General features: G+C 42.7%; 1 long non-coding RNA gene and 1 pseudogene across 1 annotated transcript; one reads left to right on the top strand and one right to left on the bottom strand.

Annotated features, from left to right (window-relative positions):
* Nucleotides 1-22,002: 22,002 nt before the first annotated feature.
* LOC144252854 (uncharacterized) lies at nt 22,003-40,801 on the bottom strand. Its single transcript, XR_013343068.1, has 3 exons — nt 40,725-40,801; nt 26,336-26,390; nt 22,003-22,093 (listed from the first exon to the last, which is right to left on the bottom strand). It is a non-coding gene; the product is annotated as an uncharacterized LOC144252854 (long non-coding RNA).
* Nucleotides 40,389-58,456, top strand: LOC144252853 (sterile alpha motif domain-containing protein 11-like; annotated as a pseudogene).
* The last annotated feature ends 13,633 nt before the right edge of the window (nt 58,457-72,089 follow it).

Genomic DNA, 72,089 nt, shown 5'->3' with positions numbered 1-72,089 from the left:
TAACAACAGGTGAAATAATCAGAAAAAGGGAAAATAATCAGAAAAATTCAGGTAGTGAAAGTGAAAGGAAGTGTGAAGTGAACTATCAACACTATAACTGCTGTCACTCTTGACATTTCTAATTCTTAGACTCAAGGGGGCACCAATTAATACCTGAAAATAAAATCTAAAACCCACTTAAAGGATATTATATGGTAATGGAAAGACTTGTTACAGAGCCCAGAGAACCAGTAGCCTCATGACCCAAAACAAGATGACTGCCATTTTACTGATATTACACCTCATGCAATTAGTGCAAGTGCCAATAAGTCTCTAGAAATGGCAGAGCAGGTATACTTTCAGCTGTTAAATAGTGAAATGAATTGGAAAAGACAGAGAAAGAAGTGACACATTGCTGCACAGAGCTGCATAAAGCAGATTTAGACATAAAACAGATTCTTATTATAATTTCATAAAAAGAGAAACAGCTTGAAAAGAACTGTTTTAACAAGTTTTTTTCCCTTTTAAGTCTCTGGTAACTTATTCTATGATTTTACGTTTCTGGATGACTATAAGTAATACACTTTTATTACAGTCAGCCACTAAAATTAGTAATGATTTTAGAGCAGTGAAGTTGCCTTGATTATATATCCTCACAAAGTTATAATCTAGAGGAATTATAATATGGTGTGATAATACTATCTCATGTTTTGACATTATTTTAGTTTCAGAATACAATTACTCTACCATGGAGTGCTACTTCAGAACCTATAAGCTAAACCAAATTCATATGAAAAAAAATAAGTTCCAGTTTGACTTGGTTTTTATATTGGATAAATGGAAATGATACCTCAAATACATACCTTACACAAGGCACCATGAAAGGTAAATTTTTGGATAACTTCAGCATTACAGGCATTTTTTTTTTTAGATTGAAAGAGCATTTTTCCACTTCCATGTTTCATAGTTGGAAAAAATATATTTTACAAGGTCAAGTTTTGAGGCTTATTTATGTATTGGTCAAAAAGAGCATAAATAAAATTCTCCATTTTATAAATATGATAGAATCATGAAATCTTTCAAGAACAGGAACAACTTTCTTTAGTTTAAATGATTTCCTGAAAGTATTAATACCATTTTGAACTAATAAATGAACTGATTTTTAAATTATTTAGATTACCCCTTGCTTCAAGTTGAATTCTTCTGGATGGTAACTTCTAGTTACAGAACTTATTTCTAATATCTACTGATGCAAGAAATGGACCAGACAGATCATCTACATTACTATCTATGGGGACATTATATACCATGTACCAACATACAAAAGTTATGCCTCCTAATCTAAATTTTTTTATATATACTCCTAGTTTCTTAAATTTTGAAACATGAAGTTTCCATTCAATTTTAATATCAGATACATATTGTTCAGTAAATATTGCTTTTAAAAATTCATTGTGGGCTGGGGATGTGGCTCAAGCGGTAGCACGCTCGCCTGGCATGCGTGCGGCCCGGGTTTGATCCTCAGCACCACATACCAACAAAGATGTTGTGTCCGCTGAGAACTAAAAAATAAATATTAAAAATTCTCTCTCTCTCTCTCTCTCTCTCCCCTCTCTCACTCTCTCTTTAAAAAAATTCATTGTATGTTATGTTTAGTTAATATTTGTAAAAGCCAAATAGTATCAGCTTGTAACCATTCATTTTTTTTTACCAAAAATTTGTCAATTTCTTTAAGTTAAAAAAAAACAAAGAAAAAACCAAAACAAAACAAAATAAAAAAAAGACAAGTGTTGAGTGTAGATTCTTTTTATTGGCCATTTACTTTCCATTTTATATAGTTTTTCTTTTACTTTTTTATTATCATATACTATTTTGTTCAGGCTATGTTATTGCTGGTCATTTTCTAATATCTTAAGTTAGTTATCTCATTGTGTGGCACAATTTTTAAGTTTTGTGAAGTTCAAGTTTACTTTAGCTACATGTTTATCAGGGTTGCATGAGTTTTGGTCATATTCATTTCATGTATTAAATCATTTTCACTGGCTGCAGTGGCACACTGCTATAATCAATCCCAATGACTCAGGAGATCGAGGCAGGAGGCCGGCTAGTTCAAATCCAGCCTCAACACTTAGTGACTCCCTGTTTCAGAATAAAAAGTGGGCTGGAGATATGGCTCAGTGGTTAAGTGACCTAGATTCAATTCTTGGTACCAAAAACAAACAAATAAACAAACAAGAAAAATCCATTATATTTTCCTCCTTGATCCATGGTACTTATGCTAATCTCTGAAATTTGTTCTGAACTGCTGTATGCTCCAACATTTGGTGATTGATTGTGTGCTATTCTTAGCTTATGGTTATTTTCATAAATGCTTGATGAGCTCTTCAAATGAAAGTCAAGTCTCTGCTCATATGCAATATTTTATACATATTTATTGCACTAAGCTTGTTAATTGTCTTGTTCAAACAATATACTTACTGTTTTTGTCTTCCTGACTTTGTAATTATTGCATAGGTGTTGATATCTCTGGTTAATATGATGATCTGAATTTCTCTTTGGAATTCTGATACTTCTTCCTTCAATGTTAAGTTTATTCTTTTAGGTCTATCTAAGTTTCAAATTACTTTATCTTCATGGTGAATTAAAACATCTCTACATTTTATTGGAGATTTTATAAAAATTATGCATGTTGACTTTTAATGTTCTGTCTGCTTAATTTCTTTTGGACTTGAGAATTTATTTCATTCATACATTGTAATAACTGATAGGAGTTGAATTTAATTGCATCATCAAATTTTGTACTTTTCATTTTCTTAACTATCTTTGGATTATTATTGCTTATGTACTTATTTACCATTATGTGTCAGAAAGTTGAATACAATGTTTCTGTTCTCATAGTTATTTCCTTGGAAATTGCATCACAGTTCCTTAATCTAAATGAAAGGTTAATGAACATATTTGCCCTCTTTAAGTAAAATATAAAATATTTGAGACACTTTAAATTCAACCATTCTCAGCAAATTATTGGTACTTCCAAGATAATTCAATTCAATTTTTAAAAAAGTAATCAGGATTTTATTCTTGATTAAAATAGTTGATATATGTTTAAGTAAAAATTTTATCATCTAATTAATCATTTGATTTTGCATCTCAGAACTCTGTTTTGTTTCAATTACTTCTAATAAAACTAATCCCTTTAGAAGTCCATCTCATGAGGAAAAAGGCAAACTCATTTTCATTTATCAGTAAAATTAATTTGAGAGACATTTTTGCTTTACAGTCTTCTTGGTTTACATTTTTTTTTTTGGTCAGGACACTAAAGATAGTACTACCATTACTTGATTTTTTTTTTAAGATAACTTCAGTCATAGGTTTTAGGTAACTTACTTTATATTTTACCTAATTTCTCCCTCTCTGCTGCATTCTTGATTATCTTTTACATCTTCTAGCTTATTAATTCTCTTACAGATTATTTATAATGTTTTTTTTAATATTTTAATATTTTTTAATATTTATAACATTTTTATGTTTTTCATATTTTGAAGTTGATACACGCATCTTTCAAATCTGGCTTAATATTTTTTATCCTTTTTCAACACTATCCAACTTTTGTCTTCTGTTTTTATTTCTTTAAATATTTGAATATTAGTTTTTAAAAATATAAATCAGATAATTCCAAAAGCTGAAGTAGAAAAACTAAAACCAAACAGATAAAGCCAGATTGAGACCCTCTAAAATATTTGGCTGAGGGCTGGGGATGTGGCTCAGCGGTAGTGCGCTCGCCTGGCATGCGTGCGGCCCAGGTTCGATCCTCAGCACCACATACCAACAAAGATGTTGTGTCCGCCGAGAACTAAAAAAATAAATATTAAAAAAAAAATTCTCTCTCTCTCTCTCTCTCTCTCTCTCTCTCTCTCTCTCTCTCTCCTCTCTCACTCTCTCTTTAAAAAAATATATATTTGGCTGAGAGGACATGATAGGACCAGGCTCTGTACCTCCTCATCAACTTTTGACCCTGTGTAAGCTGTACATCCTTTTCCTACAACATACTGAAGCACCACGGGACCAGAACTTGTTACAGCCTGTAGTTTATGTATAAGAGCTATAGATTTTATTAAAGCAGAACATTCCAAGCCTTACATAGCCTCCTGGGTCATCTTGCCCCTAACTTCCTTCCTTTTCGAAGAATGTCTTTGCTTTTGTCCATTCCTCCTCCTTTTCTGAAACTGCTTTATGCATAGTCTTTAAATTACTCAACCCCTGTCTTACAAGACAGCTTGCTATCCTGACTATATCAATATAAATTCCTGGTAAAAAAAACTTCCTAGTTGTGAGTTTTGCTTTAAAACTTATTTGAATTCCCTAAGACTCATATTAGCTGCTGAAAAATTTTGTCTCCTGAGTTGTAAATCTGATCAGTCCAAATAAGCTCTTTTTGTTTCTTTATCACTTTGTGCCTCTGTTTCTCCTATGAGTCAAAAAATCTTGGTGAATCTGGTTGGATTTGTTTGTAATTAATTCATTTGTGGTGTCTGATTTTCTTCTGCATTTTACATTTCTTTGCCATATTAACTGATGCCTTTGAGGTATAAATTAAAAGTATGAATTCTTCGAAGAAAGATAGTCTCCCCGGCCAGAGGCCTAAGAAAACTACCAATATAATACGTCTTTATTTTCATTTTACATTATTTTAGTTTAAGCAATAAGAATAAATTCAGGCTGAAAAATCTTATAAAGACTAGATTGTAAGTCTGGGTTTATAAGATGTACCTTTTCCTCTTATTTTTTTCCCTCTTTTCCCCTCTCTTCCAGATTTTCTTTCCTATCTTCAGGTGGGCAAAGAGCAAGAATATTTCTAGCTCATTCAGTGACATTTTGTGTCTGTATCTTCTATTATTTACCACATATTGGATAAATTCTAAACTTTGTCTTATCTATGTTCCATGAAAACTAAATTCAAAGTAACAGAGCAATAGGAAACTTTCTCAAGATGAAAGCTTCATTGATCTCCTTATCTCTTTTGGTTCTTTGCCTCCTTTTATTTTTGGCTGTAAATATTACTAACTATATTGCCTATGTAGCAAGTAACTATTAAACTATAACTTTTATGTTTTATCCAGTATTATTTAAAAAGTTTTGGTGAGGGGAAGGTCTTCCAGAACATAAAACATATACAGTATGCAATATTACCATGAAGAAAATGGGAACAATAAGAACTGGGTAGTGAATTTGAACTTATTTATTAACCAGGAAGTATGAAATATAGGAAAAACTATTGAGAATTTTAGAATTTTTAAAATGTGGAAGAAAGTATAATTATTTCAGAAAATAATTAACAAACTAAATACGTATAGACATGATAAAAAATAGTGGACTCATATAGCTTAAAACAAAATTTAACTGTGATCCACAGGAACATGTTGATATAAAATAAGCTGAGCCTCTCTTCCTTTCTTTTGTTTTTGTTGTTGTTGCTGTTGCTACTGTTACTGTTGTTACTTAGCCATAGAAAAAATACAGAACCAGACCAGCAGCTTGAAACATTATCAATTAAATTTTCTCATTAGCTATATTTGGTTCCTTAATTGGCCTTTTTGACTGTGTAATTTCAAGTGATAATTATTCGTGGCACTAGCCCATTCCTATATCAATGTTATCTCTTAATTAATTCAAGAAATTGACTTAACATTTTTTTCCATCTTCAGACACAGAAGTAATTTGTGAGTTACTATTCCTTAGACGGCACAGTCAGCAGCACTTTGAAAAATGACACTAAGAATGTCCAGTCTCACAGACCTTAACCACAATAGCATTGATAATGATCTTAGAGAAGCTCTGCTCAGGAAGAAGTGTATGTATTTGGTGTGAAATCAAAAAAAGCACATGCATATAGATGAGAAGATGAGAGAAGCACAAAAAATTAGACAAGATAATATTAATTCATCTTCAAGAAATGATGTTCTATTCTCTAGACACACCGAAGGCCAAAAACTCTGTTTCTCCTGCTCCTCACTCTTTCCAAATCATTCCTAATAATTATTTTGTTGTATTTATTGTTTGCATACTTTGGCAAACAACTTAATATAACAAAGGGCAGAAATGCTTCTGTTAGTTGCTAAACTGGAAAAATGATGGAACTTGAAGTTTCCACACAACAATGTCTTGGGAATTGCTATTTCAAGGTACTGCTTCCTTTGCTGTGGCAAAGAAAGAAGTCCAGGCTGCCACAGATAATCCAGAGATTCTCTTCTCAGGATAACACACTTGCAACATGAAATAACAAATAAGAAAAGACTGAATGGTAAGCTTGCAATACGAGTCTTAAATCAAACTGACATGTTGTATAAAGGTGATATTCTATACAAATTTCCATAGAAAAGGAATATGATGAAAAGTGAATAACCTAGAAAAGAATCAGTATAATAAGTAAAGGAAAGAAATATGCACTTAGTAGAAAGCAAAGACAGAACCAATCAATATTAAGAATGAAATAAATGCATATGAAATAATACAATTGGGGCTGGGGATGTGGCTCAAGCGGTAGCGCGCTCACCTGGCATGCGTGCAGCATAGGTTCGATCCTCAGCACCACATACAAACAAAGATGTTGTGTCAGCGAAAACTAAAAAATAAAATATTAAAATTCTCTCTCTCTCTCTCTCCTCACTCTCTCTTTTAAAAAAATAATAATACAATAGAATCAGTGGAAAACTTATTTGTTAAATATGGGATGTAGAAAGGGTGCTATTTATTGGCAAAGCGAAAATAAAATATAAATAGTTATCTTTTAAATTCATTATACTACTTAGATTATTTAATTCCTATAAATAAATTTTTGTAAGAAATGTGAAGCAACATAAAGAAGCTAAATGGAAATAAAAGCCATGTTTTGTTCTAAGATTTTAGAATTATGAAATTATGTCATAATTCACATATTAATTTATAAGTAGAATTCAATTTGTATCAGTGGAATTTTTCTTCTTTTTTTAAAAGAAATTTTGTACTTGAATGTACTTCTAATGTTTAGCTCTGTTATATAGTCTATAATAACCAAATATATTTTGGAAAAAAAAGTGATAGTTATTTTTAAATTAAATCTGAATACTTTTTCAATGAGATGCCCATATGGAAGAATTGCACAAGAACAGATACACTAGCTAGTAAAATAAAAACAAAGCATTACTTTATATATATATATATATATATATATATATATATATATATATATGCTTTCTTATAAATTATACAATACAATATCACACACATTATTTCAGTAGGATAAAACAAATTAAAAATTAATAATTACAATTAAATTTTTTAAAGCTCAAACAATATTAATTTAAAAAGTGAATAATCAAGCAATAATTAAATACTGTTTTTTATTAATTAAACTGATAAGATAATAAGAAATAACCTCACTGTTATGAACAAAACAAGATATCTAGTACACGGACATTGGAATTACAGTTTGTTAAGGTATTTTTGAAAGACATTTTTGTAATGTGGAAGAGCTTAAAATATAAATGACCTTCTAGTTTTGAATATTCACATGTTATGCAGAATGGGGAAAGTGAGTATTAATATAAGTAAAGTGCTTAGAACTTTACCAAGATTATTACTGATATACTTTTTAAAAATGTTTTCTACAATAATTTGGCTTTTCTGCTAAGCATGTCTGATAAACTCAATTTTTGTCGTTTTTGTTTCCTTCTCTAATTATAAACATTTATTTTCTTAGAACAGGAAATTACTAACCTGATAAAAATCTCAGAGCTGCAAAAGCCCTTATTCCAAAACTGGAATTCACAGACTTTCTAAAGACGTTATGTTCATCTGGTTTAAACTATCTTCTTTTCTGAAAGGGTTAAGTATTACACCTTACATTTCTTTGTTACCAAAACAGAAAGATTAATTCTGAATTAGGATGTGGAAAACAACACAAGGTTCCCCCTAAATGCTTTCGCACATGCTCTAAGTGTTTGGGCCATCAGCAGAGTGAAATTCAGGCATATGAAGTGATCACATTGGCTGCGTGGTGGCACAGGCCTGTAATCCCAGTGGCTTTGGAGGCTAAATCAGGAGGATCTTGAGTTCAAAGCCAGCCTCAGTAAAAGAAAGGCACTAAGCAATTCAGTGAGGCCCTGTCTCTAAATAAAATACAAAATAGGTCAGGGGATATGCCTAAGTGGTCAAGTGCCCCTGAGTTCAGTTCCCAGTACCAAAAAAAAAAAAAAGGTGATTACACTGATATTACACAAATAGAACAGTGGGGACCTTGGGACCAAAGGCCTTCCTAAAAATCTGGGTCATATGAGGATTGTGTTCCAAGTAGATTAAATTTCACAGGTTTTGCTTATCCCAGCATAAATTGGAAGTGAAAGACTGTAACCTTAAGATCATGATCTTAAATAGCAATTGATAGAATATAGAAAACTCTTTTTGATTCATTAAGTTTTCTGAATCTAGCTGGATGCCTGAAAAAGAGGTCAGGTGGCTTTAGATTGTAATGAACATTGTCAACAACAGATTTGCAGGAGTGGACTAAGGTATGAGGGGAAATTCTAATTTTTTTTTCTGCCTTCTGGCTTTCAAAATCTCTTTACAGTCTTTTACTGGTTTTATACCCAGAACTGTCTTTCTCAAGGACCTGGGAGCCCTCTCTTGAAAATGCAACCCTCAAGGAAGATGGTGTCCTTATCTTCTAGTCTCTATGGGGAGGTAGGAGCCCAAGTTTTCTGAGCACCTTGTTTCAAATTATGAAACTTTCGTCATGAAGACAATAGTTTACTTTCCTTTAGTAAAACCAAATGGCAGACACAGATGGCTTACAATCTCCTTCCTGTCGTTTGAGTCTTCAGAATTGATATCAGACTGTCTTGAGTCTACTCTATTGCAATAATTTTGAATAAAGTCTTTCCTGCGTTTATCCAATACAATTTGCTTTGATAGCAGCATACCACCTCGTGTTTCTAGAGAACATCCTTTTCATTTCTAGATAAATTATTAAAACTATTTCATTTGATATTACCTCAGTGATTTTAAAATCAAAAGATAACATTATTTCTTATTTGTTTCTGTACCATTAATCTTCCTCTTATAAGAGTTCTCTAAACCCTGCTGGGGTTGCTAATTGCAAAAGCAAAGTAAAATCTGATTTGCAAAACTTAGCATCTGAAAAACCACTGTCAAATTGTCGAATTCTTTTACAGACTATTTCACCCTTTTCCTTCTTTTCCTTTATTAAACATATGCACAATTTCAGGCCTTTCAGAGCCTTAATTTTCCTCTCAGACTGGGATGTGAAGAAAAGTAGTATGAAATTAGTGGGCCAACATCCTGAAAGATTAGTCTGACCACTCTATACACATAATTAGAACTAATTGAATTAGTCCCACTCCTAGCAAAGAAGTAAAATCAATATTATAATTAAAACTGAGTTTCTGTATAATTGGATTTTCAAATGAAAGCTGAAAAAGGGGGAGGAGTGGAAAGTGATTCTTATGTGTAGAAGTAATTAATATTTGTATTAAGTTTATATCTTTAAAATAATCCTACAGGAATTTGTGGCAATATCCTCAATTTCATTAGCCAGAGCTGATTGCAGGAGTTCTTCACTTTAATCCTTAAAGAAATCATGCTTGCAACAAAAGCCTTCCTGTCTGTTGCCAGTGAACTGCCTAGCTAACTGGTTTGCCTCTTCTTTCCTACTTCAACTATTTCACTCAGATTCAGCATTGAGGGTCTTAGGACTGTTATTGTTTGATATAAAGTATCCCCCCAAAGACTTGAATCAGAAGCTTGGATCCCAGTGCAGCAATGCTTAGAGGTGGGGCTTTGGAGAAGTGATAGGATCATGAGGGTATTAACACCATCAGTGGATTAATCCACTGATCCATTCACAACCTGAATGGAATAATGGTAGGTAGGGCAGGCAGTGAGAGGTGGGATGTAGATGAAGGAAGTAGGTCCCTTGGAGACATCCCCTGGAAGGGTATTTCTTATTCCTAGCCCCTTTCTTTCTTTCTCTGCCTCTTGGCTGCCATGAGCTGAGCTGCTTTCCTCCTCCATGCCCTTTTGCCAGAATGTTCTGCCTCACCTCGGTTCCAAAGCAATAGAGCCTGCCAACCATGGACTAAAATAAATTTGAGTCATGAGCCAAAATAAATTTTACTTCCTTTAAGTTGTTTATGTCAGGTACTTTAGTTGGCTAACACAAGGATCATTTTATTCAGTCTAATTGTTTAAAAGTTTTACTTGAGATTTTTTTTTCTTCCTAGAACAAAATATATCAATCTGAATAGGACTGGGCAGCTTAACTCTTCATCTGTTAGTTATTTTCCTGGAAATAACTGGCATTTCTTCAAGTGCTTTTGCCACATTCTTATATACAAATGAAATTCCCTTTTTCAGTGTAATGTTAGAAGAGGGTCACAATTCATTTAAAAAAACAATAGTGACATGATTCAGATTACATGAAGAACACAGTTTGACATGGCTCTTCTCTCAGAACTTAGTGATTTAAGAGGTTTAATAAATTAGCATGTAGACAGTTTCTTAGGTCAGGAAGATTGTTAAATCCTGGGTTGAGAGGGAGGAAAATACATAGAAAATTAGATGCACTCTCAAAAAGTTCTGTGTAATTCAGAAAATTATATATTATGCGCCAAAAGGTAAAGATAAAAAAAAAGTATAGTTCATGTGCCAAATGAGTGTCACAGAGCTATAAGTACACAAATATAAAAAATTGGAGACATTCTTGAAAAAAATTTGAAGACCTGGTTTCTATCATTGATAGCACATAAGCCAGTTGATCCCTGGGCACATAAATCAGTCATCTAAGGTCCTAGTTTTCTCATTTGTAAAGTGAATTGTGGAACTAGATTAGAATGTTCCTTCCAATTCTGAAATTCAGTGGAATTCAGAAGAGGGAGATCATACTTTGAGATGATTTGCTCATGCAAGATTACATGAGGCATATGAAACATGAGCTGAACACTGAAAGAATGAGGGGATAAAAAGGAGACAAAACATGAGCAAAGGAAACAGTTACCATGTCTGTTTTGTTCACTCTGGTATCCTCAGAGCTGGCCACGTTATCTGACACACATCTATCAATTTTATAATATCTACTTAATGTTTAAATGAATGAATTAGGAGCTAGCTGCTCCCATTGCTTACCAGAGGTGTAACATCTAAAAGATCACATTCTATATTCACTTCAAAACTCCCAAGCTTGGAAATAACCAAAGAGACAGATTTTCATGGGAACATTCTTCAGTGCTTCATATGGATGAAACAGAATTTTTTTCATCTCAGTCCATTTTGCCTTCTAGTTTGTATGCTAAAATCTTATGTTGATATTCCTTAAGTTACATAATTGATATATGACAATATCCAGAATCAATGCATGAAATTTCTTTTCTGACATCAGTTTCTAGACCAGGAAAGTCCCTAAATTGTCTTTGAACTTGATATGCAATATGTACTTGACTTTACATTCCTTTTTACCATGTTCTTTTGTCAAGCTCTTGACTTAAGTTCTGCATTTCCATTGCAACTTTTTAGTTCTTCAGTCTTCAGAACTAATCCTCACATAAATTAGCAATATGTTCTAAAATAACCCCAGTCTGCAGGCATCCCCCACAATCACTCCTAGAACTCTAGTTTTTGCTGTACCTTCTTTCCACTCTGATGGTATCTTGGGGGTGCTTTTAACCAGTTATCTGCAGGATTGATTTTGGATGCTAAAGAAAAGAGAACATTGTTTTGATTTCCCCTGAGCTTGCTGAAGTTCTAATGCCTAAAATAAAAGTGCTCTGAGAGGACATCTTTGCTTGCATATCACTTCTTGGCAATAGATAAATTGTTTCTTCATAGTTTTCTCTTTGAATTTTATGTTGGATCAGTTTTTAACTTAGAAAGCATTCTCTTTTGAGTAATACATTTTCCAATGTGTCACACCTTGAGATTTATTGCACTAATACATCATCAGAGTGGCAGCTGGCCCTGATGATGTATAGCTTAATACATCATCAAAGCAATTTCTCATTCAGGTTACATATTACATAGAGGTGTTAGTGTTTTATTTTTTAAAAAATGTATATATATATATATATATATATATATATATATATATATATATATATAACAAATAAAAATATTACAATACATAAAGAAGCTTCCAGAAAGCTGTCAAACTCTCAAATTTGTTCTGAATCTACATGGACAATAAAACTAGCATCAAGTCCAAATAATAAAAGTGTCTGCCGATACCTCTCTGCATCACTCTGCATATTTTCTTTTAAGGTTTTCTTTTTTAAAACCGGAATTTGTGCACTGTGTAAAGAATCAAAAACTACTAAATATCCCTTCTCTTCATAACTGGTAGATATCCATAGCTCTCTTCAGAGGGAAAAACTTAACACTTCTTTTGGAGGAAATAGAAAAATGTAAAGACATCTCTTCATATATTGGCTTTGCTTCACGTTTTAAAGGCAATCAATAACATACTCCTCTGCAATTGTTTTTCCCTGTTAGTGGTGTAAATTTGAAATTTCTACATATAGGCACATAGACTCAACTCATTATTTTTGGAGATAGCATAGTAAACTATTTAATGGATGCTGTATACTTTAAATATTTCTTTGGTTCTAGTATTCTACTACTATGAATATTGTTACAATAAAAATTCTCACATAAACCTGGCATATTAGAATGCATATATAAAATTCCAAAATGTGGAATTTGTGGGGTAAATGTTTTGTGCATACATTTTTAAAAAATATTTTTTGCCATAATTAAACTGATGTGTTTTATGGAGTTTGGACTCCTCCAGCAAGGTTCAAGAGTTCTTCACCAGTGTAATCCATCTTGTCCTCAATGTTATGAAAACCTATATTTTAAAAAATTTCCACATGAATTTGAGGTTATTCTTTAATTTTATACTCTTTTCCTACATGTCTCTTTGATATTTTCCCCTAGAAACCATACCATAAATTGTAAATTACTATAGATTTCAAAATGTTTTCATAATTCATAAAGAACTACTAATTTCATTATCTTTTGTTTCCAGAACTTTCTGGTGATACTTCATTCAATATTTTTTTCCATGTCAACCTTAAAACTTGTATAGTTACAAGAGAAAATACACCTGTGTTTTAATTGGTCATGTGAAATTTACAGGATAACTTAAAGGAAATTTGACAAATTTATGATAATAATTATTTCTATCTAGGATCGACTCTATTTTTCAATTCTGCTCTCTTACTCATAGAAGGTTTTATGGATGTTTTAAATATAGATCATATTTAAATTTTTTATTCATTGGAAATAATTTTTTAATTAAAAATTTCAAACTATGACAGAAATTACAATGAAAGACAATATATAGAGTAGTTTGAAAACAACGAATCTCTCTTGAAAAGCATAGTATTTTTATCATGGCTATCACTATTGTAATAGGCAAGTTGGCCCTTCACCAATCCTTCCTTTAATTTTTACATTGATGGTTTCTGAGAGTTATTCTATATATCCATTACAAATTTGATTTTTAATTGTTTGCTAAGTCACTTCCTTTAGCATTTACTTATAAACCTAAATCCACAAAGAGAAGCAATTTTAAAACTGTTTAACTAAGTATCTTTTTGTGTGGATGTGTCAGACTCAAGTTTTATTTCTCTGACCTCCTTGGTTTAACCACTTTAATACACTTTAAGGGTGTACGAATTTGTAGATATTCAATGACTGTGATATTCTCTCTCTCCCTCTTTTTTTTTGTAAATCTTTTAAAGAGATGACATGTATCAAGCAATGCTGCTGGGAAATTTACATGGATGAAATTGTATGTGCCTGTACATGTGACTATACTTATTTCCTATAAAAACTGCAGAGCTGGTGGGAAGAAATTAGTTTGGAGAGGATGGGAGAGAAAACATTTTATCTAAGGACATATTCATCTCAAGGCACTCTTGAGAGTAGAAGTTGTTAACAAGGGTTGGGGAGTATAGAAAATAGGGTATGACAGAGCTCCCTGAGAAAGAGATGGAGGGGTAATAATGACAAAGAGCCAGAAATAGAGGAAACTGACCATTTTGATGGCAGTGTGTACTCCTCATTGTTCAATAACTTTTATTAAATAAAGCTAATGTTAACTAACTTAAAATCTAACTTAGAAATCAATGTTTTTAGAGTTCTATCTCTTTGAATTTTTTTTCTGGTTATGAAGTGGAATAAATTTAAGATTAAAAGTATGCATTAAGTCCCATCCAGACAGCATTACCTTGGAAAATAAACATTTTTCATTAGCAGAATTAATGGCCATTTTAAGATGCTAAGATCCATTCTTTTTTAACATAATGAGGTAATCCTTAAAGACTGAATTTGTAAGACCTTAGAGACTACATCTTCCCATCTCTGCTGGTTTCATAAGTTGCATGATTCATAGCCAAGCAGGAGTAGTAGAAAATAATCCAAGGTCTGAGGTTCCTTCCCCAATACCAACATTTAAAACCTTTGGCCGATTTAGTAATTCAAGGGATCTCAATTTTCTTATTTAATTCTCACTCCAATTTCTAAGTTTTTTGTTTGTTTGTTTGTTTTAGGATTAAGCCGAGTATTACCTGAATTAAAAGCTAAGATTTTTGAAATTCACTTAATTTGTTAATAAATCTTGAACTTATTTTTGTACTTCAGAAATCAATAATTGGCTAGGTAGGAGGATGACAACTGTATAGACTATTTCCTTTTGAATTCAGTTCATAAAGTACTAGAAGGCAATACTACATAGAAAGGAAGAAAGTATTAAACCACATTTGACAGAAATGTGTTTTTTTTTGCTGAATACACCTGCCTATAGTGTTTCTGATTATTCACAAGGGTTTATTGGAAAAAAATTGTACTCAGATATATTGTCAAATGACTTTAAAGGAAACACTTGTATCAAGTTACTGTATATACTTACCTTCATCCTACACTCCAAACTTCAATTACTTGTAAAAAGTATAGTCAGATTTATAGAATAATATATCTTGATTTTTGTTTTTAAAATAGCCATAAAAATGAGTTAGTGCAGAAATAATCTTGTATATAATTTATGAACTAACATAAGAGCAAATAATGTCATAAAGTCATTCTCTGATCATTGAATATGACATTATTCATATGTAGTTATATGTTGAAATTTATAAAATAATTACATGTTTAATTCAGCCATAGTTTGAATTTAGGCATTGAAATTATTTCTTATAAAATCTGAAAATTTAATAAGATAGTATACCTTACACATTTCTTAACATGATTAAAAAGAAAATCATATCTATTTGTAATGAATAAATTTAAGCACTATTTTTTTATTTTGATTGAATATAAGAAAATATTAGTAAGCCTTAATACAAATACAAATTGTCATTTTAGAGGCAGAAATATTTTTATTGTTTGTTTTATTCACTTCATTTTTTGCTTTTATTATTCTAAGTGTTAATGTTTTTATACCTTTAAAATATGACTGTTTATTTTCCCATTCTCCTCACAACCTCTTATATGTAATTTTGTATAGCAATGAGGGTCTCCCTCATTATATCAAAGAATTCATTTGGTATTTGTTTTTTAGGGGTTGGCTAGCTTCACTAAGCATAATCTGCTCTAGTGCCATCCATTTCCCTGCAAATTCCATGATTTTGTCATTTTTTAGTGCTGCGTAATATTCCATGGTGTATAAATGCCACAATTTTTTTATCCATTCATCTATTGAAGGGTATCTGGGTTGGTTCCACAGTCTAGCTATTGTGAATTGTGCTGCTATGAACATCGATGTGGCAGTATCCCTGCAGCATGCTCTTTTAAGGTCTTCAGGGAATAGTCCGAGAAGGGCAATAGCAGGGTCAAATGGTGGTTCCATTTCCAGCTTTCCCAGGAATCTCCAAACTGCTTTCCAAATTGGCCGCACCAATTTGCAGTCCCACCAGCAATGTACAAGTGTACCCTTTTCTCCACATCCTAGCCCGCACTTGTTGTTTTACTTCATAGTGGCTGCCAATCTTACTGGAGTGAGATGGTATCTTAGGGTGGTTTTGATTTGCATTTCTCTGACTGCTAGGGATGGTGAGCATTTTTTCATGTACTTGTTGATTGATTGTATATCCTCCTCTGAGAAGTGTCTGTTCAGGTCCTTGGCCCATTTGTTGATTGGGTTATTTGTGAAATGAATTACAGTAGATGGGGTAGAGAGAGAAGATGGGAGGGGAGGGGAGGGGGGATAGTAGGGGATAGGAAAGGTAGCAGAATACAACAGTTACTAATAGGGCATTAGGTAAAAATGTGGATGTGTAACCGATGTGATTCTGCAATCTGCATTTGGGGTAAAAATTGGGAGTTCATAACCCACTTCAATCTAATGTATGAAATATGATATGTCAAGAGCTTTGTAATGTTGTGGACAACCAATAAAAAATAAAATAAAATAAATAAAATAAAATATGACTGTTATAATTTAACTAGCCATATAAATTGACTTAAATCATTTAATTAACTTTGCCCATACGTAAGTTTGCCTTTATTGAAGCTTGCTTATAAAAACTGGAGGAAAACTACAGATGTATCTCCAAACTTTCTCCTTTCCTTCTATGAACATACTTACATTTGTGTATGGACATTAGAAATACCAAAGCGTTAGACAGCAGTAATGGCTAACTTTGTTAGCATCATTACTATTTACTTACCAGATACATTTTTCAGTATTTTCTATGTGTAATCTTGACAATAAGACTATGGAGGTAGTACTATTGCCCATAATTTTACATAAGAAAAGTTAATACTTCATCCAAAGTTATTTATCTTGTAATTGACAATGTCATGATTCATAATGACATAATCTGTCTTATGAAGTGTGGCAATTAGCCACCAAAATTTACCATCTTAGTATCATCATATGTCAAATATATTACAGAAAATATTTGGAAGTGTTATGGAAAGCTTTATTTAATACTATCCATGAGTTTTCATTTTTTCAAAAACCGGATGTTGGAAAAATAGAAGATTAAAATATATCAAATAACCCAAATACTTATAAAAATATATTTAAGTTGTGTTAAGTATTTCTGCCCATTAAAAGAATTAAAAATCTTTTCAGTGGCTTCTCTTCTCTGTTTCGGTTTTATTTTTGTCTTAAGAAACAGAACTAATTCTTAAGAAAACAGAATTGTTTTCATTTTTACACTCACTAGACATTCTAAATATGTTTGAAATGTCACTGCACACTGCTTACTAACTTGGTGGTAGCAAGTGAAGTCAGAATTATTAATGAGAGACCTTTGCCAACAAAGGCAAGGGATAGTGAGCAATACCTTTCCATAAGTACAAATGAATGCACATTGCTGGAATCTCATATAAGATCACAAATGTCCTACAGTGCTGATAGGAAGGATAAAAATAAGGACTGTGGTGGAAAAAGAACTCACCACTTATGTACATTTGAAAGAATTCATGGAAAGGAGAAAAACAGATGAAAAAAAAAGATAGAGGGGGAATGTTTAGAGGTTGAGGAGGAAAAGGAGAATCAGGAATTAAAAGAAAAAGTAGGCTAAATGCAAAGGAGTATAAATTAACTAAAGTAAAGGAGCTTAGAGTGTAAGGAAGAACGAAATAGAGAAAAGGGTCTTAAAAATACTGTGTCTCCAGTTTTTTGCCTCCCATTTCTAGCCTCATTATTTGGTTCTCTTTCTACATATATGTAATGTTTGCCATTATAATTTCATTAGAAAGTGCCTTGAGACACTTTTTAGTGTATCAGAGACTTTGATTTTCCTTTTGGGGTCATAGATAAAAGATTTTTTAAAAAAAATTATTGGGTAACATCAAACTTTTGAGGAAACGTCTTTTTGGGCAATGCTGTTAAGATTTCAGAAGAGGGGCTGGGGTTGTGGCTCAGCAGTAGTGCACTTGCCTGGCATGTGGGAGGTACTGGGCTCGATTCTCAGCACTTCATATAAATAAATTAATAAAGGTCTATTTATAAGAACTATTTTTTAAAAAAGATTTCAGAAGAAACCATTTTTCCCTAAACAAACTTAATTTTATACCAAAGCAAAAGCATAGAGAGCAAATTTGGAAAATATAAACTGGACTCTGATTTGAAAAAGCAATATAAAATCTAGAATTTTAAAACTGCTCCTGTCGTCTCTTGATCACTAATAAATTCCTCTATGTACCAATGTGATCTCTGAAAGAATATTTCCTCACCTCATCACTATAATCATCCAACTCCTGCCAGGACACTGGCCTTCCTTGTAGTCTTATTAAGTAGCATTATTTTTTGCTCCCATTCTCCTTACTTTGGACCTTAGAGTTTGCACAGGTATCATAATTCTTCATTCTTTCTTCTAGGCCATTTCTCACCTTTATTCTCTAAGGCACACTAGTTTTGATCTCCCACAAACTTCTCTTTGCTGCAATCATTCCCATTTTCCACTCACACAAATAAGGTCCTGCTTCAATTGTTCACATGTCTTTTAGTAGTAATTTCATATTTCCAAACACTGTGGCTAAAATATTCTGTAGTCACCCAAGGGGATTGTTTGTTTTTGTTTGGGGTCTCACACCTTTCATCAGAAAATTCAGTTGGTTCTCTCTTCAAAATATATCTGGAGTCTTCCCATTTTTCATCACTGCTCCTACAATCACCATAGGTCTATCTCCATATACTCCTTGCACTGAATTTTGAAATAGCTTCTTCTTAACTGGTCTTGTAGCTTTTATCTTATCTGTCTATTCCATAAATTGAATTCTCAGCAAAGCATTCTGGGTAGATCTACTTATGCATACACAGCAGGTCACTCTTCTGCTCAAAACCCTCCTTCTATCTTCAGATTTTCCTTTGAATGAAAGCCACTGTCTTTAAAATCGCTTAAAAATCACCTATATGATTTGTCTCTTCACTCTTTACTACCACTATGATTTCCTTTGCCACTACTTCCTGTCCCTCTCATTCTTCTTCAGTTATGCCCATCTTCAAATATGTTAGGCAGACTACTGTCTCTGCATTTTACACTTGTTTATGCCCAATACCTATGATGCTATCTCCCAAGATACCTACATGGTAAGCTTCCTAACCTCCCTTACAGTCTTTGCTTAGCTTTCATCTTCTTTACAGTAACTATCCTATTTAAATTATACCCCACTCTTCAAGTGTGCCCTAGGCTTCCTTTCCTACTTTATTTTCTCAGTACCACTTTTCATCTTCTAACCTACTCTGTAGACTAAACAAGTTTTACATTGTCTTTCACACAGAATCTCTGTGAAGACATGGAATTTCTTTTTTATTTACTGATGTATATCCCCAATACCTAGAAAAGTGCCTCTCATACAGTGAGCACTCAATATGTACTTTTAGCTATTGACAAAATGGGTGAGTGGTCAAATAAATGAATACTATTTCTTTAACTGAAAATATAAGTTACAATGGTCCTTCATTTTGAATGTGTCTTCCAGAACTATCCATAAAATATTAGGGACCATCATTGTTTTACCTAACTGCTTAACTACTTGTGTTTTATGAATACATGGATAATGATATGTTGTAGAGCCCTAAAAATTTAGGTTAAGAATCATAGCTGTTAGAATAGATATTGATTTAGAATAACTTTCTTAGTCTCTTCAAATCCTGACATTTGAAAGGTATTCTGAATTCAGTGGCAAAACATGATAGTACTATTCATAGACAAAGACATACACACGGTATCATTCTTCTTTTCACTCATTTTTATCAATATTTTGAAGGCTCATAGACATCATTTACTGCTACTCATTTTATACTTGTTATGGTACCCGAATAAAGGTTACTGTGATAGCCAATAGTAGTAATTTTGTTTTTAGCATTTCCCCTGTGATTCTGATTCTTAAACATGCTTATAATTCAGTTTTTGATGAAGAACATTTTTAGTGCTACATGAAATCTGGAAGTTGGGCTAAAGATCTTTATGTTTTATAAAACTGCATCATTCAGAATTCCTATTAGGTCATCCCTCACACTGGAAATGTAGGTACCCAAAATCATAAATACCACAGATGGAAAAGGAGGAAAATTAAGAGATGGCTGGTCTGCCTCAATACAGGCACCTGATTCAGAAAATATGTGTATTTGCACAAAAGTTCTGGCCCACATGCCATCCACCACTGTCCCTGAAAGGGAAAGGATTTTCTGAAGATTTTTTTGAGGAAGGGAATCTGGTTATTTCTGATGACAATAAAATTCAGTGATAGGGAAAAATTCTGTTTAAAGAAAATTTCCTGGACTTGTTGATCTGTCCAAGATTCTGACTCTTAGAAGCCCAATTATTCTGAGTTCTTAATTATGAACCTAATATTCTTGATATATTTTCTGAATTCTTTACCTATTTTTTCCTAAAAAGCTATTCTGGGCAGAGACCTGAGTTCTCAAGCTAGTTAATATACTCAGGTTCCATTTAGACCATAATATATCTGAGCAATGTACTAAATATTTATGAAAACATTTATTTTAAATGGCTTTATTATACTTTGGTATTATTTGAAAGCCCATTACTCATCCGAAAAAGTCTACTATGATACAGCATATGATTTAGTAATCAGTGTGCACTTTTCCAGTTTGAGAATAAAGGTTTATTTTGATTCAATCGTGTCTTACACTCTTAAAAACTCAATATAATTAATTGTCAACAGAGATTTGCATTTCCTCAAGCCAAAACAGTGTTGCAGGAGATACAGTAATATAGAAAGAAAACCTGTATGTAAGCTACTTGCTGAAATGCAGATAGGCAGAGTATTCTTTAACTGATATTGTGGTATTTCAACCTAACAGTGGCAAAATCCTAGTCTTGATGGAAATGTAATGATGAATATGGCAATTTTCAATTATCACACTTATATTATCTGTATGATTATTCCAACCTGATCTTAACTTTTTCTATGTTGAAAACAAAAAAATGCAAGGAAAAAAACTTTTAATTACACAAATGGTGCATTGCAAGGATAAATTACACCATTTATATCCATAATATTATTGAATTTTTAGACAACTAATACTATGCAAATGCAAAATGCTATTATAGTTTCTTTTACAGAAACTGAAAATACTGTACAAAGGATTGAGGATGGGAGGAAATGAACCATTTATGTTAGTTTTATTTCCGAAGAAACATATTTGGAAATATGTAAGCTTGAGCACTCTTAGTTTTTCCTCCTTCAGAATGCATTTATCTTTGTTCATCCACAAAGAAAAATAGTTATTTCTAGCACTTGTTCAGGATCTTGATCTCACACTCACAACGATACTTCAGCTCTCTGCACAGAAAGAGCCATTTGACAAATTGAGCATTTGAGTTATCGCAATCTTATGTGATCTCCCCACAATGCTGCACACCTCTTATCTGATTCCGATAGCTCAGGGACAACTTAACACATTGCATTTATCTTTATTGCAATTTAATTTTGAACAGTCAGGATTCCGAATGAAAGAAGAAACTGCCAGAATTTTGAAATCAGGTTGTTCTGCTTGTAGTTTGCTTCCTCTGTTAAATACTTGGAAAGATACCCACTATGATGTTTTGACACCCAATCCATTAAAATCTCCTCTTAGCATTCTTGACCTTGACTATGGATGGTTAATTTTTTTTTGCTCCATTTTCCCCACAAGTGGTGCCAGCCCTTAGAACAGAGAAGCTGTCATGATAGCGCTGTCCTCAAAATGGCTGCAGGAGCAACCCCCACTTCATCCATCACCATCTTTTGTACCTGCCACTACAGGGGCTCACCTCAACTTCTATCTTTTCCTTACCTATAGCTATTGACAGGCACTTCTCAGGCTGAAGGATGGTCTTAATACAAGATAAAACTAAAGATCAGAGAAGAACAAAGAAACCATTTATTGGAAGTGAAAGTGTACTCTAGTGACAAGGGGAAGAAATTGCAGGAGGATGAAATTCAAGAGATGACTTCCAATAGCAATATCATTATTGGAAGTCGTATAATATTCAATCAATAGCTGTGATTTTTTTAAAAAAATATGTTCTCCAAGATTCTTGGTGTAACATGGAGGTAGTCCAGATAGTTTTCAGGTTACTAGTGTATCAATGTCCTGTAGATGCTAAAAAAGAAAAAAAAATGTAAATCATATGAAAAGTTAATGGCAAATATTAGATATAGCTTCAATTTACTCACAGATAAATCAATGTGTACCTTATTCAAATTTATATATTTAAGTCATAAATTTTAATGTAATAAACATGTATAATCAAAATTGGCCTGAATAATGCTTTTAAAATGCTCCTTCTCAAAAAGGTATTGTACATGAATTTATGTTATGTCCAATGCCATTGCATTGTATTTAAAGACTTCCCTGGTAAAAAATGAAAAATAAATTTAAATAGAGTCACATTCTACCTAGTAAAATACTCATGTTACAAAATGCATGCAGGAGAGGAGATCAGGATTAGTATCTCCCATTCTGTAATCACTCAGAAGCATGTGGGATCAATGATATAAAGTTGCTCATATGTTTGGTAGCTTTTCAATTATAAAAATGCCAGTTTCATACAGTTTAACTTAGTAGGTAAGAAGATTACACTTTTATTTCTGACTGTGTGCAACTAAATATATATAAATTAAGTATGGGTATAATGAAAATTTCTTTACAATGGTTGTGACAGTGAGTATTGCTTCTGGTTTTTGAAACATCATTTAATGTATGTTTATTATTAAATTATTTCATGCTATATAATGACTTTTGAAGTTTCTTCTTCCATCTTAAGTGTGTCTTTACAATACTTATGTATAATATTTACATTTCAATAACAAATGCATCTGTAGAAATGATTTTTGATTACTATATAAGCAAATTTTGTTGAAAGTGGGAGTTATCATTCACATAGTGTACAGTGATTAGATGGGATTAAATGTTCTTATAGGTTCTTTGCCAGCCTCAAGATTTTGAATTGTTTCACTTCAGAGTAGATTATATGGTAGAATTTTTGAAACCTATAAAGTAATGGAGAGGTGCACAAGTTTACAATTTTATAGAAAAAGCCTCAGAACTGAATTTCAGGTATAGATAGATCGGTTACCAGCTCCTTGTGTGCAGTGAGCATTTTACTTCAACTTTGTGAGTTTAATTTTTCCATTTGTAAACTAATAGAGTATAATTTGGTGTTTATATGTTTTGTTTAGTTTTAAGATTCTAGAAATAAGTGAGACTTTGACCTGAATTAAGCATGTACATCACCCACTAATAAAAATAGTGGATATGGCAAATAGTGGCAAAATTTTTTATGTTCTGTAAAAAGGAAGAAAGTATGCAGAATCTATACAGGAGAGGTCCAAGAACATTCAAGAACATTTTCCATTACCTTTGAACCCTCTGACTCAATGAAGAGCATAAAATAAATGGAGAGGGAGGATTTGCAGACACATACAATGCTAAGAGTTGTGGCTATGCCCACTCTTAATGAGTCAAAGCTCCCATTCTATCAAAGGGTACTTCACTTTCTGTGACTAACACCCTCATTCCCATCCTCAGTTGTTCATGGATTCTGTGCTGTATCACTTCCTATAGTTATGCAATATGGAGTCTCCTCCATATTATATTCATCAGTTCGTAGCGAGGAGGGGTACTGCCTTATTAATTACAAATTTAGTGAAGAGGTGATGAGATCACCTTTGATAACAAGTTTTCTATGGCTTCATTTATAATCCTTATAATTTTAAAGACATATTTTTATTATTTTTGTTCTTGGAGAAATAAACATTTCAGCCATGTGTTCCATATTTTATTGGAATCAAGTTTCTGAAGTGATCTAGGAATAGTTAAAACAGAGAGAAAGATAAAGGAAAAGGAACTGTATATTCAAGGTAATATTGTCACATGTAAGAGGAATTTTCAATCAGTGAAACATTACAAAGTTGGGAAAAGAGAAAATCTATCTTACCCAAATTTAACTCTTCATAGGACCTTCCTGCTAATAATTTGACCAAGAAAACCAAGTTCATTTAATTAGCAATAATAAATGCATTAATAATTATAATGATAATGCAACAACAGAGTAAAATAATTACATTAAAATAGAGTGTAAAGGCTGGGCATGGTAGTGCACTCCTATAATCCCAGCAGGTCAGGAGGCTGAGACAGGAGGATCATGAGTTCAAAGCCAACCTCAGTAATGGCAAGGTGTTAAGCAACTCAGTGAGACCCTTTCTCTAAATTTGAAAAATTACAAAACAAGGCTGGAGATGTGGCTCAGTGGTTGATTGCCCCCTGAGTTCAATCCCTGGTACTGCCCCCTTCCCCCAAAGGGGTAAAGGTCAGAAAATCTCAGTAACAAGAAGCAAATTCATGAGAAAAAAATACTTAATGGATCTGATAATACTATGAAACATCATTCCAATGTGAATTTAAATGACATTCTCATGCCATGTACTGTGGCACATGCCTCTAATGCCAGCAACTGTGATAGCTGAGGCATGAGGATAAGAAATTTGAGGCTAGCCCGGGAAACTTAGCAAGACCGTGTCTCAAAATGTAAAAATAAAAATTATGAATAAAAAGAAAAAATTCTCATGTTATATTTATAACCATAAAATAACATTAAGAAACTGAAAACTCTAAGAAAAAAATGGTTAAGATAATTAACTCTAAACAAAAATGGATATGAATTAATAATCATATAGAAAAAAATCAGTCATTGTGAAATAATCACTAAATAGCAAAATGTCAGATCAAAATGCCAACAGGTAAGAAAATAAAATGCAATAAAGGAGGGTATAAGTGGAGTATAAAACAAAGGGAGAAATACTAAAGACATACAAAGGTGATCCAATAAATATACAACTGGAATCCAAAAAGAAATAGCAGAACAATGGAACAAAGCAAATATTTTAAGTTACAATTAGGAAAATGATCTTGAAATAAAATAAAACATGCATCTAAATAATTAAAGGGCACATTCTGCACAAAAGAGAATTGATCCAGAATCATCAATATCAAGGTAGTTTCTGATGAAATTATTGTATATATAAGGAAAGAGAGAATACTGTCAGTGGCAAGCCAAAAACATTTGTTCAGGATGTGCTGTTTAACTACAGTAACAAAGGATCCCAAAAGATAATCTCATTGTAACTTTATAGTTGATAAGGAGAGGTTTGCAAGAGGGAGAGGAAAATGATACATTCTAATTTTATTGTTTATCAGTTTGGGGAAAAATATGCAATCAAAAATAAAGAACTGAGAGTATCATGGGATGGTAGTAATATAAAGATTAACAATTTGATACACTAAAAGAATATCCTAAGTATTAGAAAATCAAAGGAAAAATGAGAGTATTGAAAACTATCTCATAATGAAAGATATCTAAAGCAGTAAACACATAATACAGTAACATGTCAGAACTGACAAAAATTGTCATATCAAAAAATGGAAATGAAATTAAGTTGCTTATTAAAAGACAAAAAACCTTCAGGTTGCTCACAAAGCAAAATCTTGGTCTCTTGTTTTATACAAGAGACAAGTGTAAGCAAAGGCATTCAAAAAACCTCAAGGTCAAAAATATAACAGACATGCCAAAAAGCAGGAAGGATATAAAATTGGTTACAACAGGGTAGAGTGCAGCCACAGAAGTGTTAAACAAGCAAAGGAAAGAAGTTTATAAATCTGAAGTGTGTGCCTTACAATGATGACATGACAGTTATGAATATTTATCTACTAAACAGCAAAGCAGAAGCTGTCATAAAGCAGAAAGTATAAGAGATTTGAGGCAAAATGGTCAGATACACAAAAATAATAGGAGACTTTAGTATACTGTCTCTGCCAAAGCCAGATCAAATAGTCAGAAAAGCAAGAATATTCAAGACCTCAACAAGGTATGTAATAAAGTAGAGCAGCTTTTGTATGTACAATGAACTTTGTGATCTAAAAACTGAAAATAATTAGTAAATTATTAAAAATATTAAAGTAGAATTCAAGGTAGAAAACACTAAAACTAGTAAGAGTAATTTTGTTGACAAAGAGACAAATAGAATGACTAAGACATGAGTTGGTGTGAATATACTTTGTATAGAACCAGAGATATGAAAAAATATGCTCTATATGTGTAGTAAGAATTTTAGTGCATTCTGCTATCACATATAAATTAAAAAAGAATAACTTAAGCAAATAATGGAGAAGAAATAAATAACAATAATCAGGAGCAGGCAGGACATAACAGTCAAAACATGAGGTGTTTTGCAAAACTCTATGCAGTCAATTGCATGATTTTTTTTTCAGTAAAACATACTTTACCAAAACTCATCACAGAATAAATGGGAAGTTTCATTTTATTGACACAATGAAGCTAATTACCAAAGAGCAGTCCTCCCAGGATTCAACATGTATCCACAGTGAATGCTACAAAACTCTGAAAAATAAGTAATTACTATGTTACTTACAGTGTTTCAAAGCATCTTTATCCTCCATACAAACAAAGTGGAGCATTTATAATAAATCTTCATAAACAATACACTAAAAAGAAAATTAAATACAATCTTATTTTCCCACAGATCACTGCAAAGTATAAGTAAAATACTAGTAGAGTTCAATATCTTATTCTTTGTTTTAAAGCAATAAATAACAGTTAAGTTTTATTTTAATATAAGAAGTGAAACTAGTATCATCCGGCATGCAGACCAGAAGCATTTGCCATCAATTAATATACATTACAGGAATTAATGTATCTATGAGTGTGAGAGACAAGAAATGGTAATAATATGATATCATAGTTTATTATAATATTTTTAATGAAGAAGTTATATAAGAATGATTATCAATAATGTAAGAATTTTAAAGAACAAAGTAGGCAGTTTATAAACATTAATATGTTATTATTACAACATCAGTAAATGCATAATTTAAAAAGTTAAAAATAATAAAAGGATATCATGTGCTCACTACCTATTTATAAGACTTCTGTCCTACGTAGTTTACATTTATTTTTACAGATATCTTCTAAAGTGCAGGTGTGTTTTAGTATGTGTGTTGTATGTGTCTATGTGTTCTGTATATGCCAGAATCAGTCTAAACTTTTTATTCCAAATTAAAACATAGTACTACTTTATATAATACCCTACTTGATGGTTCTATTTCTGGAACTCCAACAAATAACACCACATTAAATGAAATTAATTTTTTCCAATAAAGATATATAATCAGTTAATGAGAAGGGAATAATTATTTAGTTAGTGTCTGCTCTATGCTAGTTGTTCAATAATTAAATGACAACTATATCATTTAATCAAAAGTAATATAAAAAGAAAAATACCAAAAGATATATAGCATTATCCAAATTCATTGAAAATAATGAATCAAAATCATTAATCTCCTCTTGTACATCATTCTAGTAAGAGAATTAAGATTTGCAGCTAGTCATAACTAAGCCTGAGTTGTATTTCTGCTATAGCTTTCTTCCTCATGGAAAATTTCTACACATTTTTTCATCATTTTCTGGATGAAACCTGATATTTTCTTTGAATATACGTGAGGAACATTTCCCATTTGTGGTGCAATTGTTGTCACTATTGTGATCAAGTATCCAGTCGACCACCAGAACTTGCATTCTCCATTCACATGTTGAACTCTTCTCAAAAACTGTGCTATTGCTCCATATAAAAAAGGGGAAAACAAAACAAAACCCTCTCTAATTCTTTGAAAATAAATAAACTCACATTAAATTAAAAAAAAAAAAAAGATTTGGGTGTACAGCTCAACAACCTTCTATGCCCAAAGCATCTCTCCTGTATTTTCCAGCCAGTTAGCAGCAATGTCCATACTCTCAGTAATCACAATGTGTACGTGTGGATGGTTATCTTGTAGGATAACTTAGTATATAGGTCTTCAGGTCCAAAAGAAAATAAATGGTACAGGTTATTTTGTGTGTGTGTGTGTGTGTGTGTGTGTGTGTGTGTGTATGTGTTTACTGACCATAACTTTAATGCTTATGTGCCAAATGAATAAGGGTTATGATTTTCTTGAAAGCCCTCTGAAATTTATTTCAAAGACTTTCTTTGGCCAAACATGCATATTGGCCCATTCTTTGCCTTATTTCATGTTTTAAATGAGTGTCAACGGTTACTCGTTGCTATTAGAGTAAGACATGGGTGGCAGCAGAGGTCAGGGACTCTCTGGCATTCCATTAGAGCCATAAAAACAAAACAGAATGATAATTTCACCTGCTCTAACCTCAATTTTTCCAGGATGGGATGGACATTGACCTTACTGTTTGTCAGTCATTGACTCTATAAACTTCAACTACTTTAATTCTGCTTACTAAACAAGAAGACTTTTTTCACAAAAAGGATAAAAAATAAAACAATGGAAAACACTCAGCAATGACTCAAGGGAGAGGCATATACAGGTGACAGAAAAGATAAAATAACATCTTCTTTAGTCCTGGGTCACATCTCTCGTTTGGCTATTTTACAATAACCAACAACCTTCAATTTTATCTTCTTTTGTAGAATACCTTATAACTTCTGTTATGTGATCAAGTACAAGCAATAAATCTAATAAATTGTTAATTCTCCCTAAAACCTATTTGTGGTACTTGAAGGGTTTATGAATTTCTGTGAAAGTTTTTTTTTTTTCTACCATTCCCAACCTTCAAAGTTTTTAGCTGAAATGTCCATAGAGAGTTAAGAGAATAATTAATCTTTTAGAATTTCTTTTCTAAAGAAGCACAAATAGCAGTTAATAAAGCATATGTTAAATGTGTTTCTTTTAAAGTTATTTGGAAATTGACTTCTTAATAATAATTTAATGAAATAAAGGCTAGAACCTGAAATAACTTTCCTCCAGTTTTATTTTTTTGACAAAAATCATTATTTGTTGGTGGTTTTTCATAATTAAATGGGAAACAATTTAAAGTTTAAGTGAGGTTATTCAAGTGCAACTTTTCATGAAAAAGCACTGTTCAAAGGACATCTGAATATCTGATAAATAGTGCCCTTTAAAGCAAGTCATTTTCTTCTCTTAATTTGTTCATTGTTTTAAGTTATGATTTGAGAGTTAATATTAAACTTTGGATTTTCAGAATAACAATAGGTCTTCACTTTTATTTCTCATCTTAACATTACCAAGACAAAAAACAAAACAAGAACAAAAACAAAAACATAACAAAACAAACAGAAACACAGATAAATTTCTTGTGGAAATTATTGATGTTTGTTAGACTGATAGATTGCAATTCCCAAATTAATGAGATGCCACAGAGTTGTTAGGTCACTCCTTAGAAGGTAGACATGCATTTCTAGGGACATGATTTCACATATAGACATTAATACAGAAAATTAGTGATATTTTAATTCCTTGATTTTTCTTACAAAAATTAGTGATATTTTAATTTTTTTATTTTTATGTGGTGCTGAGAATTGAACACCAAGTGAAATAAAGTGATCTGATACATGAAAAAGATTAGCTTTTTAGCCATTAAAAAGTAAAGTTTTTTATTCCACAAATTGATTTTGAATTTTCCATGAGTGATTTATTTCTGCTTATTAATAGCTAAAATAACATAATTATCATGAAACAATGTGTTTTTTTTCTGTATTTATCTGACCAGGAATCAATGTAAGGGGATCAAGAACTCATTAACTGTATTAAAAATTCCTTAATATCCAGTAAAGTTAGCTGAATTTTCAATCAATTTGATCAGCTGTGTCTTTGAGACAACACTGATTTTCCTCTTATGCTTCGATGGGTTGTTAAATCACTGATGCTGCTGAGCTGAATTCGTAAAATTTGTCAAGGTGAAGAGTTATTCTGATACCAAAAAGTTAGATCAGTTGCTCACTTTGAAAATTCTAACTTTATTTTGTATACTTCTTTCTCTTCTACCAGGTGAGGGGTTCTTGCACCACTGATTTATGGCAAATATCTCAGATATTCGGTAACTATTTTCTCAAGGCTTGAAAAATTTCCTGGCAAGGTCTTATATCTCAATGAAGAGTGGGTGGTGTGACTGTCTCATCAGCTTTCCAGAACATAGATGTCCCCTTCATATAGCAGTTCCAGAGACAAGCCTATCGCTGGGCAGATAATAGACTCAACAAATGAGCTGATTCTTTTACATTTGACATTCAGGTAGGTCTTGGCAAAGAAAATTTAATGTATTTTGATGATAATATTCCAGAAATATGTAATTATAGGGCATATATATTCTTAGAATTAACTGACTAAAAATACAAGAGAGAAAATGAAGGGGAGACTTTATAGTATTATTTTTTTAAATATGTATTTTTTAGTTATAGGTGAATACAATATCTTTATTTTTATGTGGTTCTGAGGATTGAACCTCTGAGTCACAACACCAGCCCCTGTGGTGTTATTGTCATATAAACTAAATTTCACATTATTTAAAGAAGGATCTAAATTTGACAAATTCTGTGTTATTTCAAAGAAATGGATGGTTTCTCTTATTAATGTGTGTTCTCTAAACCCATACATGAATGAGCCCTAATAAAGCTCACACTCAATGAACTCTAATTAACTGACCATTTCTCCAAGTTCATCTTACAGCCTCTCACACAAATACCTTTGTTTGAACCTACACTTTTGAAAGGCATTGATTTCTTATCATTGACAATGCTTTATAAATAAGATGTTAGCCATAAGAAAGGTGCATAAAAGGATGGCATGATCTAGGTTTTAGGAATATTTAGAGCAACAATGAATCTGAAAAGAAGACAATCCTATTTCATTTCCACTGAGGTCCGTATCCATGGAAACTCCCTTTTAATAGCATCCACATCACACTGGAAAAACAGGTATGCTACCTTTTGAAAGTGAGTGCATTAAAAGAATCTAGCTCTTTGCTAAGAAGGTCAGCTCTTGAAAGCCTTCAAGAGCTTTGGTAGCTGAGAAAGCTGGAGGGCTGTAAATCCTTCCTTTCGTTGCTAAGAAGCTTGGCTCCTGAGAATCATATCAGTGCTCTCTAACACAGAGTGTGGAATGTGAATCCTTTGTTTCCTGCCTATGATGTTACACTCTTGAGTACTTGTTTCTTTAGCTAAGAGAACATGCAGGAGAGGCCTATTACATGAACCCAGAGATTAATTATGAATAGACACAAACTGAGAAAGACAGGTAGAAAGATGTACAGTGTGTGAGGAAAGAAGACTTATTTGCAAGAATGCCAGATGGCAAATGCCATTACAGTAGAAATATATGCACTAAAATAATATTCACATGTTAACATTTTAAAACATTTTGTAATCTCAGCACTTGTTTTTTTTTTTTTACTATAATAAATTTCTGTCAAGGAAAATGCCTTCCCTATTGGATTATTCAACATACTCATTGAAAATGAAGGAAAAAAATACTAAAGGTCATTGTGTTTTTAAATCAAATTTGTGACACAGCAGAACTACTCTTCTTTTACTATATAGTAAGAGAAATACTTTAAACAACTGGATGATAAATAATTATGATTGTTCAATAAAAAATAAGTACAGTATATTTTAGGTACACATATAAGTCAAAGCATCCTTTTTTTGTATTTACACAACTAGAAAATAAGCCAAGAGTATTAATTATCTGATAAACTTTTCTATTTAGGAGATTATCATCAATATCTATAAATATTAGGATACTTGTGAAAACTGAGGTACTACTTTCTGTACATATTAAGTTAAAAATTTTATATGGCCTAATAGACCATAGCATCAACATTAGATGGCCAAATAATAAAAGTTATAAAGTTAGAAATAATGTTAGTATTAATAATAGCAATGGCATGTGTCAACTTACTCTGTGGTTCATTTCTTGACTTACTAAGTGCTATATACTTTCATGAGCATCTTGAATCCATCATGTAATGATCTTCAATATACTCTCCTGAGTTGGTTACTACTAGCAGTTCATTTTACAGAACAGGCAGAGAGTTTGATTGATTTGTTTAAGAATAAGATTTTTGCATAACAAAACTGGGATGTTTTTGTTCCATGAGTAGAGCCCCAGACAGAGAAATAATGATAATCATTTTAGTTTTCATCCCTATATATGTTACAAAGTAATATTCGATATATGACCTATTTTGATCTTTATAGCCCTTCTGTAACTAAAAAGACTGATACAGGGATGTAAAGTGAATTCCAATATCAAAAGTTTACTAAATGCCAGGATATGGAATCAGAATGAACTACTAATGCTCCTTCCACAACTTGTATTCTTTTTATAAATGAATATAATACTGCAAAAAACCTCCCATCAATTCAAATGATGATAAAGCAACAAAACAATAGCTAATAAATATAAACATTAATCACCATCTCATTTACTTTCTCAGAATCTTTCCACTTCCCAGTTTCCACTGCCAACAGCACAAGCATTTTGCATGACTCAGAGACTTGTGGCCATTTTCATTCTTCAAAACCCCCGTCAGCAAATTGTGATTTAAATCCATTCTTTTCCTTTCAATTTCTACAATTATGAAACTAGTTATAATCTCATGGTTGGATAACTCCCAAAGCCTCTTACCTATTTTCATTTGAACTTTCTATTTCAACCAAACCTCAATAGGACAAGTAATCTCCAATACAGTACAAAGAAATGCATGCTGAAGCTTCTTGCTGCCCAGCTATCTAAAACTTTCATACAAAAAGTAGCATTGTATGTGGACTAGGCAGTTTAGGACTTGAACCCTTGCTCTGAACTCATGAGCTGTGTGATACTGAGAAAATGTTTAAACTCTTCATGCCTTGTTACAGTCCTCTTTAGAGCAGGATGATAATGCTACTTACTCATGGATTGATATGACATCTGACGAATTGTTACACCTAGAGTGATAAGGAAAGTATCTAGCATGTGAGCACTTAATATATGTTACATAGCTTAATAGCCCTACTCATTTTGTTTCTGAGATGTATGGGTGAATGCATCTTCCAGTCTGCTACTCTTAGGTTTGAATTCTAAGTGTGTCTTTTAGCACTTGTGTGACCTTGAAAAATTCACTTGAGAGTCTTCGTCTGTAGATTTCACCAACAATTTTCTAATGAACATTAAATGAGACAGTAAATGCCTAGTACCTAGCACTGAATGTGGCTTATAATAAACACTCAATAGTTATTAACTATTATATTGAAAATGTTTTGGAAGGGTTGTTTCTTATAACAATTTCTTAGGATTTCATAGGACACCCATGAAATGTGCTATAAAATTGACGATAAGAAAAATGTTCAGGAAACTATTGTATCAACATATCCAAATCTACCAGATTTTTTTCATCAAATGTAATGTCAAAACTTCATCTCCTATTTTTTTAATAATCTTATGGCTATAATCATTTTTGTAAATAAATAGCTCTATTTTCCTCTTTAATTAGCTTGCTATAACTCAAACAAAAAGCCAAACAAACTTGGAATCTAAATTCAGAAATTGAAAAAATGTCATAAAATACATTTATTTTCTCAACATATGATTGATCCATTGGCTTCTTTTAACTTTCCTGCTTTAATATTCTTTCCTCCTAAATTGTCTATTTATATTTTGGGGATACAATATTTTACTTTTTTTCTTCCTTATATTACCATTAGATAAAATGTAGCTTCCATTTTCAAGTTAGATAGGATTTCAAAAATTCCTTAATAATTAAAAATACTTTTTCCATTTGAATTTCATTTCCAATTGAAAATCATATTTTTCATATTCTGATTTCTGTACCCTTCTTCTGGTAAGTACAAGAAAATCATCTGATACATACTATACAAATGTGATATCTGATACATTTACAATGGAAATATTGGAAACTCAGATGGAAAGTTGTGATACTGAGGAAATGAAAAATGAGTGCATTGTGAAGGTCATTTTCACCATCTTCTCCCTATGATGTGATTCTCCAATAACTATTAGAAATTCCCTGTTCTTCCTAATGATAATTTGTCAAAGCCATGTGCCAAGTTCCAGGACTTCAATGAGAGTGATGAAATTTGTTAAATAATCTTGACCAAAATGAGATATTATATCAAGTAAGAACTCATCCATCGACTTTATTTTGGATGGAAGAAAACCAAAGGCATTGAAAAGCTCAGAACCCAGCCCTAAGAAATAGCCTTTTTTTTTTTCCGTCAGGTGTGAAATTTAACTTATGTTGTTTTTTTGAAGATAAAATTTGAATTTATTTCTTTTGATTAACTTGCTTTGTTAGTCTCCTCTTATTTGACAACATGGCCACCCAAGAGCCTTTTCTTTTTTTATGACTTCAATCAGATCTAGGGAAAAATGATTACTATTTTTCATTACTTTTTTTTATCATTGCATTCTGGTCTGTACCTTATTAAAAGCCAAATATTTTCATTCCCTGTAATGGGAACTATTACTGCTGATAGTTTCCTTTTTATTTTTTATCTTTATCACTAAATGAAAACTTAAACCTGTTTACTTTATAGAAAAATATTAAGTACCTATTTGGCGACTGCACAGTTGCCTTTAATTTAATGGAATAGATAAATTCTAGTAAGTCTAGCTGAAATATTTACCACAAATCCTCATTATAAATCAGAAACTTATTTCTATGCAGGGGTAGAAATGTACCAAATTCAATTGAGTTCAAATCAGCAAATATTTATTGAGAACGTACCTCAGATATTGTGCTGAGTACTGCATGATACACACAGAAGAGAAAGACATTGCCACTGCTCTTTAGTAATTAATAGTCACCCTAGAAGGGATACTAGGTATGCAGATATGTCTAATACAGGAGAAATACTCAGGTCTTAAAAGGCATGTAAACAATGTGTTACAGGATTTTATTTTAAAATGATTTCGTGCCCTGTTTTGGGAAAAGAGGTTCTGTGACATTTTTACTACTAGAGGAAGGAGAAGGCTTCCTAACAGAGTAAAACTAAGCAAAAACATGGAGGTAGTAATGTGGGGGCCTCTTAGTAAGGCCACTTTAGACACAGCATGGGATATGTGTAGAGGAATACTAGGACATAAAGTTTTGCAGATATTGCATGGTCCTAGGTGATCAGTTAAGATAATTATATATGATTAAATAAATATTTGGGAACAATGGAGGCTTTTGAGTGAAAGTATAAAATATCTAGAACTGTTGAAAGTATGCAGAATCAATTCAGATAAGAAACCAATAAAATAAGCTTTTATTACCATGACACCTTTTCAATTTCCTCCTCTTTGGCACAGATGAAGCTCTGAAACTCCTTTCTGATATGCCTGGTAAGTTCAGTCTTTCCTCCAAATCCCAAGGAGGATTAGGTCCAGGACTTCTGAAGATATTAAAATCTCTGCTGATGCTCACATTACTTATATTAAATGGAAGAATACTTGCATACAACCTATGTGTATATACCTATAGTCTTTAAATCATCTCCATAATACTTATAATACTTAATGCAGTGTAAATATTATTTAAATAGCTCTATACTGTGCTGGTTAGAGAATAATAACAAGAAAATATCTCTACATGTTCAGTATAGACATAATTAATTTTTTTGAATATTTTTTATCTCACATTGGTTAAATCCTTGAATGCTAAACCCATAGTTATAGAGGACTGACTTTAATTAAGATATAGCAACCAACCAAAGAGTTTGAATATTGATAAAAGACAAAAACACAGAATAATACAATTTGTTCCTGGGCAGGGGGGGAGTAAAATTAGTAAAAATTCCATAATAAGTACATATTTATCTCCGAGGCATACTATTAAATGAAAACAGCATGGTGTAGAACACTGAGTGCATTATCTCTCATTTATGTGAAAACCATGATAACTCTTCTCCCCTAAAAATGAAAACCTGAAGGGTAATCTTATATAGGTATAGAAAATTTATTAAAGATTTCACAGAAACTGCCCTACTTGTTATATTTTGGGAGATGTGGGCTGTGGGTTTTAAGGTAGGAGAGAAAAAGGTGTGAATTACTACCATGTATCACAAAATTCGGAAAAAAAAAAGTTCTTTTCGATTTGATGAGAGACATGGTATTTTAATACCTTCTCCCCTCCTCCAGTAGTTGCAAAAAAAAACTGTCTTTCTATTTTCTAAAGTAGGGCATGAAATCATTTTTAAAGAAAATCCCACAATGTATTGTTTAACGTCTTTTAAGACCTTTGTGTTTAGTTTTATACCATGTATTAGGTTTTTAGTAGAGAAAAATGTACTGGATAATAAATCAGGGCTTTTGTGGGTTTTTGTTATAAGTCAAAATGTTAGAATGACTTCTTCGGGAATTAACTCATCATTCATGCTTAGGGAATTTATATATTTTTTTATTTACTTGAAATATCAGTTTGAGAATATTAGAAATCAAAACATTATTACCTTAGTTTTCTGCCGGAATTAAGAACAAATTAATATTTGCCCTGCAGCATGGAAAGGAAGCAGAGGAGGGAACTGGAGAAGAGGAAGAGAAAAGAGTCTGACTGCTCTTCAGCTTTTACTACAGGGACCTCCAAGGTGATGACTAAAGGTGTGTACAGTCAGTCATTAATAGGACTTTGCTCCTGGAGAGGATTACTTGAACATGGAAGATGGTGAATCCTTTAGACTTTTCTGAGTCTGACTAGTTTTCTCTATTTTGAGCTTCCATATCTGCTTTTCCTAGGCCTGAATCCTGCCCTGTGGGGCCCCAGACAGCAAAAATTCCCCACAAACCCTCGCTGGTGGACAGAGAAGGCACATCACAGGAGAAACATGGATAAGCATCAGGAGATCTCAGGCAGCCAGCACTTGGTCTGCAGGATCTCAGACCCTCTATGGTGTGACCACTGCCTGTCGCTGTGTGTCCGTGGGCACTCTGCCTCACCCTTGTGTCAGTGGCAGGGTCCTCAGAACAGCACCACATCCCACTTATGCACCCTTAGATCTAACCTTATCTTCCAGCTTGGGCAGTGCTTGCTGAAGACCAAGGATGTCTACCTAGGCTTCTTCAGCAGAAGACTTTCAGGTATCTCTCTCTGATGAAGAGGGTACCTCTGGCAGTACCCTCTTTTTTTCAGTAATGAGGATTGAACCCAGAGGTACTTTACCAATGAGCTACATCCCCAATCCTTTTATTTTTATTTTTTTATTTAGAGAGAGGGTCTTGTAAGTTGCTTACATTGCCGGCTATGTTGCTAAGGCTGGCCTGGAACTTGTGATCCTCCTGCCTCAGCCTCCCAGATCTGTAGTCCAACTCTTAATAAGCTTCTGGGGACAGGAAGGTATGTAGAGATTCCAGGGCAGGTGGTAGCAGAGGGGAGCAGTCAGGCAATGGTGCTGCCCAGGGACAGGGTAGCCATGTCAAGTTAGGAATGGCTCAGAGAGCAAAGAGCCCAGCAGGTACCAGATCAGGGTATGAGCTGGATCCACCCATGGCCACATTGGGTTGCCCCATGGACAGTCCTTAAGACACTGGTAGCTGCCATGTGCCAGGGTGTGTCAGGAAAGCCACTACCCCAGCACTGAGAATCCACCCTGCAGCCTGAACAGCTGAGGGGGCTCTCAGGTGAGGCAGAGCAGCAGCTGACCACCTGACCCCTTCTAGCCCTTTCCTTTTCCCTCCAGCACCATCCGTGATGATTCAGCACATCCCGCCCAAGGTTTTCTTTGTGAAGGAACTGCCCAGATATCCTCTTGTTTCCACCTGGCAGTCTGGCAGAGACCCCACCTGTACCCACTCCTCTCCCCACTTGGGGATGACCTCTGCCCCAAAGCTCTGCAGACAGCATAGCCTAGTGCCCCTATCAGGACTTCCTGGTGGGCTCTGGCCCTAGGGCTCACAGGGCCTGTGAATTGTACACAGAGTGAACTCTAACCAGCACTGCTGGGCTGGACCAATGAAGGCCCAGATTCCCAGAGTAAGGAACACGGGTCCCTGAGGCCTTCACACCGTATTTGTGCTGAGTGTCAGCTAAAATGAATGGCAGGAGGACAGGGCAGGCACACATAAGCACAGGAACACCCCTCACGCAGCATTGACACACATGAGCACATGGGGCCCCTCACTCCACCCCTGCTGACACACCCTTGGGACGTGGAGTGGGTGAGACTACACTTAAGGCCTGTGTGCTACTTAGCTCTGGTGGCCCTGAGGGTGCACAACATTTCTACAATAATTTGAGCCATGAGGGAGAGAACTGCACCCTGCCCCCGCATCCACTCTGCAGGACAGCAGCTGCTCCCATGCACCCCTGTGTATGCTCTAGTATCCAGACTGGGCCCAAGTGTGGCCATACTGTCTGCAGGGAGGAGAATATAAACCACCCTCACATCTATCTCAGTGAGAGACAGATGAGATAGATTTGGGGGCCTCAGGGGGCACTAGATAACTCATTTCTTTCCCTTTGCTTGGCTCAGAGTTGATGGGAGCCCCTCAGTTTCTGCGCTCCAGATCCATTTACAGAGGAAAGTGTCTAGGGTGTGCAGGGGTTTGGTGCTCCCACCTCCCATAGCTGCTCTGCTGACTGTTTTACTTCAAGCTAAAGGCGGCTTTAGAAGGTGGGTTTTGAGCCCACCTCTTTAAAGAAGGCTTTAGAAGATGGGTTTTGAGACCACCTCTCATTTTCAGATGGGAAAGTAAGGTCCCAAGAAGGGCAGAGAAGACTGGGTCATGCAGCTGCTGCAGGAGGGTCTGAGGCTCTGCACACCTGCTTCAGCCTCCCCAACAGAGTCTACCTTTCGGTGGGACCACAGCACCAGGAAGACTGCCCTAAGATGGGGGCTGCTTCTGCCCCCATGTGGTCAGAAACAGGCATCTCTGTCCCTTCTGCAGAAGGGCCAAGTGTACAGATCCACTGGTGACAGAGGATCAGGCCCATGCTGCCAGGCCAGGAGGAGAGGCCTCTGTGATGCCTTGAGGGTGAATTCAGGAGTGCTGAGCACCTGTGCATCACTGTGCCTGTGTCTGGTAACTGCCTGTGTTGACACCCTTGAACATGACATATGACTGTCACTGCACAGGTAACGTCACTCCAGCAGTACAGGGCGCTGTGGGTGCCTGCTAGAATTCCTGCATGTGTGCATCTGGACACCAACTGCATGGCCACAGGAGTGGGGTGAGGCTGAGCTCAGGCCCTCTCTCTTTGTTCCTTTAAGTGGCAGAGACTAAGGTAGTGGACAGCCCCAAAACACCATCCTGCATGCTGAGAGACAAGGCATGGCTTCTTTTCAGCTCACAGCTAGCTGCCCAGGTGTCCCAGCAGGGCAGCTCTCCCTAGGTCTGAAAAGGCTACATTCCTGAAGTTTCTAGCTACTTTGCAGGAATGTCTGAGGGAGCCTCATCTGGCTAACCTCTAACCCCTGACCTTCCAGGTTAACTCTTTCTAGACCAATAGTGCAACCAACTGGGTGTTACCTGTGCCTGACACCCTGCCTTGGCAGGTGAACATGTGGAGCTGGCTCCATCTGTGCCTGTGTTTCAAGTCCCAGTCTCGGGATATCTGTGATCTGTATCTCTTAGCACACATCCTGTCTGTGTTGGTGCTTGTGGGAAGTATTTGAGGATTTGTGTGCTCCATGAACCTGTCCGATGCATTCAGGCTCAGCAACTACTGTGCTGGCACACAAAAAGTCATGGGTGTGACACACCTGTGGTTGCTCTTTGTATGTCTTTGAGCATGCATGCATTTGTGGGTGGCTGGGCAGCTGTGTACACAGGTGTGCTTCCTCATAGCTCAGTGTCAGCCACACCTGTGGCCCATAAGCTCAGTCCCTGCATGTCCCCCTGTTCTTGGTGGGTCTGGGTGCGCTCCCATGCAGCACCCGCCTCATTGAAGAAGTTGGTGAGCTCAGGCAGAGAAGCCGGGAGCCAGGCCAGGACTCTGGGAACCCGCACTTCCTTGGACTCTACACCTGTGCTCTCACTCTTCCTCTGCATCTCTCTTCCCACAACCCCTTCTCTGGGTAGGCTCTTCCTGGGGTTACACCACATCTGGCGCTCAATAAATGGTTGATTGACTGATGAAAGAATGGATAAAAAGGGGGCTTTAAGAGGCAGGCACTCCAGGATGGGTCAAGTCTGGCGCAGTGGGGTTGGGGGCAGAAGTGCTGACGGCCGTCCCTTCACTCCCCCAGGACGTCTCAGGTCACCGTCTGCACTGCTGCCCGCGGGTTATTTATGACCCTCCTCCCCCTGCCGGCGGCGGAAGAGGCGGCTCCGGCCTCATCCCAGCGGCGGAGGGCCCAGCGCGGGGGAACCTGGAGCAGCGACGGTGTGGCGCCTAGTGGAGGGCGGGCGGGGCCTCGCGGGTTTGGAGGTGGGGCTTTGGCTTTTGCAGCCTTCTTACCCGTCGGTCTGTGATCAGTAGCAGCTCAGGCCACACCATGTCTGGGTTCGCCGAGACCCCTGCAGTAGGCCGGGTAGCAGGAAGGGGCGGCCCTGCTGCAGCAGTGGCGGCTTCGGGTGCAAGGGCGCAGTAGCGGGCGGGGTGGAAGCGCGGCCAGGCGCCTTCAGGGCCGGCGGAGACGCAACTCCAGCCAGGGCCAAAATAAGTTGCGCCGGCGACCGAGAGCCGGCTGCTGGGCCACCCGCGCGACATGCCGGCGGTCAAAAAGGAGCTCCCGGGCCGCGAGGACCTGGCCCTGGCCCTGGCCACCTTCCACCTGACCCTGGCCGCGCTGCCTCTGCCTCCGCTGCCGGGCTACTTGGCCCCGCTGCCCGCCGCAGCAGCTCTGCCCCCCCCCCCCCGGCCGCCTCGCTGCCGGCCTCTGCTGCAGGCTATGAAGCACTGTTGGCTCCACCACTCTGGCCCTCGCGCGCCTACCTTAGCCTGCACGAGGCCACGCCGAACCTCCACCTGCCCAGAGACCCACTGGCCCTTGAGCTCCTCTTGGCCGCAGCGGCCGCGGACTTCCAGCCGCTGCTGGACAACGGTGAGCCCTGCATCGAGGTGGAGTGTGGCGCCAACCGTGCTCTGCTCAACGTACGGAAACTCTGCCAGGGCAGCAAAGGCCCGTCCATCCGCCACCGCAGCGAGTGGCTCATGCCCAAGGAGTTCCAGTTCGTCAGCGGCCGCCAGACGGCCAAGGACTGGAAGCGCAGCATCCGCCACACAGGTGCGGCCGACTAGGGGGCGCAAGCCGCTGTCCCTCTCCTTCGCTACTGGGGACCCGCGGGTCCGAGCCCTTCGCTCTGCCACTGGGGAGACTTGGTTTTGGCCCAGAGAGTGCGCTGCAGCTCCAGAGCACGTGCTGCCGGGGTGTGAGTGCACACTGGTTGGGGCTGAACAGGTACGTGGGGCCGCGGGAGTGGGGCGGGGCGTGGGCGCGCGGAGCTGGAACAGTGTCAGCGAGACCTGGAGCAGCCCGTTTGGATGGTGACTCCAAAGGTGCGACAATACACCTTTGGAGGCCGGATCGGGGGCACCTGATAAGCGCGGTGACCCTCTGGCGAGGGTCTTGGGAAGTTTGGGACCCGGTAGCGTTTGGTTTAGGAGTTCAGGCTGCGCAGTGGCTGCCCTTTCCTGCGTTGGGGACTGACGCAGGCCTGGGTCGCAACTGCGCCTCCACTCACCAATTCCCCAGCTCAGCCTTCCACTGCCCGGCCACAGTTCGGGCTAGACTGGCTAAGAGAGGGTGGGGCAGGAGGAGGGGCGCCAGGGCTGAGAGGAAGCCGCCCTCCACCAGGGGAGGGCCTCGCCCAGGATTTGAGTTTCAGAGCCCAGCAGATCCCCTTCTCCTCTGAGAGGGTGGGGCGGGCAGCAGGCTCCGAAGTTGGACAACAGTGGGTTTGGAAGGTTGGTGTGCCTTGCATACACCTTCCGGGAGTGGGGACTGGCTTTGTGGGTGACGGCGCCCCAGAGGCTCCATCTATGCCCTGACTGCCCCTCACCAGCTGTGCTCGGCTCTCCTCACAGGAAAAAGTCTGAAGACGCTTATGTCCAAGGGAATTCTGCAGGTGCATCCTCCAATCTTCGACTTCCTGGGCTGTCGAATATCCTCGCCTGTGGTGAGACCTGGGAATAATCTGGGTTGGGGTGTCTGGACTCCCCTGAGAGCCTGGTGATCTCTAAGATTGGGAGTCCTAACTTCAGCACTCTGGGCAGGCTGGAGGGAATCCTCCCAGGGCAGATGGGGTGGGTGGGGTTGCTTTGTGCTGTTCCAGACCATCCCTGGGAATGGGTGGGAATCCTGGGTCACAGGATCCTCTCCTGTTTGGATGAAGGGCGGGTCCTGCCTGTTCTTGAGCAGCCTCCCTCATGGGTGTCTTGGAGCTACTTCTCCAGCCTTCCAGGTTCCAGGGTTTTCCCACTGTTATTGTCATTCATTGGGCCTGGGGACTTCCCTGTCCCAGGTCTGGAGATCACCAAGTCATCTGGCTCAGCAGAGAGAGGTGCTGGGTGCTGGGGCAGGACTCTTTTGAGGTGTAACAGTGTTAGCTGGCCAGGTTGCACATCTGGGTTATCCCCAGGCTTGAGCCTGAGTGGTGTGTGTCTTGGTGCTCCTAATGTTGAAGTGCTGCCCTGCAAGGGTCTGGACCTCGGAGGGTCCATGACATGGAGCCTGGCTGGGGCAGGGTCTTTGCCTGTAGGTGTCCAGAGAGCAAGAACCCCACCTAGGATAGACAATCTCTGGCCTCCCCACTGGCCTGGGGAGCAGGTATGAGACTCCAGGCAGTGAGGAGTAGAGGGTTGATCTGAAAAGGAAATTGCCTCTAGAGAGGAAGCTCCCCTAGTGGGGTACCTCTAGGGACATGGGGGGTGGAGGCTGCTGTTCCTAGGTCCACCCAGCAGTCCCCTCTTACAGGAAGGAGCAGGAGGGGTGGAGGTACCAGTGGTCCTGGAGGGCCCAGGCTGCCACCTTGGGTTTATTCCCTTTGACCGGGTGGTGGGGTATCCTGGCTTCCCCGTGGGCTCTGCAGGATGCACGCTGAGCAGGCTGGGAAATCTTGGACACATGGATGCTGGCAGGGGAAGGAGAGCCACAGGCCCAGCCCACACCTGGTCTGTCACAGTCACAGCCTCAAGCCGCCCGCCCTACACACTTGAGTCTACAGGAGCACAGGGCACCTGTACAAGAGCTCCCCAAGCAGGTGTGCAGAAACACCTTTTGCTTGCTGTCACATACCTACTGGGCAAAAGATTGAAGTCCCTCTCCATCGTGGCACCCCTTCAGGCAGCTGGAACTGGACGGGATCCTCTGGGTGCCCACCTCAGACTAGTCTGGGTTCTCTTTTCTGTTTGGATGGGAGTGCCCCACAGTTTCCAACCTGCCACCCCTGAGGCCTGCCACAAGAGAGGGGCAGAGGGTGACCTGAGCTCAACATCTGCCATCACCTCAAGTGGCAATCTGAAGCTCAGAGAGGGATGGAGCTGCTGCCTTTCTGAAGCTCCCTGGTTCCTGCCCTGAGTGAAGGGCACTTCAGACCTGGGCCTGCCGGCCTCTCTGTGCCTGGCCGCTTCCTTGGAGGTATCTCCATGGATCTCCTTTCTAGCCCCAACCTATTGGTGCACAGAGGCTGTCTCTACCCACCCTTGTGGCCAGTTTCAAAGGTGTGTGCACTTCATGGTCACAGATACTCCAGGGGTAGAACATGGTGTGCATGTGACTGTGCATGCTGGAACCCACTCTCACCATTTCAGAAGGGGTCAATTATTGGTTAGGAGCCAGCTTCTCAAATCAGTTGAGCAGTGGGGAGCTAAGTCTCTGATGTATGGGGGGGCATGTGTTCCCCATCCTTGGGCAGGGTTAGAGTGGCCATCTGGGTTCTCAGCATGCTCCCCCATAGAGTTACCCCCAAGAGCCACCCCAGACCTAACCTTCCAGGGTGCTTTCAGCGCATACCAGGGACTGGAAGATCCTGTGCCCAGCTCTGTGCCTCATGTGGCTAAGACTGGCATATAGCCTGGGCTCCTTCCCAGCCAGCCGGTCCTGGCCCCCTTCCAAGTTGCAGTCTTATAGACTCTGTGTCCCCCTCTTCTCTTCCCACAGGTGAGAGGCAGAGAGATGTTTACTCCTAGTCTGGGTTCTACTTTCTGTTTGGATGGGAGTATTTCTGCCACAAAAGAGGGGAAGCAGGTGGCTTTGAGAAAATACCCCTTTTCTTTTCATGAGAGTATTTCACCTAAGGCTGAAAGGTGACTGAGGAGAAGGGCAGAGCTTATCTCCAGATGCCTGGCACTGGGCTTTGGCAGGCTGGACAAGGCAGAGCCATGGGCCAAGGGGTGTTGAAAATGATACCAAACCTATGGATTGACAGAGGCCGAGACATAGGTGGGCACTCACCACTGCCGTCTCCCTGCGCTCTGCTGTCACTGGACCCTGTCATCCTGTGGGCTGGCCCTGAAAACCCATTGGCCCCATGCCATGTGCCCTTATATTGCTGGGTCTATTTCACTCACCATGTTACAGAGGGAATCAGGGTATCCTGGGCAGACCCCAGCAGATGTGTGAGGGCAGGTGTGGGGGATACTGTGGCTCCCAGAGCTGGGGGAGGGAGCCTGAGCTGGGCAGAGCCAGGCGTCCGGAGATGATGTGGTGCTGAATCTGAAGAGAAGCGTCCTTGCAAGGACAGGACTCCATGCAGCAGCCCACCTCAAGATCCTGGATGACCTGGGGCAGGGACCCTCCTTGACCCCTTCCTCACTAAGCTCATGGGTGTGGTGAGGATCAACTCTTTCTGGCAATGGGAGGACTGAACAGGAGAGGAAAGTAGATACTCTGAAAGCCCATGTAGCCTCTGAGCCAGCAGCCTCTTAACCAAGTAAGAAAAAAACCTCTGTACACTGGAAAATAATCAATGACTTTTTTTCTTTTCCCTGGGGCATCAGGACCTGGAGCCAGGAAGGGTAGAGAAATGCCAGGACTGGGGCCACACACTCATGTCCACCGCTCTGTGCAGAAATGTGTGAGCTGGGTGCAGAGCTCCAAGCTTGAGCATACACAGCACCACACACTTACACATGGTGCAGGGGGGACACTGAGGAGAGAAATGAACCATCAGGGCTGGGGAACAAAGGGTCAGGGCTGTCAGTGCTCTCGGGCAGCCTGTGGCTCCCAGGCCTGCAGATTGCAAGGGACCAGCAGTCTCAGACAGACTTCCCCTGAGCTGGGCTCTTCATGGTGCTAACAAAATAGCAAAGAGGGGCTGGGGCTGCCGCTCAGTGGCAGAGTGTTTTGTGAGGCCCTAGTTTCACCAGCACTGCAAAAGAAAAAGAAAAGTGACTTTGCTTGTTGATATTGCTGTAAGTTTTCAGGACTGACAGAGGAGATGGGATGTCAGCCAGACACGTTGAGAGGGACCTGCTCCCTGACTGCACACCCACCAGGACCAGCCCCATGATCCCTGCCCCAGGCTGTATGCACAATCCCAGAAGACTCTGGGGACACAGGGAAGGAGCTGAGGGTCATAGCTTAGGCATCCCCAGGGCTCCCTGCCACAGGGTGGGCACCCACACTCAGGCTGGGCAGGCAGAACAGCCCACACTCTGCTGTCCTCACAGGCTGTGCCTACAGCAATGAGGCCCCTGGGCCTTGGCCCAGGCCCAGGAGGCTGATGTCTAGCTCAGCCTTAACGTTCTCCTCCTCCTGCCCAGAACCGGGGGCGGCTGGCGGACAAAAGGACAGTGGCCCTGCCCCCTGCACGCTCCCTGAAAAAGGAACAGAACCCCAGCTTTTCTGCCAGTGATGGTGACAGTGATGGAGGTGGCCCAGCCTGTGGACGGCAGCCAGGCTTGAAGCAGGAGGATGATCTGCATGTCCGAATCATGAAGAGAAGGTACTTATTCCAGATCTGGGCCGGGAGGCTCAGGCTCCTATGGAAGGGGACACGAAGACCAGGGGTCTTCTGGAATGCTGCTGTGGGGCGGGGGTGCAGGCAGAGGCTGTCCTCTCTCCTGAACTGGCGCCCTGGCACCTTGTTCTGCCTCAGCCATGCCATGGTCACTTCTGGGTAGAGGTTGGCCAGCAAAGAGACCCAAGGTCCGGTACCCACCTGGGCTGACACCCACAACCTCCCAGAAATTTGTTTCCTGATATGGGCCTCGTCCTGCCAGCACCTAGGGGTGGGGTGTCTGTGAGTAAGGATGGTGGGGGCTGTGGTGCCTGGTGTTCCCCGGGGCTGTTCAGCCTGCTCCTCGTCCTCATCTCTGGGAGGCCAGAGCATCTCAAGCCCTGGGTTTGTTCAGTGGAAGCTGCCACCAGGTTGAACTGGGCATGAGGTGCCACCCTCATGACTGCCCTGGCTTCTGGCTGGTGGGATGTTAAGAGTCAGGCCCACACCCCGCTGCTGTCTCTGTGCCAGTAATGGAGCCACTGACCCTCTTTTCTCTCCCAGTAGAGTCCACACCCACTGGGATGTGAACATCTCCTTCCGAGAGACATCTTGCAGGTAGGAGCCTGGCTTGGGCAGGGGCAGCTGTTGCCATTTCTCCTGGGTCCCACCCACCCTGCTTCCCTCCTCTACCCATGGTCTTTTGTCTTGTCCTCTGTCCCAGTCAGTGTGAGCCAGTGTGGGCCATGCGGTTGCCAGGCTGGTTTGGATGTGTGTCCTTACCTGGCCTGGAAGGTAGGTGGCATGGTGCCCAACTGAGATCAGGAGGCCCATCTCAGCCAAGTGCAGACTTGTGCCAGGCCTCAACAGCATGGGCAGGGTCCTAGACAGCCCACCCGTGGAGACAAAGCATGCTATGACCCTCACCACTGGACTGTCCATTGGAGCCCAACAGCTCTAAGATGAGGCTGTGATTTTCACCTCTCACCCTCCCAGAGACCCACCAGGAGGGAGAATGGTGATGTGTGAGCAGGTTCTTGAAGGATGCATAGGAGTTCACTGGGAAAAGGTGGTCTGCAAAGCTGTGGAGGGATGAAGGATGGGATGGAAGGGAGGAGAATGGGAACATGGCAGGTCTGGCTCAGTGGGATGCTAAAAGGTCTGCACCTTAGCCGCTGGACCAGTTGGGCTTTGTTCTCCAAGCTGAGCCAGCCACAGAAAGTTCCTGAGCAGGGAGTGACCAGATCTGTGTTTTGGAAAGATCCTTCTGGGGACCCTGGAAGGTTGGGGTTTCCTCACATGGATTTGGGTTATGGAAACAGGCTGGGGCCTGTGGATCCAAGACATAGAGGATAAAAAAGAAGCCCCCAGGAGGAGGTCAGGTGTCAGGGACCTAGTTCCTGCTCCCAAGGGGCAGGGGCTGGTTTCTGGTTATTGGGGCCAAGTTTTTCCCCAGGGCTTCGAGGGGAGCACCACAGGAAGGCCTGATGGGGAGCAGTGGGCACCAAGGGCAGGGAAAGCCTCTTGGGACTCAAGCTGTGGGTGCCTGGCCTCCCAGGCCCAGCTGCAGGAAGGCAGCTTGTCCTGGATCTCTGCCAGAGGTGTCATTATTTATGTCTTCAAGAACGTCTGGATCCTGGAGCCGAATTACAATAAAAACAGCTTTAAACTTATTTCCACCTCATTTTGGAGTTGCCAGCTCAACGGATCATTTTTATGAACCGTCATGAACATTGATGACATTTTATGAGCCTTTTACTCTGGACGCTACAGGATAAATTTGCCAGCAAGGCCTGCAGGGAAACCCAATGGCTGTGCCTCCCCTCCGGACCTGCACCTCCTTGCAGTACACCTGGCCTTGGGGTGCGGGGAGGCCCCAGGAGTCCCATGCTGAATTCTTACCAGTACTGGCTGCTGCAGCCTGGCTGTGCCTGGGAAGAAGCAGGCCTGCATTAGTGGAGACCCTGGTCCCACAGAGGATCCAGAGGGGCAAGGATGACTTTCTGGATTTCATTAAAGGGAAGGTTACAGTTCTGGAGAAGAGCACACCCCAGAGGACTAACAGCCCATCATATCCCGTCTGCTAACAGCCCCCAGTGTCTGGACAAGGAGGGCTGTGGACCGCCAGCTGCCTCACACTGGGTCACCAACTGTGTTTGTCCCATCCCGACTGTCTGTCCATCCCCATTGTCTGTCACTCTTCACTGGTCTGTCTGCCTCTTGCATCTGTCTGTCCTCTTCGTCCTTCTGACCAGTCCTGCTGGGGATGCCTGCTGCTGGCTGCAAGAAAAGGCCCAGGGCCCCTCTGCCCTGTGATGCCCCTGCAGCCTGGCTGGCAAGAAGGGCCTTCTAGGTCCCTGACCCTCTAGGGCCCCCAGCTGGTGAAGGCTACGTGAGAGAGTTGGGGTGGGGAGACCCTCAGGGGGGAGTCGGGTCTCACCCTTCTCCTGGCCTCCTCACAACCCTCCCTGCAGCCTTCCTGACCCTGCCCCAGTCTCCTCCCCACGTGCCACAGCAGCCTGCTGAGGCCTTGCCTGTGTGTAGTGGCCCCACACTGTGAAGACAGGTGCAGAGCTCTCAACTCTCCAGCCTGTGTGTGAGTCTCTTGGCATTTTTTTTAAATGAACCCAGCATAATTTGTTCAGTGAATAACTGAGTGACCAGAACAGGTTTTCAGGACTGGCCCATCTTGGGACCTAAGGAATGAACCCCCAAGGCAGGGACTTGGGTGTGGAATGCAAGGGCAGGTCCTGTCTAGCCAAGGGTGGCCCCCATCGGCCTGTACCTTGAGAGCCCGGGTAACCCCCAAGTGAGACTGAGCCGATCGCTGTCATTGAGGCTGGTCCCAGATGCAGGTGCTGCTGGGGGTCCAGGCCAGGGCTCACAGGAAATTACTGTGCTCACCTCTCCAGTCCCTGGAAGCAGGAAGTGTCCGGTGCACTGTGGGGAGCAGCTCCATGGCAGCTGCAGCCCTGTACCCGGCCAGCCCAGGCCCCTTCCCCATGCTGAGGACAGCAGTTCTGTCCAACATCCCACATCAGTGAGGATGATGGGGGATGAGCCTCGTGAGAATAATCCCATAAAGTACTTACTCCCCACCTGCCTCCCGCCTTCATGGGATGGGGGAGAACCTACATCTGGGTCTCTTAGGGGCTCTGGGGCCGCCCCGGGGTATCTGGTGCTGAAACTGATCTGCTTAGGGCCTGGCCTGGATTAGCCTGGCTCCTGCCAGCCCAGGCTGGGGGCTGGGGGCTATTTAATAAGGTTCAGGATCGGTTCCTAGGTCACTGTGAGGAGGCTCTGCTAGTGTCAGTGCTGCTGAAGAGGCTGCTCCACCACAGGTGGGCCGGGAGGGCACTGCTGGGGGCACTGGGCTTCCCTGCCCCTGCTCTGGCTGGCCTTGACTTCCTGTCCCCTCCTTCTCTGTTGATGATGGGGTTGCTCACATAACCCCAGGGTGCCCCACTTTCTCCTCCCTCTTCTCTCTGGGGCTGTGGGTGAGGGCTCAGCAGGAGGGAGAAGGGACAAAGAATCACATGCAGGGTGATTCCAAGGCCAGGCCTGGGTGCACCCTGGGTGCACCCTGGGGATCACAGGTGTCCTGAGCCTGCCAGGGCAGATCTTTTTATCTACGGGACTTTGGTCTGAACCTCAGTTTCCTGATTTGGAGAAATGAGGGCCCCAAGAGGGTGTTGCAAGTTTTAACCAAAGTGGCATGTGCCAGGTGCTTGCTTCAGAGCTGGCAGCACATGGGTGACAGTGTGCCCTCTATATGTCTGTCCTGTGAGACAGCAGGCCATCCTGTCCTCCCTCTGAGGCAGGGAGCTGAGCACAGCACTGCCTCTCTGGAGAGAGGAAGGTGGGAGGGGCTGCTCTGGCTCTGCACAGACCAGCTGGGTGATGGAGTGGGGTCCAGGTGCCACGTCTCTGCTTTCTCTTGGCCTGCCTGCTGAGTGTGCGTAGTTGTGGCATCCCAAGCCCACAGAGGTAAGCGCACACATCACCACGCTCAGTGCAAGCTGTCCTCAGCCCCAAGCACCCTTGTACTCATGCTCATCAGGTGGCACTGCCAAGGCTCATGGCTCCATCCTCTGTCTTGCTCTGCTGCAGCCAGGACAGTGACCTTCCCACACTCATATCCAGTGTGCACCGAAGCCGCCACCTCGTTATGCCCGAGCACCAGAGCCGCTGTGAATTCCAGAGAGGCAGTGTGGAGGTTGGCTTGGGACCCACAGGTGAGGAGACCCCTGGGTCCTGAGGGCGATGATGGGGCTGCCAGGGCCACAGCACCTCTGCTTAGGGACAGCCACCCTCCCTGTGTCTGTTCAGCAGCTCTGGATGCCTTGGCGGGCAGCCAGGGAGGCCAGCAGAGGAGGCGGGAGGTGTGAGGCCAGCTGTCCCCTGGGGCTCCATGTGATGGTAATTGTGTTAATCCCAGCCAGTTAGGCAGACTGGCGGCCCAGGGCGGCTCCAGTGTGGCTGCTGCTGGGGTGGGCTTGGAGTTTCGAGGCCGACCACCCCCTCCTCACAAGACAGGCACAGGCAAAGACCTTCCAGAGCTCACCTCCCACCAATGCCCACCTCCCACCAAACTCACAGGGCATGTCGGCCTGGTCCTGCTTCTCAGGGGTCCTGGGAGGGAAAGGGCCCATCCCCTGCAGCCTGGACCGCTTCAGGTAGGCCAAGAGGGTGCTGGCCCAGGAGCTTCCAGGGCCACCAAGGAGATCTGGTTCCTGGAGGCAACAGGAACTCAGAGGGAGAGAACATCTTGGGGACCCAGGCAGTCTCCCACGGAGCAGTTCATGAGGGGTTGCAAGATGCCACCGCTGAGAGTGGGCACAACTTGACCTCAGGGGCCTTGTCACATGGACCCTGGACAGGGTTGTTTCTGACAATGGCTACTGCTCTGGGAAAGCAGGGTGGGCATCACCCACCACCCTGGACACTCCCAACAGAGCCCCCATGATCCCAGAAGGCCCTTGTGGATAGGGGTGGGGGTTGCTTCTGGAGCTGCTTTGGAGGTGGCTGATAAAATCTAATTGCCCCATCGATCGGGTGGAGCAGAGGGAGCCCCTCAGTGATTGAGATGTTCTGAGGCAGAAGGCCCTCTCCTGCCTATGTACAACCTCCTCAGGTACACAGACCTGCATGTGCCCTGTGTGTCTCCTTCAGGGCTTGCTCACCCTGCCAGGTAGCCCTCCGCACTCTACAGTGAGTGCAGGTCACATGCTGTGCATAGCAGCCAGGATGCTGTGTGTGTGTGTGTGTGTGTGCGCGCGTGCGCGCGTGCACGCGCGTGCACCTGCCAGGTCTGCAGCTCCCCATGGGATTCCTCTGGGCCCTGAAGTGGTCTTTACCTGTCACCATGTCTACTTCATTCCTGTGGCCCAAGGGGGTGTCCTTCGAGCCACAGCTTCCTGGGCTCTGGACAGGAAGGATCCCAGAGGACTGAGGAGCTCAGCGCAGGTCTTGTGACTTTAAGGTCCACCCCTGGTACGTGTGTCTGCCTCCTGTCACTGCCTACATCAGGTGTGACTCTGAGCTTATGCATCTCCTCAAGGCAGCTACAAGACTGGGTCTCACTGCGGGGCACTCCAACCCCAGTATCACCTCCCCCAAGCTGTGACTCTCAAGCTCCCCAGGAGCAGAGAAGCCCAGCAAGGAGGCGGGAGTTGCCACTGTTGAAACAGGGAACAGACTGCAGAGGTTACCCTTGCTGACCCCTGAGCATGTACAGGGAGCAGGAGATGGGCAGCAGGTGTAGAGAGAGGCTGCAAGACCCACTCCCTGCCTGGTGCGCTCAGGGTGCCCTCCTGCTTGCTGGACTCTGACACGCAGCTTGTGATGCCCATGTGCACCTGAGTGCCCTCCATCTGTCCTACAGGGTCTGTCTAACCTGACCCCTCATGCAGGCAGTGGGGACTGCCCCCTGTCTTTGGGGCAGGGCCTGGGGCCAGCCAGCTAGACCAGTGGCAGTGAGGTGGCTGAGATCAATAAGTTATTAGCACCATTCTGTCAGCTGTAATGTGGAGATTGATCAGTGCTCTGGCTGCTGCCGCACTTCCCTAGCCTGATAAAAATGACAGATTAAAGGAATAAGAAAAAGGAATTAGGCTCCTGAGCTGACAGCAGGGCTTCCTGGGGGCACAGGTTGGGGACCCCCAAGTACCAAGGTGTCATGAAAGGCTTGAGTTACACAAGGAGCAGCCCTCATCCCCGCCACCCTGGGTCTTCAGAGGCAATAGGGTCTGACCTGGAGGCCAGGATGATGACCTGCTATCAGCAGGGCCCCCTGATTTCAGGGTCCTCAGGAGGAAGCAGAGCTTGGGGGTGCAGGGACAGGTTAGGAGACAGACCTATAGATGTGTGTGGCTTTTATTTTCATTTCATTTTTATGGTACTGGGGATGGAACCCAGGGCTTCTTACATGTGAGGCAAGCACTCTACCAACTGAGCTACATCCCCAGCCCTGTGTGCAGCTTTTGATGTGGAGATGTGATCTCTAGAGGGGATAGTATAGGAATAGGCAGACCAGGAGCCAGGCACCTAGGGTCTGTGTAGGGCAGGTCAGCTGTCCAGGGGTGACCCTTGGAGCGCAGAGCCTGGCTGGGCAGGTATGTGCTTGCCAAGGCTGAGTGCAGGAAAGAGGAGGGTCTGGGCTTTTGGTGCAGAGAGGAGGGCTCCCCTGAGCACACCCCTGGTGTGGGGAGTGACATGTGCCTTCCTGACTGACTCTCTTCCCCAGCATCTGCACAGCCCACCCCAGCCCTGCTCAGAAAGGGAAGGTAGTTCTGTTCTCCAGGAGAAGCTGAGGTGGGCTCATGAGCACACATGGGAATGGACTGGCTGGTCAGGGGCAGCCAGAGGCCCGTGGGGACACAGTCACAGTCACGTGTCACACCCATCACTTCTATTCAAATGCAGCCTGGGGCCCAGGGTCAGGGCTGCCCTGTTTCCTTGCCTTGCTCCATACCTGTCATGATATCCTCCAGCCAGCTGGGCTCACCAGGTGGAAGCCTGGGACCCAGGGCTGGCAAGGCCTTGCCCACCAGCACCAAGGATGCTCCTGAGTGGAGGGGACTGGGGCTCACTAGACTGAGCTGGGGCAGGGGTGGGTCTTCCCCACCTGGTCTTCCCTGCCTCCTCCTCCAGTCCCTGAGACTGGGTGTGGCTCACTCCACCCTCTGCAGGTGGCTTGCGAGGCAAGAGACTGGGCTGCTCCCCGCACTTCACCAGTGACTGCTCTTCAGAGAAGAAGGCCCGAAGCGAATCGAGTGTGAGTCTGAGTACCCTCGAGGTGGGAGCCCAACCCAGGGAGGAGGGACAGGTCACTGGAGGAGGAAGCAGTAACTGAGTGCTTGGAAGTGTTGTTAGACCTTCCAAAAAGGGCAGGTGTGCACAGAGGAGGGACTTGGGTTTCGTAGCAGGGGTGGAAGGTCTTAGGCTTAGGGTGAGGTGTGCCTTCCCTACTTGCCTCTCCGCCTGGGTAGTATTTCAAGGAAAATCCCCTCCCTATGTGCTACCCCAACGCAGAGACTCTGCTGCTGCCAGAGCTGCAACCCAGCATGGCGCCTGAGGACCACTACCACCGGCTGGTTTCCGCTCTCAGTGAGGCTGGCAGCTTCGAGGAACCACAGCGTCTCTACCACCTGGGCCTCCCCAGCCATGGTATGTGACCTCCCCACCTGCCCCCATACCTGTGTACACTCTCAGTTGCCCCTCCACCCCAGAAGAGGGTGTTGGCTGCTGACATCAAGACCAGGATTGGATCTGTCAGTGACCCCCAGCCCTTTGTGGGTAGGCGATGAGGCCTGGCTGCCCCAGGTCTTGTTCCAAGTCCCCACTTTTCATCACATTCTCAGGATCCCCTCCAGGCATGCACACAGGTTACTCAGGGGTGAGCCCAGGTGAGAGGAAGGGGTAGGGGCTTGAGTAAGCCTACCTGCCCCCTATCCAGGAGACCCTGTGGTCTGTACCCATTCTCCTGACTCCCACAGCAGTTGGTGCACAAATTTAAGTCAGTGGACGCTGACCTGTGGTCACATTCAAATAGTGCCAGATCTTTGTCCTGCATGGGGGGCAAGCCTTCCAGAAAGACAGGACTAAGAGGCAGCTGTGTTTGGCCACCATGGCCTCCTGGATGCCAAGAGAGGCCCAGCTAGAGGTTGGGATGAGGCTCTTGCCCCTCTCCACTCACTGGGTCTGCTCTGTCCCTTGTGGTCATAGCCCAGGGAGCAGTCAGATACCTGTCCAGCTGCACTCTAGCCTCACAGGCTAGTCTCCTGCTAGGTGAACTTGGCTTTTATGGTAGGAGGTGGATGGGGTGCCGTGAAGGGGCAGGATTTCCTCTCCTTGCACAAGGCACCAAGAGTCTGAATAATTCACCAAATGTTAATAATTTAAAAATCTTCCCTTTTAATTGCTTTGCCTGCTCTGCCTGGGGCCCGCTCTGCAGGCCTATGTGGGGGAGGGAGCGTGGTTGCGGCCGCCAGGGAGCTGCTGTTAATCACGGTGCGCCAGCCTAGGAGCGGGCTGCAAATAGCTGTGACCGCGGGCTGGAGGGCGGGGGTGCAGGCCCCGCTGGGATCGACGCGGGCAGCTGAGCCGGCTAGGCTCTGCGGGCTGGCACCCAGCCCAGGGCAGACCCACCTCCGCTTTTCGGGTAATTAATTTATAAACAGAGGCCGCGGCTCAGTGGCAAAGGTATGCAAAGGGGGGTGGTGGGGACTCGAAGGCCCGGCCCTGGGCAGGAGCACAGTGCATCAAACCACTGCATGTCGCCGCGTCCAGAGATTGTGGCCGGTGTGCCTGCAAGGATGCGTATGCATGGGCCTGGTGTGGTCTTGCTGGATGCTGACTGTATGCAACCACTGCTGGATGACCGATGTGAATGGATGTTGGTGTATGCTGGTGTGGCGGTGTGGCCACGTGTACAGGTTCAGTTTCCTGCCTCCCATCTAGGAGACGGTCACCTGGTGGAGTCTGGAGACCCACTCTTAGACTTGTCACAGTGACCTCCAGGAACTGGTCTATGCTCTCATGGATCTGTGCACAGTCCCTCCCCTCAAGGCTCCAGCCTCAGGTTCCACAGCCTTGCGTACCAGCACTGGGCTTTCCTCCCACCTCACATTCCTTTCAGGTCCTCCTGCAAACCTGTCTCCCCTGCCCTGGGGCTGCTCCTCTGGCCCCAGTGACTGACATCAGGCCTGACACACAGCAGGGATGGTGTGGAAGTGGGCCCCTGGTTCCCTTTCTCCTGGGCTCCCCTGGGCCAGTGTCCTGTGCTCACTAGGATGAGGGGAGAAGTCCAGGGAAGGCTGGGCCTCAGGGTCGCTGCTGTTGCCCATCCCCTACCCCCCCACCCCCAGATCTCCTGAGGGTCCGGCAGGAGGTAGCAGCTGCAGCTTCGAGGAGTCCCAGTGGCCTGGAAGTTCACCTGCCCTCATCCACAGCAGGTCAGCACCAGAAGCAGGGTCTGGCTCAGCACCGGGAGAACACTGCTCCAGCTCCAGCTGTTGCCCGGTCCTTCTCAGAGAGGTACTGGGGCTTGGTATCTGACTTCTGCAGGCCCCATAGCCTGCACCTTCCACCCACTTACTCCTCCCTGATTGCAGCTGCACAGTCATGTGGGTATTGCCTGCTTTGGGTTTAGGGTCTGTTGGGCAAAAAGTTCCTGCAGCTGGCTGAGCTGGGTAGAGGCCCAGGAAAACATTTCCGGGGCAGTATGTACCTGGGTGCCAAGAACCCTGGGCAGGAATGTGAAGGGTCACTCTTGTTTCTTTGTTGAGCAACTGGGATCCAGCAAAATCCAGGTGCCCCTGGGACACTGAGGGGGGATGAGGTTGGGGAAGCAGAAGGCAGAGCGGCTGGAAGTCTGGAAACCCAGCCCAAAGTAAGTCGGGAGGGGTCGGCCAGAGGACTAGAACTGGGGGAGGAGGGAAGCCCGCTTCGCCAGTTCAGACACACTAGCGGTCTGGGGAGACGGCCTCCCGGGCGGGCGGGGACAGGGGGAGACCTGTAGAGAGCAGGGAGGCTCTCAGGGATGCCCCCCCCCCCCCGCAGCGGCCGTCTCCAGTCGGGCGCACCCCCTGCCCTCCACCGCGGAGCTTGGCGTCTGCAGCTGCCGCTGCCTTAGGATTGCGGCTAATTACGTTTCGTGCCCCCGGCAGCGCTGGGCCCGCTACGGGGAGGGGGTGGGGAGGAGGGCCCCCGCGGTAATTACCGCTGCAGTCACCATGGCCCTCCGGGTTAGCGGGTTAGCGCCTCCTCCGAGATTAATTGGCGCCGCCAGGGGGCAATAGCGGGGGCAGCGCTCGACCTAGAGCCATAAGGAGCGGCACATCGACCGCCCGCAGGGCCAGCAATTAGCGGCGACCGGAATGCGCTTGGAGGCGGTTAGGGGAATCCGGGGCGCGGAGGGGGCCGGGCAAGCCACGCACGCCCCTCAGTCCTGCCTTTCGCAGGGAGCTGTCGCAGCCGCCCCCTTTGCTGTCGCCCCAGAATGCCCCCCACATCGCCCTGGGCTCCCATTTCAGGCCCCCTTTCTTGGGGGTTCCATAGGCTCTGTGCCAGACTCCAGGTAAGGAATCAGCAGGTGTGCACGTCTTTTATGTCCTATGGGCACGCTCATTGAAACTGGTCCTGTAAGGTCGCCCATTAATGTCGAGGATGGACCAAGGTGGTGCAGAGGGCCAATTCATCAGGCCAGCACCATTTGACCACTTGGCCCTGGTCTGTCCCTTTTCCCCAGGGTACAGCTTCCTGCCCCCCGCCCAGGCGGAGATGCTCGCCCGGCAGCAGGAGCTCCTGCGTAAACAGAACTTGGCCCGGTAGGTGCGGCCAAAGCCGGGAGGGGAGGTGGGTGGCACTAGCCCTCAAGCTGATCCTACTACTCCTGGCCTAGGCTAGAGATATCCGCGGAGCTGCTTCGCCAGAAAGAGCTGGAGAACACACACCGGCCACAGCTGCTGGCACCTGAAGCGGCCCTGCGTGTCCCAGACAGTACAGAGGAGCTGCAGAGGCTCGGGGCCATGCTGGTACTGAAACATAGCTCCGCGCCGCTTCGCCTTCACAGGGTGTCTCTGGTCCGAAGCCTCCAACCTCACCCCGGGAGCCTGCTGGCAGAGCACCGCGGAAGGGGGGGCCCTAGTTCTGCCTCAGTTCGGCCCAGCGAATCCAAGGAGACAACAGCATCTGGGCTCTGGGCTCAAGATGTCTCAGAAGAGCCCCCAAGGACTCAGATGGAGAGGACCTGGAGATAGCACCCACAGGGGGCCGGGGCTCCACCCCAGGTCAAGCCCTAGGAGGAACCAGCACTGAGGGAAAGGGGCTTCTTTCAGGTTCCACCCTGCCCCCTCCTCTGTCCCTGGGCTTCCCCTACTCCGTCAGCCCATACTTCCACACAGGTGGGTGTGGAGACCCAGGCCAGCCACCCTTGGAGGTCTTGCACGGGGAGGGGGTGCAAGGCTTCCACAGTCGAAAAATCTTAAGTCATGGATTGCATGTCTCTAAGCAACTAAGGCAAGCAAAGGTCAGCAGACCGGTGGGGTATGGGATGGGAGGAACAAAGCCCTAGTGACACCCACTCACACCTAGGCACCATGGGGTGACTCTTCGCTGATGGGGAGGTGGCCACATCCCCTGAGGACGTCAGCAAGTGGACTGTGGATGATGTCTGCAGCTTCATTGGGGGCTTGTCTGGCTGTGGGGAGTATGCTCTGGTGAGGCAGAGCTGACCTGGGTGTGCAGCGGGCCTGTCACTTGCCCTCCTCTCCCTTCCCTACACCCCTCAGCCCCACCTGCTCCTGCCTCATGCTAGCCCCTGCCCAAAGCAAAAGGGGATTCCTTCATTTGACCACTCCCTGAAAGCTACACAGCCTGCTTACTCTCCCTGGCTGCTCTCTGGGCCTTTGCTGTGTGGGACTGATAAGCCTGACCCTATCCCTGTTCTAGGTATTCAGAGAACAAGAAATTGATGGGGAGACCTTGCCCCTGCTGACAGAGGAGCACCTGCTGACGACTATGGGGCTGAAGCTGGGGCCCGCCCTCAAGATCCGGGCCCAGGTAAGCATGGACAGTGGGCAGAGGGCATAAAGGCTCTTTGAAATCACCCAATGTCCTTGGCAGGCACCCATCCAGGCTTTTCTTTATAGGTGGCCAAGCGCCTGGGCCGAGTTTTCTACATGGCCAGCTTCCCTGTGGCTCTGCCTCTGCAGCCGCCAACCCTGCAGGCTCCTGAATAGGAGCTTACCTCCAGAGAGCAGCCCCTGTCCCCACCAACAGCCAACTCCCCCTATGGGGGGAGCCACCCACCCACTAGCCAAGCCTCACCCAAGCCAGAGAATGGAACAGCAGCAATACTCCCAGGGGCCCCAGATGCCACCCAGTCTCTGTGTTGAGTTGGCCAGCAGGCTGCCCACAGTCCCAGCACAGGATGCAGTGGTACCTCCCCCACAGCTTTCTCCCTTTCAGTTTTGGATGCAGAAACACCAAGAATTTTTAAAAGGAAAAAATGTGACTTAAAAGGACTGAATGAGTTTTCAAAAACTTTCTGGGGGTGAATGCAGAGGTCCACAGACAAACCAAAGACAAAGGAGTAGAGGAACCAGGGAGCCACCTCTGTGGAGCAGGCTGCTGTGACCTGGCAGCAGAACCAGCCTCCTGCATAGGGCTGGCTCTTGCTGCCCAGGTCAGCACAGCTCTTGGTTCATCTGGTCTGTCGTGCTGTGACAATAAAGCCCTGTCCACTGTCTACTGCCCTCCTGCTGCACAGACACTGGCCTCAGGGCCTTTGGGGTACTGCAGGAGACCCTTAGTCCTCCTCCGAGAGCTGCAGATCCTCTAGCTCATCCTGGGGCCCCTGGGCCAGCTGCCACAGCTCACCAGGGTCCAGCTCCGCCTCTGTGACTGTGCCTTCATCTGCAGGGAGAGAAAAGGCTACATAAATTCTGCTTATCGGGAGGAAGCCAGTCTTGGAGGTTAATCATCACTAATTAATCACAGCATTAATTAATTTATTGCTGCACTATAAGCTGGCTGCTAGAGCCCATGAGAACAGAGCAGCTGGCTGGGCACCCCAGGGAGGAGTCGGCCAGGCTTGGGGCTGCCCTCCCATGGCTCTGTTGCCAGATGGGATTAAGGACCAGATCCCTTGCCCCAAGAACCACTCACCTTCTGAGTCTGCTATCCTCCTCATCCTGGTGGTCCTTATCATCTTCTTCCGCCCTGAGACCCTGCCGAGTTCTCAGGGACCCATGTGTTTCTGTGAACCCAGAAGAGTCCATGATGAGCCCCCCCACCCAGCGACCACCAGCAGAGGTTCACAGGAGGGTAAGCCACAAGCTAGAGGACCACCCTTCTCTCCACTTGCAGGTGGAAGACCAAACAGAATAGTTAGAAGTAGGCATGCTTAGCAATCAGCACAGAAAACACTGAGGTGGGGACCCCTCTGGCTGTGAGGTCCCACATCCATCCACACCCTCCCCATCTCCAGGAGCACATGCTTCAGCAGGGGCAGCCCCCACCTCTCTTCCAAAAGTCTGTGGTCTCCTCATCCTCAGTACTGTCCAGGTCAAAGAGGTCTTTAAATTCCTTCCTGTCCTCATCCTACCTGTCCTCTATCTTCTGCCGTTTGATCTCTGGGAAGTTCAGATTTTCTAGCTGGAATAATCAGAACCAGAGGAGTAGGTAGGCATGGGCAGGGGGTTCAGAGAGGCCAACACTATTTCCCTCAGAAGCCTCCAGCATCCCTCAGGAGCACCCTGCTTGGCCACTTGCTACTTGACAACCTTTCTGCTCCCACATCCGTATCATCCCTCCCAGGACAGCCAGCACCTTGGTGGCATGCTACTCCAAGTAGTAGTCTCTCAAGTCACCCCAACTCATAGCCACAGCCATGCCCAGGGTCAAAAGCTAAAGCCCTTCTTGCCTCTTCTACCTGCCTTCCTGGGGTCCACAGGCTGGCCTGTGTGACAAGTATGTGTAGCCACTCCATTCCCTCCAAGACCCCTACCCTTGGGAGATGCCTGGCTGTGACAACTCCTGACACCACCCCATAGGATCACCACCTCCTCAAACAGCCATAGTCCTCCGATGCCCCACCCACACCACCACCAAGACCCCATCAAATCTCTGCCTGGTCCTAAAAGTCATGCCAATGTGCAAGATCTGAATCTAGCTGACCCACCCGCTCCCTTGGCACCCCAGATGTACCCGCTCTTTGCCACTGATCTCCAGCTGTATCTCGCGGTCCCTCAGCTTCCGCCAGTGGCTATAGTACCTGGTGAGTGGGGTCCCCTCTTCTCAGGCCTGCTTCTCCCAAGCATCCTAGGGGTGGGGCAGTTCAGAGTCATGTCCCACTATGGGAAAACCTCAAACCCAGCCATTCCCTGACAAGTGCCCTCAAGCAGCACCACCCCCACTTCAGATACCAGTTCCCTACTGACCACTGCAAGCTGGTCAGAGACACCAAAAGAGACCCTCTGGCGGTGACTGTGGATGTGCTCTGCATTCTCCTGCACCTTTTCCAACAAGTGGCGCATCTGCTGGCAGTAGTTGGCCACCTTGCACTCCCGGAGGAAGGACTTGAACTGCAGAAGTGGGGGGCAATCAACCCAGCAGGCAGACAGGAAGTCCAGGGCCCATCAAAACCTCATGGCAACTCCAGGGAGGTCCAGAGCCCAAGTGCACACAAGTGGGCAGTGGGCCACAGATGAAATCAGGCTGCTCTCCAGCCTGCCCATCTCTGTAAATAAACCTCTTCTGGCAACAGCTGCACTCATTCCCTCACATGCAATGAGCTTTCTGTGGCTGCTTTTGTACTGTGGCCAAAGGCCAGTAACCAGACTGAGAAACCATGCAACCATAAATCCAAGAACACTTATTGAAAATACCTGTTTACCCCTACTCTAGTCCCCTATCCCTGAGACCTTTGAATCCAGCAGCAGAAGCTTCCTGACTGCCAGGCACTCCTATCTGGGACCCAGGCCACTGCAAAGTGCCAAAGAACAGCAAGTGACTATGCATGTGTGCACAACTATATGACTGCAGCCTTGCACGCACGCACGCACACACACACACACACACACACACACACAACCTGTATGGATGGGCCTCAGATGCAGCTCAGTTGTGAGCAGCAGCAGTGACCCTCCCTGGTACAGGCCAGAGACAGGGAACAGCAGACAGAGAGCCATACTCTCACGGGAGAAGCAGAGAGAAACCCCCACCCCAGCCCCAGGACCACATAGGAAATCAGTCAGGGACCAGCCCACCCCAGTGTAAAGACTTCTGCAGGCGGCTGATCTGGTCCCTGGAAGGCTTAGACAGCCTTTCAATGGACCAACATGATGCTAGGATCCTTGGTGAGCCATCCAGACCTGTCCCAACCTGCTGAGTGACTGATAATCTCCTACACCCCCAAGACCAGTACCACACATTGTGGTCCAAGGGGTCCAGCTACAAGGCGGTGCCTGTGTGGAGACCATAAAGGATCAGGCTCTGCTACTAGCCCTGTGAAGCTGGGACAAAGACACCTCCTTTCAGTCCCTGTGTACAAAGGTCACTGAGTCCATTAAAAGATAATCGAAGTCCATCATAAAGCAGGCCCCGGGGATTTGGGGAGGGAGCCAACCATTGGGTACACACCTGTAAGACAGCAGGCAGTGCCAATTCAGGGAAGGCAATACTGTGGGCCTGGCCCTGCAGGTACTCCAGCATGAGGTCATACAGCTGCTCCACTAGGCCATCCTGAGGCAGCAGGGAAGGACCAAGCTCATCAGGGGATGGGGCCCAGATGCTCAGAGTCCTCCAACTCAGGCTGATGAGTCTGCTCCAGGTCCAGGGTGGGGGCCACAAGGAAGTGTCCACACCTCCCAGCCACACTCAGGCTCATGGGGGCTGGAACTATGAATCCACTGGTCTCCAACCCAGGGAACCAGGAAGGTCCACACCCAAACATCATAGGATGGCAGGACCCTCCCATCCACCTCAATGCTCTCTGAGGTCCTGCTGTGACCTCAATGCAGCACAGCCCTAGGCCCATCTACAGAGACTTAGAGGGCAACTCACCAGGTATGCTTTTTCCTGCAAGTTGACATTCGATAGTTTCAGGACTACAGAGAAGCTGATGGGCCTGGAGCTCATGCGGCTGGGTCGTTTGTTGAAGTCCACCTGCTGGAAAACCTACCCCAGCCAATCCCAGTGCTCAGATCTTAGCTCATAAGCCCATCAAGATAAGGGGTGAACAGCCAGAAAGCAGCACACCCCAAAGCCTGCAGACCCCTCCAAACTCTGTTTGCTTTCCAGAGATCTAGCCCCCTTTGCCTCTTCAGTGGATAGGGCAGGACCAGGAGCACTGGCCCTCCCTCAAAGTCGGGGAGGCCATAAAGACCAGTTTCAGAAGGCCAAGAAGGTGCCCTCTATAAAGAGCCCTGCCACTTAACCTACCCTTCCCAACATGCAGCACTGAGGCCTGGGCCTGGCAGAGCTTCAACCAGTGTTACAAGGCCAAAGCAACAACAGAAGGACAGAGCACAAGAAGATGGGAGTCTTGGGAGGGTCTGGCAGCTTACCACACCCTCCATACACTACAGGCTGTGCACCCAAGCCTTCCCCAAAAGGGGAGGGAGTGGGCACTGAGCCTGGCCTCTTGGCCTTGATATTCCTCCTCAATTCCTAAGAGACTCACACCCAAGGCAGTGGAGCCCAGGGTACATGCAGGAGCCTGGAGGGGGAAAGGGGCACAGAATGGAAGCCATGGAGAGACCCTAGGTCAGGATGCTGGGCAGCTGAGCTGGGCTCCAGATAAAGATTGATCCCAGCAATAAACAATAAAGTGGTTCCTTCTGGGGGGAGGCCTGACTCCCAAAGGGAACTGCTCTCAATATCCCTTCCTGCCCTCACATCAGGGAATAGTAGGCCCAGATGCCCTGCTCACTTCAGCCTCTGTGATCTGCCTTCTCAACCTACAACTGGGCATGGGAGGCCCCACAAGGTGCAGCTACAATAAACCAAGGCAGGGTCAGTGTTCTAGCTATCACTGTCCAGGATGAAGGAGAAAAAGAAACCATGCCACAGCAGTGGAAGAAACTGGGGAGACACCTAGAGCCGGTTGGCAGGGTAGGAGGCCCTCAGTGGGGTGCCAAGGTAGAGAGGCCACAGCAGGGGCAGTTAGGAATAACACCTGGCTGTCACAGGGAAACAGATGTGGCTTCCACAACAGCTTCACAAAGCACAAACAGCAACCTGCCTCAGTGGAAGGGAATGGGAACAGGCATGGGTTCCCTTTCCTTGTGACCTGGAGACAGCGAGTCTTTGAACATCCTGTGGGCTAAGGCCTAACCTGACACTAACCTTCCCCCTCAGAGCAGCACTGGTGCTCAAGTGCACATAGTGGTCCAGGCAGAGCCTTGGAAGCTCTGAAACCACAAACCTGGGTTTGAAACCCAGCTCTCCTGCCTGCTGCAGTCCTGAGCAAATATCTCTGTGGCCAGAGTCTGTTCCCTGACTGCATGACATATGACATCTGCCTCCAAGTGGTCTGGATCACATGATATAAAACATGTCAGATACCAGCTCAGAGTTTCCCTGAAAGCAACCCTCAGCCAAGGTCACTATGTTGACAGGTCATGGCTGGTGAGATCATACCTGCAGCAGAACTGGGAGCAACTTTACAGTGAAACAGCAAACATGGAGGGCTCAGTAAGGTCCAGTCCAGAACCCAACTGAACCTCTGAGGACAGGCTGCTGGAGACACAGCCCTTGTCACTGGGTGCCTGCCTCCAGTGGGGATTCAGAATGGTAAGCCCATCCTGGCACAGGGCTGCCACAAGGAGAGCCAAATTACCAGTTTCCAGCAGCCATCAATCCCCAGCAAGGCTAAGAGATTGAGCAGGCAAAGAAGCAACAGGCCCAGAGTACACAAGGAGCCAGTTCCCAATAGTTGTGACAGGGCAGCACCAGCATAGAGGACCAAAGAGAGGGGCCCAGGAGGGTGAAGAGTTTCAAGATGGTGAGAGTGGCATGGAGTGTTCAGGGCCAAGATCAACAGAGGAGGAAAGTGAGAGGATCCTTGGATGAAGCCACTTGAAGGCCATCAGAGCCATGGGAAGTGTAGAGAGAGGACGTGACCAGAGATTCTGGGCTTGAGGGGGGAAGGGAGGGCACGGAGTCCAGGAGTCCTTGGAGATGTGCTGATACTGGTATGAGTAGGGAGATGACAGCCCAGTGATCTAATTCTGATAGACAAATCACCCAGAGACTCTGGGCCATGGCGTCTCCATCATAGACTGAAGATCCTCATAAGATCTTCCTCCAAGGGCAGTTTGGTGACAAGAAGTAGACCCAGGGAGAATTGGGAACAAAATGTCTCAGAGATATGACTAAAATTATAGTTCCTTACCTGTGATCCTAGACCAAGTAGGGACTGTGGAAGACCAGGGATGTGGGCAGGGATAAGCCTGGGCTAGCCCCAGAAATAACCAGATTGGGGATGGACAGAAATAGAAAGGGAGAGGAATTGAGGAGAAGTCTGCCCTAATCCCTAGGGAATTAGGATCAAAGCTGAGCTCAACTGAATGAGGGCCCCTAAGAATAGTACTTCCTAATCCTGGAGCCTGTGAGTGTATTATGGTTTGTAATCACAGGGACTTTTCCCAGGGGATGATGTTAAGGGCCTGAGATGGAGGATTATCCCAAATTATCTGGATGGTCCAAGGTAGGGGAAAGAGGGAGGTGGGAGGTCAGTATAAGAGAAGGAATGTGAGAATGGAAGGAGATGAGGGAGAGAGAGAGTAGGGAAAGAGAAAGAAGAGAAGATGGGAGAGGGAGAGGGAAAGAGAAGAGGAGAGAGGGGGTGGGGCAGAGAAAGCCAGAAAAATAGATTTGTAGATGCTGCACAGCTGGCTTTGAAATTAGAGGAATGGATCAGGAGTCCAGGGATGTGGTATCCTCTGGGAGCTGGAAAAGGTCAGGCAATGGTCTCTTCCTGAGTCCCTAGAAGGAGCCTGGCCTCCCAACACCTTGGTTCTAGATCCCCAGGATGCATTCTGGACTTCTGACCTCCAGGCCTGTGACAGAATAAATGCATGTTTTTTTTTTGAGCCACTGTAGTGCAGTCATCTATTTCAGCAGCCACAGAAAACTCCCACAGGAGCGAGGCACTCATTGAGACCCCTCCACAGCCCCTGCCCATGGTGACACAGGCATGACCATAGGCCCTGAGCCCCAACCCTGCTAACTTCCATGGTAGATTAGAGATACTGGAGCTCAGGGACTGCCTGAGCCGATAGGGTGGGGCTGGGCCACAGACTCACCATTCATTCATGGTTACAGAGTGGCTGGATCTCTAACCCTGCTAGTCACTGCCTCACAGAGAAAGTCTCAATACAGGACCTAGTTTTACTGCTAATATCCACAATTGAATGAAATACTCCCAATAAATAATGACTTCCCTGTCACCAAAGGAAGATGGCAGGTGACCTTCTGTGCCACACACTTTAAAGAATCACTATGTTCTTGGGCCACAAATTGGTCACCTATGTGTACATCAGAACCCAAGTCCCCTCAGTGCTGAAGCCTTGATAAAACATTTTTCCACCTCTAACTGTGGTACAAGATGCTCTGTCTCATTTCCCTCAAGCAATGTCTTAGAAATTATGAGCACCTATTTCCTGTACACACTGGTTCCCTAGGAGTTAGGAGCTCATTGTTGGCAACTGTCTGAAGTTCTTCGCAGACCTTTTGTGTAGCAGTTTTCTCTTTATCTTGCTCCTATTTCTCTTTTGTACCCACACCTACCCTTGGATAAGGAATTGAAGTGGGCTCTGAATTTAAGAGTTTGGGAAGCCAATGGCATTGGTGTGCCCTAAATTCTGTGGACAGACTTGTTATCAGGAATAGGGGTTGTGAATATGTGTGGGTAGAAGATGAGTTGGGCAAAGAGGATGAGGGGATTCCAGGAGTCCACCCAGAAGAGAGGGGCACAGTTTATTGCCCTTGTTTGATGCAAGTGATAAACTGTCTGTGAGGGTCAGGGCTTGTGGAACCAAGCCTTCCCAAACTGTTCAGGCCCTGGACTCACCCTCCCTCTGCTTCCCAATCCTGAGAATCTCCCCCACCCCTTGCTCCTGCCCTGGCTTGAAATTCTGGTTTTGTGGCATGGATGCCTATGGCAGCCACTACAGCACCAAGAGGGGTCCAGCGGGCAAAGCCAGAATAGTAGAGAGGCAGAATGAGCCCTTGTGCAGTCCTGGGCCTGTGGTCTAGAATTTCTCCTCAGGGGTTCTCAGTCTGTGCATCTGGAAGAAGGGTCAGGAGGAGGAAGACACTGAGAGAGAGAGAGAGAGAGAGAGAGAAATAATATGAGTGTGTGTGTGTGTGTGTGTGTGTGTGTGTGTAGTGGAGGGAGTATATGAGCAATTGATACCTACTCCAACCCTGTCATAGGGTTACTGAGGGCCCTAGCTATTTGGTTGTGCCTGGTCAGTGAAGTTCATGCTTTTAGGTACATAGCCTGGTGGGCCCTGACCTCTGACCCTCAAGCAAGTCTGCCCAACCTTTTGTAGCCACCCATGGTATAAGTCCTAAGAACTGTGCATTGTATCTCCTCTCCAGCCCCATGAGAATTCTCTCAGGGGCCAGTCTCTGCACCTTTTAGTGTCCTTGCCCTGTAGCTAGCTGCACCTACACCCTGATAAAGGTCACTAGCATCCTCTTTGTGACCAAATTCTAGATGTTTGCATTTACTCACCACCATCTACTCATTTTTCCATTCATTTCTGGCCTTCAGACCAACTCTGAACCAGACAAATGAAGGAAAGTGATCCTCACCTTGGGTTAAGTGCTTTAAAGGACAGGCAGTCACAGAGCCAGCACTGGAAGCCCAGCCAGCAGGGTGGGCACACAGTCCCACACCTCTGCGTCTCTCTACACCATCTCTGGAGTATGTGGGTCTGGCTGGGTCCCACTACACTGTGTGTTTTGTGCTGAAGTTTCTTCTTTTGTGACTATATTTTAAAAATTTGCACATTTGAAACTATTCTTATTCATCATGCTTTACTAGTGTGTGTGGAATCCCTTCCAGAAAATGCACTATAATTTATTTATTCAAACCTGCATTGGCCTCTTATACTGGCCACAGGCAGGCAGCTGGACTCTAGAGATGTGTCTCCCCTCTCATATGCATACCCCAGCAAGTTCTCAGCTCTAAGGATGGCCATCTCTGCAGAGGTTGTTTCAGGGCCACTTCTTGCCTACCCTTTCCACATAGCTTCCAGCCTTACCAGCTAAGTCTAATAGTCTTCCCTATCTCTGGGTGGAGTCCATATCCTTGCCCTGGTGTGGGAGGATAGAGACTGAAATGATGGTGGCACTGACCTGCCTTGTTTGATGGCAGTCTGATGCCTTGTTCTGATGGAGGCTTCCCATGGCCCCTGATGACCCTCCTTAGGGTAGCCATACACAGGTAGTGGGGCCAGGAGGCAGGTGCTATTGGTAGACCTTCCTAAGTAGCCTTGGGGAACTGCTGAGTGGATGGAAACCAGAGTTCCCAGGTCAGCCCAGTTGGGCCTGGCACACAGTGAGTCCCATTCAGCATTCTGATACATGGACCTGGGCTGATCTGGGATACAGGGGTGTTAACAGTTGATTTAGTCTCATTCATATAGCCTACCTCATTCCCAGGGGTGCTCTCTGGCTCTTCAGTCAATACCTCAGTGAATGCTGACCAACTCCCTGCCATATGTGGGACCTATACAGCCAAGAAGAGGGTCTTCAACTCCCTGGGCTACTTCCTGCTAGCAGCTCCACATCACTCCTGTACACAGCTGCACTCCACTGGGCATCCAGGACCCCCTAATTCTGTCTATGTGATATCATATCCTTTGTATTGGACATCCAACCCCACAATCTTGGCCTGCCCACTCCACTAATCCCCAAAGACAGATTCATTGTACAAAGTCTGACCTTCTCCCTGTCCATTCCCTTTTATTCCTCATGGCAGGCCTGCCTTATTAGATCACCCCCTCTACTTCCTGGCTCAAGACCACACCCTGCCTACTATCTTATTTTCCACTAAGATGGTATTTTCCACCCCTCCTGCCTAAACCCTCCCAAGGCTACCTCTAAGTGAAGCTTTTTCTCCTTACTTTCAGGGCCTGGGCCTGAAGGTCTCATGTGAAAAGCTTTTCTTCCACCTTTGCTGGGGGAAGCTCCAGGTGCTATTTTCTGTCACTCCATCTCCGTGTCTCCCAAACAGTCTAACCCTGACATGAGAGAGCAGAGAGCTATTTGTGGGTAAAACAAAATATAATTCAAATTAAATGAACATAATGATGGATGATGAGATATCTCATGTGTGTAATGCATCATGATAGAAATATTAAAATGATGTCACAATTCTATAGAAATGTCTCACACCTTTGCAATGATTAGGGTAAAATGTACTTCTGACAATCAGTAGTTGAATTTAATTTAAAATTGCAACATTGCTTCAATTTTTATTTGTATATCTTAACATGAGACTCTTGAAAATTATTTTGCAAATTTGACAATTTCCTCAGATGTAAATTGATGCAGTAATAGTAATATAAGGTTATTTGAAGATTAATTGATACAATGAATTTCTAATTATAATCTCTTACAAAGTGCTTGATATATAGTAAAGTGAAATAGAGCTTAAATTCTTTCTGCTTAATAAAATGCAATGAGCAATCAAATCCCCACTATTTCCTTTTACTTAAAGATAAATGTCAATTTTAGCATCTAATTTTGTCAATGGCAAACCAGTATTTTTCAATATGCCCATTTAAAGAAAAATATTTTGACTTTCGATTTAGATTTTCTAAACCCGTAAATTTTTCTTTGCACTTATTTTTCTTTTTATTACATGTATTTACAATATATAGAGCAGAAATACTATATATTACAGTAAATATATCATGCATTTCTTATTAATTAAATTTTAAAAAATATTTTAATGGAAAAAAATGTGGCAACTTTAAATGTTGACCTTGAAAGTGAAATATTTTCCTAGTAATATAAAGTGTTATTTGGTCATTTTTTTAATTTTATGTTTTGTAGTATTTTAAACTGTGTGTAATTTTAATTTCCAATATGATAATTAAATCATTGATTAAATATTGTGTTATCGGTTATCTTTCTTTTTTATTAAAGGCTTGAATTTAGAAATTATGATTCAAGTTAAATAATTCAACACAATCACAAATTTATAGGATCAAAATTATGGCAACTCTATCAGGATTTCAAGATGCTTTTAAAAAGCAAAACAAAATTGGAATAATAAAAGTTACTTAACACTTAACTGTAATTCTTGTGAGTGCCTGGTAAAAGAAAGAAAAACATTCATCACTGTAGTTAAGCAGGACTTAGAGGTTAGAGTGCTTGTCCTCAATGGTGACAAAGCAGCTTCACACTCTCCCTCCAGCCTGGCTAAGGCATCAGGTTTTCTTGAAGATGCAGCCAGGGTTACAGTGCTCTGAGTGCTGACACCATCTGAGTTCACCACAGAAGCAAAAGCATGTGATGTGAAGCCTCCTGGAGTTCCTGATAGTTTTCTCCATATTATACTAATGAATTTATTATGAGTAAATCGAGGTTTTTGAGAAACAATAACAGGGATGTGTTGACTATTGGATCCAGAGCTGTAATAGTGTTTGAAAGCTATCCCTTTGGATGCCCTTACTGAATGATAAAAATTAGAAAAAGTATTTAATTAATTTCCAATTGTGCTTTCCTTTAACTCAATCTCTAGAATCATGGCAGTTTTCTTTATTTTTCATAAGGAATTCAATCTAATTAGAATTACATCTAAATCTAATCATTCAAGCATATTACCTAGAAGTTTTTAAACAATCACTTTATATTAAATAACAAGAGATGGGAATAAAGCTAGAGTATGGCTTTTTTTGTTATCCAGCAAAGACAAGCTTCTTCTTCATTCATGTTTCTGCACAAATTCCTTTCAAAGACAGTACTAGTCTTCAATATCTGATTTCTGATTGTGATCCTAACTCATGAATATTTGTGAAAGCCTAAAATATGTGAAAATGCATAAAATATGTATTCAGAGCTACTACCACTATTCAGTGTTCTTGAAATGATTTAAAAAATCTTTAGTCATGTTTTCATTTTATTTTTATTTTTTTTACATTTTATTATTATTATTATTATTATTATTAGTTGTTCAAAACATTTTTAAAGCCTCATCTTTTACTAAGTATTTATCTTCACCAAGAGAGTACAGCACAATAATTTCAAAAAAATGAAGAGGAGTAGGAGGGGGAGGAGAGGCAGGAGAGTGGACTTCTAAAATTTTGGAACTAGATTCAAAGAGAAAATTGACAAAGAGAAGACATTTTTGTTGAAATTTTGGATATTAATATAAATAAAGTTTACTAATAGGGATTTTAGAAAATAAGCTTTTAAGCAAAAATGTAAAGAGGTACAAAAAGACATAAATTATGAAAGTCAGGGTATTGAACAGATTATAGATATGAATACATTTATGGTACATTTTTTCAATTAAGTTGTTGCTGGGTCAAATCGTGACCTTAATTAATATTTGAGGATCATGGTTGAAAAAGCCCTCTTTTAGCATAAGCATCCTAAATAAGTAAATGATATACAATTCTGTTTATTCTATTTTCAATTAATGCAAACAATGGTATTTATGATGGAAAAACAGCCACCTTTCCTTGTCTTGTAGTTTACAGTTGTCCCTCTGTATTCATGGGAGAGTGATTCTAAGCCCCACCCCAAACACACACACACACTAAAATCTGCTGGGTTTCAAATCTATTATATACAGTAGTGTTATATGTTTGTATTATTTATTGCATATCTTCCTGTATACTTTCAGTCATTTTCACACATAATATCTCAACAAAATATATTTTTTCAATATTGTTTAGGAACTAGTGTCAAGAATAAATGTGTGTACATGTATAGTTAAGATTCCATTTATTTCCAGATGTCTTAAAACTCATAATTGATTGAATCTACTCCTACATATCACACAGGTATTCAGGACTGACTGTACTTCAAACATCATATAGTATTCTAATTATGACATTAAATGTTATAAGTTTCTTCATAAATATAGTATTTAAATAACCCCAAATTACTATATCACACTTCATATTTTATTATCCTAAATCATATAATAATTAATTTAATTGGCCAGATGACTATAAAGAATGTTATTAGTACATGGCCGACACTGCCAGATGCTTTGGATATGATGCCACATATTAAAATTGATGTTAATGTCTGACACCCACAGTTAAAGCCTAGACAAAGAGTCCCTTAGTGAAGTTTTATTCTAATGTAGGAAACAGATGTTAATTGTAAAAGACACAAATAATGGTCAAGTTATACTTATAATAAGACTCAGTGTCAATTACAGAATAAGTATAAATTATGTCAAGAGAGTCAAAAAACTTATCAGAAATATCACAATCAAATTAAGATTTCATAGATGAGGAAGAAGTTTTGGAAAAGAGGGTCAGGAAAGACATTCCACTGAAAGGGAAAAGCAACCATAAAGGCCTCTGGAGAGGATGAATAAGGATAGGTGACAGGGATTAAAGTCAGCATACCTGTAATCAAGAGCTGTCGGAAACTGTGGCATTGAGGAGGATGAAGAATATAGTAGGCATTCCAGTCAGGATGCATTGATCAAGTCGTTGAAGCAGGGTGATTATATGATGAGAATGGAGTGTTCCTACAGGATAAGGGAAAATATTTGTGGTTTACATGGAATTCACATGAAACTGAAATTATACAATGTCAGGATTTACAGGATTGCTTGGACCTATGTGAAAAGCCACAAAACATGGTTCCTATTGGTGACATTAGGTGCATTGGTACTAGTTTCTGCAAGGACTCTGTTATTCTCTGAGGGCACAACTCATATATTGTGTAATGTACATAGAGCTGGGAATTGGTTTCTATACTGGCATATAACACAAAGCAAATGAAATATATAAGAACTTGTGTTATATTCATATTAGAACTCTCAATGTTGCTGGGCTATTGGTGGAGAGCCACAGAAAATGAGATATATCAATGTCAAGATAAGCAGGGTAGTGTGACCCTATGTGGAAAGCCATATAACTGGCATTTTATGTTGGCAAGAATGCCAATGTTTCTGAATTGATTCAAAAGTTTTGTCATTCCATACAATTTTTAATGCTGACCATAACTTTCTTTTAGTTTTACTCTTATTAAAGGTTACAAATTTATAAAACCGTAAACTCTTCCACATCTATGATCATACCATACATTTATTTCTTGCATTTCTATTCCTGTGCATACGTGTGTGTGCATGTGCCTGCACACCTCTCACTTTCCCAGGGCTGGGAATTGAATCCAGGGTCTCACACATGCTGGGCAAGCCTTC

The sequence above is a fragment of the Urocitellus parryii genome, unplaced genomic scaffold, assembly GCF_045843805.1.
Source record: "Urocitellus parryii isolate mUroPar1 unplaced genomic scaffold, mUroPar1.hap1 Scaffold_61, whole genome shotgun sequence".
Taxonomy (NCBI): domain Eukaryota; kingdom Metazoa; phylum Chordata; class Mammalia; order Rodentia; family Sciuridae; genus Urocitellus; species Urocitellus parryii.
Note: the sequence above shows the minus strand (reverse complement) of the source record. Positions and strands in the feature narration are given on the sequence as shown.